This window comes from Labrus mixtus, chromosome 15 (genome assembly GCF_963584025.1).
Source record: "Labrus mixtus chromosome 15, fLabMix1.1, whole genome shotgun sequence".
Lineage (NCBI taxonomy): Eukaryota > Metazoa > Chordata > Actinopteri > Labriformes > Labridae > Labrus > Labrus mixtus.
In genome coordinates, this window is record NC_083626.1 from 19454816 (window position 1) to 19526904 (window position 72089).

General features: G+C 41.0%; 2 protein-coding genes across 3 annotated transcripts; one reads left to right on the forward strand and one right to left on the reverse strand.

Moving 5' to 3' along the window:
• Window positions 1-3559: 3559 nt before the first annotated feature.
• Window positions 3560-33690, reverse strand: b4galt5 (UDP-Gal:betaGlcNAc beta 1,4- galactosyltransferase, polypeptide 5). Of its 2 annotated transcripts, none has more exons than XM_061057198.1 (9): window positions 33178-33690; window positions 12958-13077; window positions 12595-12708; window positions 12313-12440; window positions 9658-9774; window positions 9363-9550; window positions 9147-9269; window positions 8560-8661; window positions 3560-8021 (listed from the first exon to the last, which is right to left on the reverse strand). In XM_061057198.1, the coding sequence occupies exons 1-9, from the start codon at window positions 33281-33283 to the stop codon at window positions 7874-7876; spliced, it is 1146 nt and encodes a 381-aa protein (XP_060913181.1). In that variant the 5' UTR covers window positions 33284-33690; the 3' UTR covers window positions 3560-7873. The 2 variants fall into 2 exon arrangements, with proteins under 2 accessions (XP_060913181.1, XP_060913180.1); XM_061057197.1 differs by lacking the exon at window positions 33178-33690 and adding an exon at window positions 13273-13882.
• Window positions 33691-34749: 1059 nt separating this feature from the next.
• slc9a8 (solute carrier family 9 member 8) lies at window positions 34750-52743 on the forward strand. Its single transcript, XM_061057196.1, has 16 exons — window positions 34750-35111; window positions 35640-35821; window positions 37028-37108; window positions 38833-38891; window positions 44305-44388; window positions 45011-45112; window positions 45386-45420; window positions 46695-46838; window positions 48766-48907; window positions 48997-49102; window positions 49200-49316; window positions 49415-49497; window positions 49578-49689; window positions 50195-50415; window positions 51112-51258; window positions 51923-52743. Exons 1-16 carry the CDS (start codon window positions 34870-34872, stop codon window positions 52034-52036), a joined length of 1971 nt encoding a protein of 656 aa, XP_060913179.1. The 5' UTR covers window positions 34750-34869; the 3' UTR covers window positions 52037-52743.
• Window positions 52744-72089: the final 19346 nt, after the last annotated feature.

The following is a 72089-nucleotide window of genomic DNA, read 5'->3' on the forward strand; positions in this document are numbered from 1 at the left end:
TTCTACTCTCTTGACTATTCAAAGCGCTTTTACGCCTCATGTCACACACTGATGGCAGAGGTTGCTATGTACAGTGACCATCATAAGAAAAAAAATCCCAGTCATAGACATTCATATGCCACTGACGAAGCAGCAGGATCAATTTGGGGTTGAGTATCTGAGCCACATTGGACATGTTGCTGCAGGAGATGGGGAATGAACCCTCGACCTTCCAGTTAAGAGACAACCAGCTCTACCAACTGAGCCACAGCCACCCCGGTTGGAAAGCATCACCTACAAAGGGTCCTTAAGTAAAAATGAGAAGTGTTAACTTCACTTCTTCAAGGATTTTTCGTCCTCCTCAATGCTGCATCACATTACTCGTCTTGATATCTTCTACCATAGATTGAGTAGAGCAAACACATTTTGAATTATGACTTGGTCAGGTTGCACAGTCTGCAGGTTTTTTTTTTCAGAATTTCAGCGCATACTTTAAGACAGCAACATCTCTCACTGATTAACTGACTGTCAGCGTGTAATGGGGACCAGAAGTGTATCATTAATATATGCTGCACAGCATATTGGCTGCAGGAATCTGAGGTGTGACTGCTGAGAGTAAGCAGTACTGTGAGGGAAATTCATTTTAGTTGAAAACCCCTGACTTAACCAAATTGATAAATGAAGAACATTTTGCTTATTTGATAGAAATGAGCTTAAACCAGCATGAGTACATGTCTCTAAGGCTCCAAAATGCACCCGCTCACAAGACTGTGGTCACATGAGGCAGTCAGATGATAAGGTTGAGGTCATTAGGTGAAAGTGAGGAGGATATAGCAATGTTTGTGGAGTCAGGGGTTAGGCGAGACACAATGATAATGAATGAAGCTGAGTGAAATGAGCTGTAAAAACGAGTTGACTTTGCACGAGTGAAGCGCCGTCAGCAGGTCTCCTGTACAGCATCAGCACATAGTTTTTAAACACAACATCTCTTGGTAACCAGAACAGGATGAAGCAATCATAACATAATGAAAACCAGAGGCTAGACATGAAATAAATATTCTGGAGCGGATGGAGTGGGTGGAGGTCACAGGCAAAGGCAAAGGCAAATATGGAATTGCAGAAATAAAACGGTACACTCAAGAGCATGGGAAAGGAGAACAATTGAATGGCTTTCACAAAAAATCTTTAGTAGAAAACAACAATGAGTGTCGGTGTAGGGGAGGTGGCCGAGCTGAGATGCTGAAAATAAATACTCAGGATAACAGACAGGGAAGTGACAGGGGCAGTGCAGGCAGGAGAACAAAGGTTGGGCATCGCGACAGAGAGCACAGTCATGTCAAGGAGGATGAAGAGTGCCAGAATCGGAAGCTGATGTGTTTACAACCTTCCCTGTTCCCTCGGCGACTTCATCCCTTACATCCTGACAGGAAAGCCGGCAGGAGTCACAACAGTATAAAATACGCGCGCCTGCTCGGATGCACAAGCATACACCAAAACACAAACAGCAGAAGTGTTACATTAAACCCCAGGGCCCGACAGCAGCTGGATGCTTTGCCGTCCCTCGGGAGGCAGCAAAGCACAAAGGACTGTCCTATAGCCGTGACCTGCAGAAGACGATGGGAAGATAAAATGGAAGCAAAAAGGAGAAGAAGCTGGTTGCCGTAATGCTGTGTAATGCTTAAACCTGAGACCATGACAAATGGTGATGTAACACTAAGCGACATTACAAATTCATGTGACATCCACACACGCATAGGAGCAGTGGTTCCTCTTCGCCTTCGCTTCCTCCTTCTGCACAAGCATGAGACAGCATGCACTCACACACACGTACACACACACACACACACACACACACACACACACAGAGTTTCCCATAAGGCACTGTTGTGCTCTATTAGTCAAACCTCTGATTTAAACAGATATGAGAGGATGGGCCCTTCCATGCATGATGTCAGCACATATATCATATAGAAGCTACACTGAAAGCTAAATATTGTTGCAAGCTAAAGGGCACATCTCTCTGTTTGGGTCTCTGAGCGGGTGTGCAGTAGTACACACACACACACACACACTTATACACACATATGCAAAAATGTGAGCAAGAGCACATGAAGAGTGTGATGCCATTCTGCACCACTGAAAGCCACAAATTTAGTTATTCAGCTACTTCTCGGTGGAGATTCCAGTTTGTAAGACACTGCAGGGAGAAGTGCATCACCAGAGACACACAAGCAGCATACAAAGGCACCAAAGCCTTTCGAGAGACACAACCCTCAAGAGGGAACGTGTGGATGAATTAATAAAGGATGTGTATGTGTGCCGGCGTGTGTTGTACACACAAGCCAAGACGGCTCTTGAGATCTTAAGAGCTGCCCTCTGTGTGTGTCTGACAGCTAAGTGACACTAGTGTTAGCATTCCAAAGCCTTGTGTTTCACAGACTCCATTAAGATGTGGCTACTCCATCCGGACTCTGTGCCTCTGCCAAGCCTCTCACACACAAGTACTGTTATACATCAGGGGACAAGCAGAGGCATTTTAAGAGAATATAGATGGAGGCATTTTTCTTTGCCATATTATTTCTTAGCCATATTTTATATTTTTGCAGGGAAAAACCAGTATGAAACGTGATGCACAAATTCAGGGGAATGCATTTAAATTCCTATGTAAATATACCCGTCGCTGCCACTTAGCATTTTCATTCCAGACGGCATAATTCGATTATCAGCTGTCACTTCGGTTAACTAGAGGAGATGCGCAGTTAATGTGCTAAATGCCACAGGGCTGGAGCTGCTTCGATTCAATGAATCTTAAGTGACCTCTCGTCAAAGCATCTCATTCTGATCTCTGTTTTTCTTCTACGGGTGACAGGCTGGGACAAGAGACATCTTTGTCTCAGACTCTGATGAAGAACACACACACACACACACACACACACACACACACACACACATATATAGCACAGTGACAAGTATAGAAAGTGGAACTATTAAAGAACTGAACTAAACTTGAGGATGTTCCCCGAAGAAGCGGGATTTACATGTGGATCAAATACAAGAGTCCTCTGTTTGGGTAAGAGTGCATAGAGATGGCATGATGCTGTTAATATCCTTTCGTAGTCATGCAGGAATTTGCATTACTGCACTGAAACTCTAACCATTTACAAAAAGACGAATTCCAAACCATGCTGCTTTATATTTAGACCATTGACAGAAATACTCTTGGACACATATACTGAACATCACCCAGTGTTACTCTCATTTCCTCTTCTGGGCCATGCCCCCCCCCCCCTTCAGTGGAGCCCTCTCATTGGCAGGTCATTCTCTGACTGTTGCCAAATCATGCTCTGCATATTGTACGAGTAATGAAGTATGAACTAAATGTCTTTTTACAGGAAGCATGTCTGTGTATGTCTGTTAACACTCTATGCAGAAGTCATAGTAGGCAGGCAGCACAACCACATTATTATTCTGAACATCTATAAAAAGAGCCAGTGTGACTGCGCAGGGAGAAAATGCTTTGGCTGAGGCCAAAAAACAGAAATCACACGCACGGACAAAAAACCCAAAGCAGACCAAGGACTTCGGTATCTTTACAAGTTTCATTTTATTGGTGTACTTAGACAATAACAATGATGGTATAAAAGAAAAATCTCCATCATACAAATTTCAATAATCAAAAGATAATATGCCGATACACAAACGGATTCACATAAGGCTGACATCAAGTTTCGACAAGTGGCTTCAAATGGCTTCAATTCAAGGAGAATTTCTCTCCTTACAATCAGAGAAGATATATTTTTAATTTAGCGATCGGTTTTCTTTTTGTTTATTTTTTATTAGTAGTTAGCTTTCATACAAAAAAATGAATCAGTGTAGATTTTAGAGTGGATTGTGTGGCTGGTTTGGGTGCCTGTGTTTCGTTGCGTCGTAAGCATATGGTGTTTTTGGCTGACACTCACTATCCTGCAGAGCTTCCCCTCTAACCTGCGCGTACCCCACACTGCTGACACTATCAAAGAGACATCCCAGTCTGAAACAAGGACACTGAACGGACATCTGAAGGGTGATATCTATGTCTGCTGTAATACGTCTCTTCAATGGCTACAATATATAAGGTGCAGGGAGGCTTCTGGAGAGCAGAGCTCCTCAGAGTTTGAGAGAGGAATTTAAAAATTCATGGAATAAGGATATCTTGAGTTTAAAAAAAGGCTGTGCAGGGAAGCAGTGATGTAAAACCATTGATGTTGCTGTGTAAGCTTCACTAGCACTTAAATGGCACCCGATAAAACCTCCAGCCAAATCCCTCCAAAAGCCTTGTTCTATATGCTAGCTTTTGTAGTGATTTAAGACCTTAGAGAACTTCTAAAACACTACACACAACAATATTTACAATGATCATTTTCTTGATATGCACTTTTTTTTTCAATTTAAATATTTTTCGCTTATAAAAAAAAATAAAAACTTGAGTGAAAAAAAAAAAAAAAACACTGAAATAAATTAAGAAGCTTTAAGGCTGCCAGTTCTGTCAGGTGGCCAACGATTGGTCCCTTCATTCAAACTGGCACAGAATGGATCAGAGTGGGTGAGATAATTGGAAGATGACGCCTCTTGGGTGAGCAGCAGATGTGGTCTTGGTCTGGGTTGAGACCATGTACAGTAAATATAACAGGAACAAGATTGTCAGCATGCGCTTAACAGAAAACAATCTATTTCTTGTTCCAATAAAAAAGCAAGAGAGCGCTGACTGATTCGCCCCCATTTTTCATCATTTAGTGGACAAAGCTGTCCTGTAATCACCGAAAACTAATTTTGTTTATAATGGTGTTGGCTGATGGAGCTACTTGTTCTATATTGTGGAGAACAGACTCTGAAACAGGACTCTAAGGATATCTACGTCATTCTTGCTGCGTTGAGAGGTTACTCAAATCCTGATTTGGCTTTTCCTTTATGTCCATCTAGCTTTTAATTTAAAGCAATGCAACAAAAACAAATGCTAAAGTACAAGTATCATGTATGTGTCAAGTCCTAGAAACGGACCTGTGAGTTGATCACAACCAGGTTGCTATAAATCTTCTCAGTGCTGTAAAAAAAAAACTGTAAAAAAAAAAAAAAAAAAAAAACTTCATGGAGGACAGTCAGACCTCTGAAGCCATTTCACTCAAACACACATGGAAAAGAAAACTTAACACGTACGCTGCTACTGTCCATGACTTCCACTGGGCACCTCCTGAGTGGCCTGGCTAAGAAGGTAAACACGTGCTCCTGTTGGTGACGTTGAACCCGGAAAATAAATACACAAATCAGCTTCACCATGCAGGATGGAAAGGAGCCGGGATAACCTTCCATGGAAGTTAAAAGAAATTGCTGATATGCAGGTTGGAATGACATGAAAGAGCCATTCAGTTTGAGGAATGGTTTGCCTGTCAATACTAGCCTTTATGGTGTAAGTGTCGAAACCTGTGAGCACATGAGAGAGAGAGAGAGAGAGAGAGCGAGAGAGAGAGAGAGAGAGAGAGAATCCCTTTTACGGGAGCCCTGGAAGGTCAGCACCATTGATTATCAATTAGTATAAAAGGAGGTGCTCAGTGAAAGACAGGGACTGCCAGCATTTTCTGATTAGGCGTCTTGCTCTTCCTGTGGTTGTCACACAAAATGGCCTCCTCTGACGTGTCTCGTTAACACGCACCAGGTTACGGGGGGGGGGGGGGCTGTTCCACTTCATCCGAACCAGATCGTCCGTGTCTAAATGAAACGGAACCGCACCCCGCTTACACAGACCTGAACCCCACAATCCCACATAAATACAAATAACTACAAGTTTCAGTGCGTCCAACACAGTCTGTCGTATGTCTCCTACGTAATCATCACATCAACCGCAAGAAAAATAAAAACTCAACAATTGCAGAAAATAATCCATAAAAGATCAAATAAATAAAACGAGGTCCAGCCTCTGTACTTCTTATTTCATAGTGGGAACACACAACCACTCATGTTATCCTCCCCAAACATACATGTTAAGAAATGCATACAAGGCGATCTGTGTGAAATGAAGTAGCTGCATGACCAAAGGACAGACAGTGAGGAGAATGTGTCTCTACATTTGTTTTTTTTTCTAAAAAGGAACTATGTTTACAGTATTGGGATATTTTTTTTACTCAAATTCAACACTGTCAAGCACAACAATCAGGAGAGGGACATCTTTGACTAATTTCACATGTATTGTCAGTCTGTGTCAATGCACGGTGTTTTGCTGCATGCCATCCAACAAAACATCTACTTAGGCCTTACCACCCCAAAGTCTGATTGACACAAGGGAACTTCCAGGCCATAAGCTAACAAAGCTAATCAGTGGTGTATGATGTGTTGGTTAGATATGCATTCAGATCAGCTTTTTCCCTATCGAAGTCTAGATATAGAAGAAGAGTCATTAAAAAAATAAAGGCAGCCACAGATTGGTTGTTTTAGATATACAGTTTTCCCAGCGCCCACAGTGGAGGACGGCTGGCTAGCTATATTGCAAACACTACACAATCTGAAAAATAACAAAGCAAAAGCTTCTGTAAACACCAGTGACAGTGACGGCAATCAAGTATTCTCTTCCTCCGCTTCCTCTCCCATAAAAATGAAGGTGAGTAAATATTGTGGGATCTAAAAATAAAAACAGCAATGCTTTTCTTTCCCTGGCTCTACTCACACACCGCACACAGAGTGAGGTCTCAAGTCAGTCTGTCACAGTTTCAGGGGTAAATGTCTCCAGGAGGACACCCTGGAGACCTTAGCGCTGACAACAGGATACATACAGGCCATTTGCATAGCTCTCCCTCACTTGTATACACAGATGCTCACACACACACACACACACACACACACACACAGGTTCCAAAACGGGTGGCATGTTTGCTTAGGCAAAGGTGTGTTGAGTGTGAAGTTTGCATACGCAGTCACTCCTTCTCAATAGTCCGATAAGGGCATGCTAGCACCCGTGCTATTGCATCTGTGGAGTGAGGAAGTCAGGTCTAAGTTCTGCTGTCGGATATTACAGCTTATTGCTTACAGGATGAGCATTGCTCTCCAACACACAGCCACTTGCAGGCAGTCAGAACGTCAAATGCGACTATGCAAACACGAACATCACAGTCTCTAAATGGTATGTTCACAGGACTAAAACAGAGTTGATGAGAGATGATTAAGGTATTAATATTCTCTAAAGGATTTCACATACAGTACACACAACTGAAAACACGCACTCCTTTTTCATAGACTTTTCTCTCGCTCTCTTCACCTGTAGATTTGGCATACCTACTGCAGAACCAGCTGCAAGAGTCCATTCTATTAAAGTTGCTGTGTGTGGTCATGTGCACGTGCGAAATGTTTTCACAGGCTTACTGCATTTTGCTAAAAGAAGTGCAAGAGCAAAGAAAAAAAACAAAAAATCAAAGCCTCGGGGACCATATCAGCACATGCAAGTCCAGCCTTATGTGTGCGTGCGTGCTAATGTGCGTGTATATCATGGCTTATTTTAATAAACAAGCACACTAGTGTTGGGCTGCGCCAATCGTTGACTGGATAAGAACATGAATGAATGAATGGATGCTGAAGGCCAAAATGGTGCAAAAGGCAGGTGGAGACTGCAGACCAGAGAAGCCCAGATGAGAGGAGTGATGGACTGTGGCACAAGCGAGTGCAGCATTTATCCTTAATTTGTTTTACGTTTTATCCGACAAACTTTTTGGAGTCTCCTTTTTTTTTTTTTTTTTTTGCATACAAACAAAAGAAAGAAAGCAAATCATCAATCAACTTAAAAGTCCTAAGCAGTGCTGCAACTGGTGAGATATGGCTGATGTCCCAGAGGACTTTGATTCCCAGGTGTATTTGCAGTCCAGCTGTGCCTACATCAGTAGTCAGCTACGGGTGCAAGCTTTCTGCTCAAGCTGACTGTGATGTTGGTGTAAAGAGGCCTCCTGGACACTAGGGGGGAGTAGTTTAGGTTGTTAAGACCATCCACTTTCTGTCTCTCCTTTGAGTGGCGTAGTAGACTATACCTGCAAGGAGAAAAAAAAACAAACATTAGCCAGAAGAAATAAGGAAGTAAGTTTAATATTCAGGTCAGACAAGTTACATGGCACAATGGCACCTGAGAATGAATAAACGAAGAGACAAGTAGTGGAACAGGTTTCAACTTCCTACATGATGATACTAGACGAGAAAGTTGGCTGACATTGAAGAACTGTATTTTTTTCCATACTTCTTTCTGCCTAGTATCCCCTACTGTCAAGAAATCAAAGAATAATTTATTCTTTGGGCTTTTCTCAGTAACCAGGAGGGGGAATGATTGGAATTCAGCCTTGAAGCATACAAGCCTATCACATGCAAAGTCTTTGAAAGAGTTGAAATTCTCTCAAAGTCACTGTTGTGGCTTTTCATGTGACTGGCTTACACCACATGAGCCTCAACCTCATTCCAATTATCAACCACCAACTTCTGAACATAGTGTGTGTGCGTGTGTGTGCGTGTGCGTGTGTGTGTGTGTGTGTGTGTGCGTGTGTGTGTGTGTGCATTTTAATGCATAGATACACTAACCTTCCGAGGAACTGGACTTCCCCGCGGTGGTGATGTGGGATTGACATATAGCGTCCCTGCTCTCCGTGCGGTCTGCTTACTGTGTAGTTGGCAAACTGCACCCTGCACAAACATTTAACACAAATGAATCTATAAAGTACAAAGACAAGGCAGAGCAAGTATTGTGTTCTCTTTTATTGTCATATTTCTCTTGATAGCCGTGTAATCATGTTTACTTTTGTGTGCCGCAAGATACAGACGTGCAAGAGGGGAAGGTGTGCACACAAAAGAGATCATTACAAACAGCAACAAAAACACACCACCAATCAGTCAGAAATGTCTGTGTTTATTGAGAAGCCTGAGTGTATACAGCTGCCTGAGAGCTATGTAGGCAGCAGGAGGAACAACAGCACTGTGTGACAAGGGCCAAAGAATGAAACAATAAAACAACCCCAAAAACATGAGAACTATTACAAAAGCCTGCTGTGCTCAAAGCTGGCCTAGCCCAACTCTTGAGCACACCTCATGTCAACAATACCGACTGCCTCGTGCTGTGTGTGTGCATGTGTGCTTGGTTTGTGTCTTTGTGTTTTGTGTGTTCCCCTCACCTGTTCCAGAGGTCATCGTCCTCTCCTCCCCAGCCCCAGAAAGCATTAGGAAATCCATTAATCTTTTTGAACTGCTTCACCATGAGGCCACTGACTCCGCCAAAGAACTCGTTATATGGAAGCCTTCAAGGGGGAGACAATTACATTTATTAAATTCATGAGCACCAAGGATTACGTTTACTGCATGACACCCATGGAGACGGAACCAGGACTCACATGTAGGAGTACTTGTCGAGTTTGACTGCAAAGTGTCGAGGCATGTCCGTGCAGCCGTAGTAGTTTCTGTCGTTCTCCATAAGATGGTCCACGTCGTGGAAGACCAGACAGTCCCAGTCCAGGTCCTTCATGGCCTCCTTGTAGCCCACGTTGAACAACATGGCTCTATTAAATGGCTCCGTACCGCCCTAAGAGATGTAAACAGATACTTTCTATTGAGAAAGCTCCCATGTCTGTAGGTTATATGTTTCAACCAAAAGAAACACACGCTGACAGTGAATATTTGTGTTCATACCTGCTCTATGACATAAAAGGCAAACTGGAGTCTCTGCTTCTGCAGCACTGGTACCAGATGTCTCAGCAGAATGGGTAAATGTTCATGTCGGTTCCTGAAGGGGACTAGGATTGCCACCTAAGGGACACAAAATAAAAATAGAGAACAGTATATACAAGGAACAGCTTGGGGGACACAGAAGGGCAAAGAGAAAAGCTTTATATGTGCAGAAACGTAAACTGTACTGTTTGTACAAAATGAATGTTTCTGGGAGATGTGAATTCTCAGGAGCAAGTAAATGGGAAAGTCTGGGTGAAGGCAGGGAAAAAATTCTCACCATTATTACCATAAAGATCCATGACAATCAAGTGTCAGGTCCTAGAAATCTAATTTTCACAATGAGATGTGGCATGCATCAATCATAGAGGCTCTGAACGTCTGTGAGTGGTGTTTATTTCCCCCCATAGACTGCTGGTTGCCATGACAGTCCCTGTTTTTCTTAAGTTTCTTTTGAAGCTGGGTGAAAAGCAAACTGTCACAGGAAGGAACAAAAAGCAAGAGGAATAGGAAACAATGAGCGGCTAAGAGAGTGAGAGAGAGACTATCAAAGAAGATAAGAGATTGACTGCTGGTAAATGAGAGAAATAAAACTATGATTGTCAGGGCATGCACAGTCCCTCAGGGCACGCATGTGGGAGAAAGACAGACAGGCAGACAGATGGCAGGGAAGATTGCTTGGTTAACCAAAAACAGAAAATAATAAAAACAAGGGACAAGAAAGTAGAGAGAGGGGTAGATCAAGACTGAATCTCTTCTGCCAAATGCACAGAAATGAGCATATAGTGATAAATGACTGAATGTTTGCATTGTGTGCTTTTAAATGTAGGACACAGCAGCAGCAAGCACATCATCCCGATTTGCATAGTGAGTGAGTGACTACATAAGCAGGAAGTGGTGGGAAAGCAGGAACATTGTAAGAACAGTGTGTGATGTATGACCGGCAATGCTGCAAACTTTTTTAACCTGATGCAGATATCTGTGGCATATTATTACTTTTAAAGGAAAGTCTCACCTCAAAACATTTAACCATATGACCATTTTCATTTTAGCATTATTTCATTTGTATTTGATTTGAAATATAAATATTCTCAAACAGTATTAAAATCGACTTTCTTTGAAACCCTGATGATTTTATGCCCTGCTTGTTTTACTTTGAAAGCTCTGAAAACAATTTGTAACTTGGCCTTTTGAAAGTGTTCATTAAATAAAGTTGGGTTTTACTAGATGCTTCCTTTGTGATGTTATTGAGGGTGAAATCATCTCAGCTGATTGAGTGTCATTTTCCGATGTTTGGAGACATCAGCTGTGGAGCTTAATTTAATAAATAATCATCTGAAATCACTGTCAGTTTTTTCTGCTTCAACAAATCCCATTATTATGCACAATACAATAATTGTGCTGCAGGGACCTGTCAAATAAAAAAGAATAAAATTTTAAACATAAAAAACTCTAAACTTTTTTTTTAAAGTTATGTTTATAGGCCTTTTTGCCTTTAATTGATATGACAGCCGAAGAGAGACAGGAAGTGCTGTGAGAGGAGAGAAGGGGATGACATGCAGCAAAGGGCTGAGGCTGGATTTGAACCCACAGCCGCTGCAATGAGGACTATAGCCTCTGTACATGGGACGCGCAACATAACCGCCAGCCTTTGGCGCTCCCCTACAAAATCTGATTTTAAGTATATTGACATTTCCACTGTGTTCCATTTATTTTAATTATATTTACCCAAAGTGTCGAATGAGGGAAGAGGATGTTTTAAAAGGACATTTGAAAGTAAGTTTCTGCTCGTAAAATAAAGTTGGTCAGACTGTATAAAACATGGACATAGTCTCAGTGACGTCACCCATGAGTTTGAGAAGCGCAGTTCTGAAGCCCAACGATGGCGGATGCCATATTGGAAATACTTTCTCAAACTAACTTTCAGTCAACCTAGCGACAGGCAAAGAGGAGGAGTTGAGGCAGAATTTTAGCTTTCTGGCAAACGGTTGGTCAGTCAGAGCAGCCACGCCCCTTATTATGCATAACTCTTAGTCTTCATAAAATCAAGATGGAAGAGTTCATTAAAAAAGTCGCCCGTAGTACAGTGTGTTGCTAAAAGAAATGTAAGCTATCAGGGCTCAAATCCTTTCTTGAACCAGGATGTAAACGTGTATTTCTGCTGTAAATAGTGTTTCATATGGGTGTTAAAGGGATTTCTGGAGCCATTTTGTAGTGGGCACTCAAGGAACTGCAGGTTTGCATTTCTGCAATGCTTCATTTTTCTACTCTGTATGTTCCTGCTTGGTTTATACAGCCGTTTACGTATTCTAATATAATCTCATTTAAGCTTGGGCCCTTATTCTCAAGATTGTTTTTTCTTTTCAATTCAATTCAATTCAATTTTCAATGTGTTGCTAGTCACATATCTCTTAATGTTTTCATCTTTTCATGTAACATAAAGAGTTAAATACTTTGCTTTAAGCTATTTCTCCTCTCTTCTCTAAAATCACTTTCATACAAAAACATCCAGAGACCTCTAAATGGAAGGATCAGTTTGTTTCTCCACTCACTCATCTTTTTTTTTCGACAGTGCTTCTCAGTGAACAGTCATCCCCACACTGTCACATCCACACCTACCTTCCAGCGAGGTAAACAGTCTTTTGGCTTCCAGTAGCCTCCTGAGGCCATGCTGGGCTCTCCCTCCAGCAAGGATCTCTCTACCTCCTCCAAAGACACCTCGCTCATATTCACCTCCAATCTGCCCTCTGCGTGTGTGGAAAAGACAGTGAGTGAGAGGAAAGACCGATTTAGTCAGAAAAAGAGGAACCAAATTTACAGAAGAAGATTTTTTTTTAATAACAAAATCACCGGCTAGGCTCGAATCACAAACAAACTTGAATACAAAATCAGTGTACTCACTCATGGAGAGCATCCTCTCAGGGCAAACCTGAGAAGGGAGGTAGGTGAAGTCCACAGGGAGGTATGTAGTGGGAGGAGCATCGCTCTCGCTCACGTTCAAGTCGTACGAATAATCTGAAGTCAAACACACAAAAAAGTATCAGCATGAGCCTAGCTTTGTGATCTATTGTTTCGATGCTTTTAATCTTCTCACCCCCCTTCCCTGCTGCCTAAGCTTAGCATTGAATGCATATCTGAGTCAGACTGGAACACTTTGAACTACATCAGCTCTTTCTTTCCACTTTCTTTATTTAACCCCGGCCAACACTGCATTCCTGTGCACACTGTTTGTTCGGAAAACACCTTTGTGTTTGTGTTTTTTACCTGTGTCATTGATGTTGTAAGCCCCTCTCACCACCTGCTCCAGAACCTGAGCCCCAATGTTCTTCACGTTCTCTCTGATCTGGATCCCTCTGGCTTGGACCATGAACACATACTCATTCACTGTGGACAAAAAAAAGGGGTAGGGGAGGGGGGCAAATAGTTAAGCTTTTTAATCTTTGGACGAACTGTGAAAGTCAGAAGTGTTTTCACACAGCAGATTGATAGGTACACAAGTAAGACTGAACAAAAAGCAGCTTAATACCCCCATGATAGAAACAAGTATGAATCAAAAAAGGGAGTTTGTCATCTACATACGCTGGAGAACGATAAACTTGGGGCATAGGCATGTTAATGCCTGCTCTAGTGTGAGCACACTCTTCCACCTGATCTGGCCCAAACTGATTATCTGCCTTGGTGACTTAATGAAGGGGATTTTCCAACCACACATCAAGGAGCTTTCATTCCATAGGAGCCAACTGCTAGAATGTTAATCCATTACAATAGGAGCAGAAGAAAGAAAAATGTACAACTCAAACTTATTCAAGAACCGAGATGATGAATTTGAAATGATTGGATGCTTCTTGCTTTCTGTGCATGATAATTGCAATGTTTCCCATAATTATGCAGCACCATTTTCAGCCACCACTAAGCTGTCAGTCATGATTTTTTTTTTTTTTTTTTTACAGCAGCAGACTAGGACAATAGACAGCACAGAAGCCACACTCAAAGAGGAAGCACTGAATGATTCTGCCTGCATTTCACAATGTGTCTGCAATAACCACAACACCATTCACATATGCACATCATCCTTTAAATCTCCTACAATTAACTATCAAGCCCAACCTTCAAACAATAAGCAGACCTGACTACATCCTCATATCGTGTGAAAAATCTCTTTATACAGGTGTTTAGTAGAATTTACATGACAGTAACTGCAGGGAACTTTATCAGAGAAGCTGTGTGGGTTGACCTCAATAATGGCAACTGAAGTCGACCTGCCAAAGAGGAGGCAGTATTGTTGTAGCAAAAGAAGGGATGTGGTCTAACAGTGAGTTTGCGCACTCACAGTGATGTCTGTGCACTTGACAGACAATGTTTCCGTGAAGTACATGTCTGTGTTTTCCGACAGTGATGTCTGTGTACTTGCAAGACAATGTTTCCGTGAAGTAAATGTCTGTGTTTTTCCAGTTAACTAGAGACTGTTTCCTTTTTTTTTTTTTAATGAAACAGAGACCTAACTCCAGGATAACTTTTTATTACTCAAGGTTCTTTATTTGGAACAGCATGCCTGGACACTGCTGCCAATTGGATGGCTCTCATGAGTGAACATGAATCCAGCTGCACCTTCCATTAATCCAATCATTTTATCTTAAAGCAATCCCAGTACGACCCACACCCGTCTGCCAAAGCTGAAAGATGTGTGTCTGTGTACATGCCGGTGCAGAGTGCGTAATACTGCTGAGCTTGAAATCTACAGGATGTGATTTGTCATTAGTAATTGTATTACAGTTTCCATCACATTCATCTTGTTTTATACAAACTGCCTGGCTTGCAGAGACTAGTGGCTAAGCGGTAACTGAAATCAATGTTCTCATTTCACCTCTGCAACACACAGATATTACAGTGCAGCCAAAGCAAATCTGCGACGGATAATAATAGTGATAATGAAAAGGAAGAACACAGACTGGTTCCTGTGCGCTGTCACTGCCACACAAGCGGAATTGGATCAACACAAACACACACGCAGAAACTGATGGCCTTCTGGGGCGCCGTATGATGGAAAAATGCTAAGAGGCTTCTGGGGTGTGATCCAGTCCTGCAGGCTCCAACATATTTCGACATGTTGGCGTCTGCTTCTCCGGCCTGCCAAATGTATAGATATATTATCTATGCATATCCCTTCAAGGAAGTGCAGCAGTGTCCATATGTACTGTACTGTAAATTTCTTCCCTGGAGCCTTTTTTAGTTCCCTTTTAAAAAGGTCAAAGCTGGGTTCTTTCAAGGGCCAGTAACTGTTTTCAAGCACAAAGAGAATGAGAACACTTCATGTACACAAAGCAGCGAGCATACAATTTCTCTCTCATCATACGTGCACTGTGGAGACTGGAGTAATGGTTAGTGCCAAGGTATTCAAGGCTACAAACTGTGACAAATGCAATTAGACATGAGAGATGTGGAGTTCAGAGGAAGCTGCAGCATAAGGCCATTAGCACTGGACGTATAAACATGGGATTCACGCACAAACACACACACGCAGGTTTCTAATGTTTCTAAGGTTTCATCATGAGACTTCTCATGCATACAAAACTTTATGATGACCCCCCCCCCCCCCCCCACACATATAGCCCCGCCCCCCACTGCTTCTTATCCTATCAGAAACCCCCACTGTAACCCATCAAGCATGACAGCAGACCTTGAACGACCTTGTCCTCTATAGTGCTCACAGAACAGGCCGTCCGCATGCCAAGTCCAGCCCACCTCTCTCTCTCTCTCTCTCTCTCTCTCTCTCCATCCCACATCCCTCCTTCCATTTATCTGTCCATCCCTCACTATCATCCCTCTTCATCTCTAGAGCTGTCTCTGTGTAATGTGGTTTGTAACAGTGTCTGTCGAGTCCGTTTGTTCCTTTCGTTTAAGTAAATAATCTGGAAGATGATGGATTGCAGGCTTGCAGGCTCCTCGTGCAATTCCAGGCATCATATCATATTGTAACTGTGGTAAAACAAAACAATGAAAAAGCCAACAAACATAAAAAAGGACACGCACACACAACTCCCCCCCCCCCCCAGCCCACCAACATGCTTTGCCTCTGAAAGGCAATTAACTCCACATTGATAGCTCTGCAGTGGGAGGTGATCGGTCCCATTCTGGAAGCTTCCTGATAAGAGCTAAAAGGCTGTTTTTTTTTTGTTTTTTTCCCTCCCTGCAGAGATTGTTTCTGAATGCACACTCACACAGTGACACATCGTACATACACTCATAGCTTTCAGCGTTTAAAGCTGTCACTCGCAGAAAGGGTCATTTTTCCTGCCACTGCGTATCAGTGACACCCACAGACCCGCACATGCATAAAGACATCCAGGAAGTAGGCCGCTATGGGCACATATAAATCATTTCTCACTGAGTGCTGAATTTGTATTCTGTCAAGTGTAAAAGCTGAATTAATGGCACTATCAGCAATGTAACACTCTAAATTGAATATACATGATTTAGCGACCCTCTCCGATACCTCATTGGAAAGTAAACAGCCAATTACTGAGAGCATTAACTCTCAATCCCTCACAATTAGCTGAAACAACCACTGTAATTTCATGGTATTGATCTATTGAGGATGTCTAGGGCTAACATGGGATCGTGATGAAGATTATAGATTTCTGGTGGAGGTTTTCAAACACACTTGTGTTCCTTTTGAGCCATTATTGGATCTCATTTGAAGGCACAAGCATGTTTTTACCTCCTCTGACCCTCTGTAAGCCATGCCGAGAAGCCCTGAGGCTGTGGCTGATCAATCCTTACGCACAGATACTCCGCAGCCTCTTGGCCAATAACACACACGCAGGTCGTGTGTTAACATACAGGTAAATACTTCAATTCTTTCCCTCTATTTCCTTATTTAAATCAATCGCAGTTGCAACTAATTTTCTGCACCAAAAAATCAATAATTTGTTTTTTTCCGGGAACATATAAAGCCAGTATGTTGGTCACTTGGAACCACTCAGAGATAACTTAATGCAGGGCTACATCCTGTTTGCCGGCATTACAAGACAATTATGCACACACACAAACACACGCACACGCAAACATACACACACACACACACACACACACACACACACACACACACACACACACACACACACACACACACACACACACACACACACACACACACACACACACACACACACACACACACACACACACACACACACACACACACACACACACACACACACACACAGAGAGGAATGTTCAAAACGCTTGCTTGTCCTCTTGCCTTGTTTATGCATGACTATTTTCCACAGTGTTGCTTTGTTAAAACAGTGACCTCGCAGAAAACGTTGTATTCCGCAGTAATACGTAGTTTAAAAAAAAAAAGAACTGGACAAAATATACTTGTGTGGTGTCTGTTCATCCACTTCATAGTTAGCACAGTAATAACCCTAAACCTGGAGCTCATGAGGAAGCATGCACAGCTCTGGTTTGTATAAATATTTGAATAGCAGATAAGATTCCATTTCAAGTTTGGTGACACTGATAGAAAGACTTTTTTCATATTTTTTGTTATCAGGAAGAGAAGGACCTACATCAAACTAAGTACTTTAAATAACTGTCATAGTAAAAAACACAAGGTCCACTTCTCCCTCTCTCTCTCTCTCTCTCTCTCTCTGTCTCTCTGAGGTGAATTTTCACTTCCTATCTTAGTCATCCAAGTTCAGTCTCACTCACTGTCACTTATCTCCGTCTTTATTTGGCTTTCCTTTTCACCCTTCCTCATATCTTGTGACCCCCCCCCCCCCCCCCCCCCCCCCCTCCCCCCATCCATTTTAGTTGTCATGGGTAACTTAAGGTTATGTAAGCAGCCATGTGTAATGCTTTCCCCAGGGGCCAGTCTGCACACACCTTCAGAGACACATCCACACAGAGGACTAATGTGACTGCATCCTCTTCAGGGAAAAAAAGAGACAGAGGAATACACAAATACCATATATGAGCTGATTGTTGTGCCATAACTTTGCTCTGTGATACAGTTCGGATCTCACAAAGCTTATACGTGGCCAATGTGGACTCACTTTGTTAATGGCTAGTTCAGTATCAGTTATTTTCATGCTGATGAAGAATTCCTCTGATTCATTTGATGACATATTGGAAAAGTTGAGAATAAAAAAATAAAAAGATTAAATATCCACTCTCAGAGTGGGCAAGGAAACTCCTCATCAATCTTTATTTTTTCCATAAATAAAAAATGCAGAAGAAAAAGCCAACCAAAATCCACAATTTTTTTTAAATACGGCATTCGAATCAGACTCTTCATTTACTTGTTAAATGATTCATAAATTTGTTTAAATAGTGAAACATTATAGGTCCTCTGTTCACCACAGGAAGCGGGAAGAAGATGTCAGATAGAGTGTGCCATTAGTTGAGTATGGGAGCCAACTTGACAGAAACACTCTGAAGAGTGTGGTCAAAATGTGGTTCTTCTACGGGAACGTGAAGCTGTTTCCTGGTTGTTAACTTGCAGAAATGTACATGATCAGAAGCAGTTGCAGCTGACAGTGAGGACAATAATTGACCGAATCTAGTTCTGGTCACATGGGATGCGGTCATAAGTGAATCATGAGGCTTCCTCCAAATTTCACAGATGCACTGCGCACACACACACACACACCGACGCACACGCACACGCACACGCACACGCACACGCACACACACACACACACACACACACACACACACACACACACACACACACACACACACACACACACACACACACACACACACAGCCCCTTCTACACCACACCCAGACTGTGTGTAGAACTACAATAACAGGAAAACCGTCAGTACTGCATTAACAAAAGTGCTTGTCATGTGCAAACCAGGAATACGAAGAACTTCCCAAGAGCTCCGTTCCTTGATTGGACTAGAGGACAAAAATATTAAACAGATTGGTTGGCGTACAGACAACAGATAAAGAACATAAGAATAATCCCCAGCAGGCAAATAAAGAAAAAGATTCCCAGAACAGATGTCTCTTTGACAGACTGAGGACTCTACATTTGCTGCAACAAAAGATGACGTCAGCGCTTATCACAGTCTCTGGCTTCCTGTCCATTTCCTGAGAGCATCCGAACCACTTGCATTCCCATTCCTCTCTTCTCCCACTTTCCCCACTTCCTCTTGGCTGGTCAGTTTCATTCATTCATTCATTTGTAATCCATCTCCCAAATCTTGCCCTTCTGTGGCTTCTCCCCGCTCTTGTACTGGTTTAAATTGCCTGCCTGTAAGTGAGAACAAATTATGATTTTCCAAAATCACCTCTAAGGAAAACATCTTGGAGTGCTCACAACTATATCCTTTGTGTTTATTTTAACAGACAGGAAAGTCCTCAATGTAATGTAAGGAAAAATAAACTTGCACATTTACTCTTAAATCCAGGACCAACAAAAATAGATACATCCTTAAGAAATGTTTGGGACTTCCCTTCTCCCCGTATGACGTGCTCTATAATACATGCTGTAAGCTCTTTCTCCTCACCAGGATTTCTAACTCCTCCACCCACAAGTCAAACTACACACACACACACACACACACACACACACACACACACACACACACACACACACACACACACACACACACACACACACACACACACACACACACACACACACACACACACACACACACACACACACACACACACACACACACACACACTTCCATTATGCTCATTGTTTTTTCATATCAACAATATTGGGTGTGATTTCCAATATGAAGAGATGACATAATCTAGGGTGGGGTCACATTCCTCAACCTTTCCACTATCAGAGGTCAGTTTGAACCAACAGATGTAACAATGATGGAAGCCTGTGATTGGGTGGGTGTGTGCCTGAAACTCCTCATAGATAACAGTTTGGGTTCATTGTTAAACTACAAAGTGACAGCAAGCCAACACTTTGAGTGTTGACTGTTTCCTTCGTCTTTCTTGCATTTAAAAAAAATGCTTTATAGATGCCATGATGGGTTATGGCGTGCCAACAGACTTAAACGTCATGTTTCCTGTGTCTGATGGAGGTCTTTGTCGGGGAAACCAAAACCACTATCCCACCTGAACCGAAACTGGCAACTTGGTGGATTCAATGTGGTTCAATGTGACCAAATTTCAGAACGGAACTCTTCTCATTTTGCTTTCAGTTCCAATGAAAAAGCTAGCAGAGTGCGAAGCAGGAAGCTAGAAATATATGGCTGATATTGACTGGCATTTACAGTGACCAATACCAATATGTGGAATGTGAGAAAATTGAAACACAAACACAAAATCAGTGCAAGCAAGAGTTAAACAAAAACATAGGGTGCTATTTTCATTATCATGGGAGCTCAATGTTTCAATAGGGGTTGAATACATTGTAATTAGGTCAGATTGACTGTAAAACAGTGCAGTTTAATAGAAGGCATATAATCACCCTCCCCTCCCCCAATGTCTGTAAAGCATTAACCAATAAGTCACTTCCCAGCAGTGTTACATTTGGATTTGCCTGCCAAGTTATTCTTATAGCTTCTGCAACTTGTGCTTCCAAAAAGAGAGAGGACCTGATTATATGCTGTTTTCTCAACTCATTTACTGTATACAGTATACTGTTGATATTGAACTCAACCTCCATAAAGAGTTATTCTCCTGCCCAGGTTGATCAATACAACTAATCGATTGATTAACCTCCAGTCGGGGGTAAAACAGAAGTGCTGTCTTATCTGACAAACACAGCTGTGCACTTGTGCTGCAGAAAGGAAGCTGAGCTGATAACATTTAAGAGCTATGTATTATGTGACGTATACGTGAAATGGAAAATGTATAGTAGAAGATAAGAACTTCTCCTAAAATAACATATCACACCCAGACACAGTGCACACATGCCAGGAACAACACGAGGTCTAGATTGAATTCAGTTTTCACTAGTCACTATGCCCATCCATCTGCTCCTCTGTCCCAAGTGTGTGCATGTGTGTGTGTGTCGGTGTACATATGTGTGCATGTGTGACCCTCCCCTGAGTCAGTGTGTCTGCCGAGCCAATCCATGGCAAAAAAAACAAAAAACACAGGGACCAGACGCGGGGACGAGAATTACATAAATGCCACAATGGTGCCAGGACCCCATGTTTTCCCTCTGCTGCAGGCAAATACTGGAAAACAGATCTGAAGGAGGGAAAGCGAGAGATGGAGAGTGGGAGACTGACAGATTGTGTGTATGTGACTCGAGTTATTGCAAGAAAATCCCTTTTTTTTTTTTGGTAAACACATTCTTTTTTTTTATATTTGTCTCCGTTCTACTGCTGGCTGTAATTTTCTGGGCGGATAAGAGAATATGTGAAGGTGGAAATAGTGGGTTATTCCTCTCAATGCTGAGTCCTTCCCAACCTCGCAGATACCAGTTTATCACAGTTCATAACTTTTGATCTGAAAAGTAAGGTGAATAGATGGAAATATAGAATAAGGAGGTAAACGCATGGTTGCAGTCGGGTATACAATGCGAATAATGATCAGTGATGAGCAAAGAGTGTTTCCTACAAGCACTATACTAACTGTGTACTTTAATGTGGTTATGAAAAGCACACCATTTTTTTTTTAAGTCTGAGGCGCAGTTTGTGTGATACCAGGGTGTTGTCTGCTACTGCATTTTAACGATGTGAGAGATTACACCAACTATAAATACATTTGATGAATTGTTGCAGAGATCCTACGAGATAAGATAAGGCCTACAGCAGTTATTCTTCATATTTCATCACATCTACCCTATCTCATAGAGGTCTGTTGTATGCTCAATTTACAGAGATTACAATCGGAATCTGAACCTCCAATCAGGTCTTTGCAGCTAGCTCAACCACATTGTTTGGCCGTCACTCCAGCAACTCTGTTTTGGCTCATTTCCAACCACATCATGCACTCCATAACAGTAAGAAAAGTGCCGTCAATCAATCAATCAAATTATATTTGTATAGCGTCAACTTATAACAAGTGTTATCTCGAGACACTTTACAAAGACCTTACTCTTTGTCTTTTAACATCTCAAAAGAGCAGGTAAAAAGACCATACTCATTGTTAAGTTACAAAAAGCAGGTAAAATACCTGCTAAAGGGGAACTGTACACTACCTGCTCTGCACAAACAGGCAGACAGACACCGATAACAACACCTCTTTTGCACCAAAGCTTTAGAGAGCTGACTTTTGGGGAGGAGCAATGACCAACAGTTCTGGATTCTTTCTGGCCTTTTATTTGTGATATCTCCATGTGATCATAACCCCCACTTTTCCGCTGATTCTCCCCCTTGTCCACTGCTGCTGCTCTCCATGCCTATGTGATTGCATTTTCGATGTGCGCGGAGAAAACGACTCAAACTGCAGGTTTCATCAGCCTTTAACTCAGCTCCTGCCAAATGCAACCACACTGCAGGTCGATAAATCACACCAGTGTCTTCCCTTCATGTGTCCTCTGCATCTTTTCTCACCACAATGTTTCTCTTGCCTAAGAATTGCAAACCAAGTCCTATTGAATCCTTACACAACTTTCGATTGCACATAATGTAATTTGTCAATTACTCAATGACTTGTGCATGCGTAAACTGCAAGAAACCGACTAACTCCCCAAAGCAAGGACATTTCAATCCAAGTCCTGTCTCAATGTCAGTAGTAACAGTAAGTGAGGCTGTCGCGTCATTGATAGGACCAGACTGGTGAGTAGTAATTCATTCCTGCAGTACCCCCGCCGCTCCCCTCTGCCAGCCCATTTTCTCCTGCTTTTATATTTGGCAGCTGTCCAGAACATTCTTGTGTTATTGCAGTGGGTCATTGTACTTGGTGTACAGAGGACACACACAGACAGGTACACGTATGCACACAAACACACATGAGCACGTAATGACCCTCCTACTCATACACATACACGCACACCATACCGCCTATTTTTTCACCCCCCCCCCCCCCTCTCTCTCCCTGCAGAAAGATGAGGTCTCTTCACAGCTGGAGGTTACTCCTGTTGACTGAACAAATGGGCCAGGGCAGGCAGCTAGTGCACCACGCTGTCACAGTAGCTTCATACAGTTGAGCAAAATGCAGAAAAACCGCACATGCCCTTCCCTTTGGATTTCCACATCTAATTCTCTGCCAGGAAACTAATGCTTCTGTAACGAACTTTAGAACAGAAGTTGCACATAAAACTGTCGTTTGAGTACACACCTACAGTCATTGCAAAACAAAGGGTAATTCGGCTGGTTACACCAGGGCTAAATTACAATCCTGTTCTGCTTTGCTTAACAAGAATTAGTCATGTGACTCACCTTGGGAGAAGTTGATGACAGTTATATTAATGCTTCCTGTTATACTGCATGTAACGTCTACAACGGAGGAGATTAAGAAAATGCAAACGTACGGTGGCTCAGTTTTATTAATATTTCATGACAAGGTCCGAACGTGTTCCTTAATGAACTGAAGGTAAAAAACTCAAAGTTGTGAGAACTTGATTAATGGACATTAGATCTATGCCCATGTCTTCCCACAGCTGCTATGGACAATTATGTATAATGAAGTAATACTGCACTTAAATGATAATCTACTGCAATTTTGAATATATACTATTGAATAGACTATAGTGCATTGTTTGCTGTTTATATCTGTATAGATTTGTATTCTTTTTATACTGCCTTTCACTGCTGGGCTGATCAACTGGTTTGATAATGATATATCTTTTGTAGCCAAAAAGAGGTGACTTCAGGCTTTGTTGCAAAGTGACATTTGAATATGAAGTTTAGTTTTTATGAAGTTTATTATTATTTTTGGATCATGCAGTTGGATGGATGATTTCACAATAGTCAAAGAAGAAAGATAGAAAACAAAAACAGTATCTAGTGCATATAAACAATCAGATACCTGACTATAATGTTGACTGGAAGGTACAACATCATACAGGAACACGTTATATTGGCCAGTTGAACAAGAGCAAGCTCACACTGCACCTCTACAATCTCCCCTCAAACTAGTGTCTGGGAGGTCATCAACCATTATCCTGGACTTAATGGTTTGTATGTCATCATTGCACAACTACATGTAGCAACACATCCACATCAGCACCACCCCTAATGTGTTTCTTTTGACACTGTAAAATACAGCAAAGAGATTATACTGCAACCTATCTTCTCAGGCTTACTAAAACCAATTGTTCCTGCATATGTTTATGTTTTCACATTACTGGAAAACCTTTTCAACAGCCAGACATCTAAAAGCCTGTAACTACTTTCCAGTTACAGTATAACATTCAATTACACAGTGGCAACTTAAATCTGGTGTAGATTTTGACATTGTCCTGCTACACTGGAAATCTATGACATTTAAGTCACTGTGGCAAGGTGTTTAATTAACAAGGATTAGCAGGACGATCTATTATATTCCCATTGGAAATATAATATTCGGCTGTGTTCATGAAGGTGATCCATGAATCATCACTGCCTTTAAAGATGGGCACACACAGGGCCTTCTGTTGTTCTTTAAAGCCAATTATTCCTAGATTTGAACATCTAGAAAGTGCTTTCAGTGGTATATTCAATGAAAAGAATTGTAGACATGCAAATGGTTTCGAAAACAAAACAGGTGTCTGTCCATGAGTTACATTCAGACAGAGTACTGGCTTTTCCTTTAACGCAGGTGCAGTCGTCCTTTATCCCTATAATCAGCAGTTTACGCCACCATCAACATTGTTATCAACATTTGTGTTGGGATTATACCTCACTGACATCATCCCTGCTGTACACCAGCTCAACACAAGCAACAGTCTGACTGCCCTCAAACACATGACCAATGTAACCATGGCAACAGTCTCAATAACAAAGGGAGGCCCAGACCAGGTCAACAAAGAAGAGGATTCTCCTCAGGATGGTTAGGTTACATAAATGATTAGTGCCTCAACACAAGACCTTTAGTCTGTCTCTGAAATGAGTCACAACTCCCCATCCATCCTCTGGTACACCTCCAGCCCCCCCCCCCCCCCCCCTCTCACGCCACTGCACTCTGCTTCACCATCTGTCTGTGGTCAAATATCCACACTATAGGGGTTGGGCATGGGTCGTCTTACAGGCAACAGTATAAGACATTAGACTACAGTTACTATTTGTAGGGATCCCATCTGGTTGCTATGTCCCACAAAATGCAGGGGAAATGGACATTAACTGTGTTTACATAACAGGAATCCAAACTTATTGAATTGAAAGCCTATATTGTCACTGACAGGACACATTGAGATTAAGAGCACCACTTCAGGTTGGTGCACAGAAGTTCAAAGCCACTTTCAAACATTCATGAAACACATTCATGTTTTTATTGAGGAAGGTTCAGGACAACATAAAATATGGAAAATATAGGATTGTAGGTTGAATGATGTCTGTTTGATACCACTCCAACATCGAGTCTGAAGATTTACCATAAAGTGCAGAGGGAAAAGCATGTAGTATACTCATCTGCAGTCCGAGGCTAAATGTAAAAGGAAGAAGTAAACACTCAAGCTTCACTCATATATTGGTTGATGCAATTGCGTAGTTTTTCCGATGGAGCTAGCTCCATCTCCATAGTTAATACCGTCTGCACATGTACCGGAGCAGATGGTAGTCTGCACTAGAATTTGTTATATAGCAATGATGAACTTTGTTTTTAGCTTTAGTTATTTGTTGAATAAATGTGCTTTGGGGGAAAGTCTTATGGGCAAGAAATTGACATAGATAAGGTCTATTTCCATTCCGGCTGGGAAATTCACTACATCGGGCATCAAATTGGTAATCAGCTAATTCTTCTCCTTTTGAAACAGTTCTCACTATCAGTCTGCATTGGACAGGCTCGAGTAAACACACAACAAACTAGATTTTTCTTGCTAAATACAGAAACAATTGGCAATCATTCTATGTCCATAAGAATGAATTTATTTTAGTAAGGGAGAGGATTAACAACACAGAACTTTCCAACCCATTTATTTTGAGTGATCAAATTGGTAGTGTTGCCAATATGAGGTAATGTAACTGGATTATTCTGTTTTCCAATATAACAGAACATCAAACAGAATAAAAAAAGAAAAACTGTGGTCGACCATGCAAAATGGAAGGACAGCTCCATCAAACACAGTGACGTGAAGTCCATCAATGACTCCATCCACCTAGAGGAGTGCCTATGTTTATAAAAGGAAAGGCCAAATCAATTAATCAATGGTATATCTTAAAAGGCAAAGATAGGTGTAGCTCACTAAAGAACCATACATCTAAAGGGAGACGTATCCTCAAACAAGCTCAGAGTTGATCAATGAACAGGTTCAATGAGTATCCGTGAAGGTTTGTTTTTGTTGTTCTTACTCTCTGATGTCCATCACTTTGGATAAAAGTGTCTGCCAAATGAACTGTAGAATAGTACATGGCTGACGGTCTTACAAAGCTACAAAGTTGTACAGCAAACAAACTCGGACTTATAAGACGTATGCTGGTTTATATTTTCCGATCAAAATTAAATGACATCATCAGCAACAGATTTGAGTCATCTTTGAATAACTGATCCTCAATAGATCAGTGGATAACTTATCTTCACATATAAGGTGAGAGGAATCGTTTACGATCTGCTAGAGGTTATGTTGGTCTTAATATAAACCAAATTATCTTCGAAACCTTTGATGATCTCAAATGTAAACTATAGGTACTTAAACGCTAAGGCTCACTGTCTTTTATCTTTCACAATCACAAAGGAAAGAATGTTTGAAAGTTTTTACAGACTCACAAGCTAAACAGTTATGTAATCCGTGTCCTTTTTAGGAAGTCTGCATAAGTAAACCATATTTGGAGCATACAGTAGAGTGGACACTGAGTTTCAGATTGGGGATAGCGGTTAGGGTGTCACACAGTCACTGAAAGACCTTAAGAGGATTGCTCATGCCTCTGACTGACTCACAAGGTGCAATGAACTCCCACTCTATTGATGTTTAACTAAATTCCTTTGTTAATGGAGTATTTAGAGTCACATGTCCTTGGACTGTGCTGGGATGTAACAGACCACCACAGCACGCAGATTTACACAAGTTTAAAGGTCCAGACAGGAAGAGAACTAACAGTTTTGAAGTTTTTACTAAAATAATGGTGCAAGTGTTGTTTTGACCTGTCAGTAGTAAAGGGTAAGAACAATCTGAACATATCTTAAGGCATTTATACTACTTGTAATGACTTTACCTTGAGTTTTGGACAAAGAGACTGTCCATGGCTCTGTCCCAAATGATTGTAATAAATGTATCCTCGGGGGTTTGTTGTCACTCCAGTCATCATGGGAACAAGGATGGCATGTTTCTGTGGTAGCCGTGACAATAAAAAAGGAGCCAGTCCCGGATTGGAACAAGCCCTTAGGGAACTATGGCAACTGCATTGGAAATGTCAAACGTTAAACCTTAAGTGCTTCAAAAAGAGGAATTCTAGTGATTGAACTGCTGTCTGTCCAGCGTTATGTCTTCCGACCATTTGGATTTTGGTTACGGTTATCTATAAATAATTACTAAACTGGTGATGTTTAAGTATTAAAAAGCCGTCAGAACTATATCTAGACATTGTGGAGGAGCTGCATAATTTATCGCTATGTAGCTTGCTTGGTTATTCACAATGGAGTCTGTGGGAGGCAGCTTGGCACCAAGTTAATATTTCACCCCAGCTATCCCTAGTCCCTGGAAATTGGCATTAAGAGGCTGGCCGGATCGAGGTAAATGGATGGATCAATTAGGCAGCAGGGAGGTGGGGTGGGGTGGGGGGGGTAGCTATACAGTGTGCCTTGAGAACTAGAGATGGATGGCTTTAAGAGTGCCAGAGAAGCTCAAGTGCATTTAAAGAGAGGCATCAGCACACAGGCAGCAAGTCCACTAAGCATAAACTGGTCAAAGCTATTGTGGTTGACCCCAACTTCTGAAAACACATCACACTTCAGACAAAAAGGAAAAAAGACAGATAAGCAAGTGGTTAAGGGTCTGGTTCTTGCTAATTCAGGCTCTATGGTTACCACCAATAATGCAATAAATGTAAGTGCCTATATACATTTAAAGAAAAACTATTTTACAAGACTTAGAAGAGGCAGTGAAACTTGTTGACTGAGACAATGGCTGTTCATTTATAAATGTTTGAACATTGAACTAGTCTTTCATAAAATAACTCCATTTCAGGAAGTGAAACTCAATCTATCTTCAACCTCACCACAGTCATTGAGTCACCCTGACCGGTAACAGCTTAACATCTAAACAATGCTGTCACAAACTCAAAAAGCCAGGCCAAAAGCGAATAATGTTTTGGTTTTCTTCTCATGCAGCACCCTGAAAAGCTCCATGGTAAATTCTTAATCTTTACAAGTACCAGTTTTTACCTAAAGGCAAGGTACAGATTCAAATGTTTCTGGCAAAAGGCGGACACTCAATGTTAATGTTAATGTTTGTGGGAAGTGGCTGCAGAAATAAATAGACCGGTCGTTCTATCACAGTGACTATACCAGTGAGACCGAGTCCCCCCTGCCTGTAAGAAAAGCTGAGTCCAGCCAGGACCCACTTGTGATAGATTACTGTCAAAAATGAAAATACATTTTTATTGTTTTCATGATAAAATCCCAACAGTATATGCCTACACACACTTGTTCTTACTAAAGGAGCTTTTTAAGCATTATCCAGTGGGTGAGTTATCATGATTTGAGTCCAAATCAAATATTGACAACATCAGAGCAAACACAGCCTTGTGCAGATTGTACAATTTTGTGGTATTTCCGGAAAGTTAACTGCAATACACTGCAATATTCAAGCGCCCGAGAAACCGAAAAAAACGAATCCTCCGATGTCAAAATGCCTGATGACGATAAAGAGGGTTGCAATAAAGGAGTGTACCAGAATATACAACAGCACACAACACCATGAACAAGACATTTAAATGTCAGCAAACTGGTTCCAAGTTGAGATCTTGTTTGCAAGTGAAGGATAAACATGGACTTCATTATCAAGATACACTCACTGTGATATTTATCATTTTTACAACCATCAATTAAGTACACTTGATTATAGTGTTTCCTTTTTCCATTTTTTTTCTCCATTTTTCAAGCATATTTTGTAGTTGTTATTGGGAAATGAAAGTCATTTATAAAAACAGATAAGGGACACCGCAAAAGCTGAGGTTAGGCGTGTCTCAGGCAGGTTGCAAATTAGCCTGCTTAGGTAAGTTCTATTATTCAAAATTGAGGTAAACATTTCATTTGTTTGTAGATTTTAAGTTTTTACATATACAAATTTACTGACATTAGGCTCATATACAATATCAGGTATAAAGACTGAACTTTAGGGAACATAAGGGCGGCTGTGGCTCAGTTGGTAGAGTCGTCGCCTCTCGACCGAAAGGTTGAGGGTTCGATCCCCAGCTGAGCAACATGTCCGACGTGTCCTTGGGCAAGACACTCAACCCTGCATTGCTCCCACTGCTACTGTGGCAGTGTATGAATGGTGCTGTGAGTCGCTTTGGATAAAAGCGTCTGCTAAGTGAATTGTACTGTGCAGCAATGATGTGTTTATGAGTAGTTATTCACAACATACTTGCTGATGAAGCAGACTAACTTGCATACATAACACCTGCAATTATATCCTAGGTGTAGGAGCACTAGGTGTGTTTTCAACTTAAGGCTTTGACTATCATTTGCTTCTCAGAGAGATACTTACTTTGCAGTCTGCACCCTGACCTTTGTTCTAAGGAGCCAATGGATGGATTGTAAAGATATCATGTCAATAAACTGAGGAGGAGCTATGCAGGTAATCACTTCAATTCAAAATATCTAATGCTTGATTTGTTCAATAACATGTGAGATACACCAAAGCGACTTTAGAACCCTGAAGGATTTCTACTCCTTGGCTAACTATGTCCCTGCTTTGCTTCACACTGTGAAGCAACCTGAGAGACTCTGTCATAACTGTCTGTCTGGTGTGGCCTACACCTACATGTTAATCTGGTACACTGTGAAGCAACCTGAGAGACTCTGTCATGACTGTCTGTCTGGTGTGGCCTACACCTACATGTTAATCTGGTACATCAAATACATAACTACATTACACAGATAAATAAACCCAAGCCTAACACAAACCCACACATGCACACTTAGCCACTCAGATGGGAGGTTGAGCCTGGCCTCCAAAGGCAAAGGGAAGCACCTGTCTCCTTTGCTCTCCCCGGATGTGGAGGTGTGTGTGTGTGTGTGTGTGTGTGTGTGTGTGTGTGTGTGTGTGTGTGTGTGTGTGTGTGTGTGCATCTGCGTTCAAACCTATAAATAGAGCCTGTGTCTTCCTTAGTACTTGCTCCAGTGGGATCTTCTCATGTTTTAATTAAATAAACTGCTGCAATCAGGCCCAGCTGTGCCCTGCATTCCCAGCCTGCATCAGTCAGCGGTAATGCTTGGGGGCAACAAAGAGGCATGGGTGTCAGGGCATACGAGTACATGCATGGAGACAGAGAAGGAGAGGGAGAAACAGAAGCAGACACGAAGAGAAAGACAGAGACAGAGAAATGGACTAAGCTGTGAAATTGGGCCATTCTGCACAAAGGCCACCTGGGTATCAATGGAAGCCCTGCTCAGGTGTTCTGGATGGGTTCCCCAATGTGCAAACCAGCAGAAGGAAAGGAGCTCAGCTCATCTCTTTCATCCTTTCCCCTCCATTCCCACCTGCTCCTCCCCCTCCTATCCTTCTCTATCTTTCCTGATAGTTCTTTTTACACTACATTATTCTGCTTACTCTTCAGTGTCCGCTCATGTATGATCGCTCTCAGCACATCTGTTCACTTTCAAAATGCCACTGCCATCATGCAATGATACACATTTAACATATAGAGGTCAGAGCTCGCCATCTGATGCGGTGTGTCGTAGAGTCCAAAAAACTCACATTCTTGGCTGAAAGACAAGAATTGCAATAGGGAAAACTAGATTTGATCATTAATGCACACGAATGCTGAAATAATTTTAGAACAATGTAGACTTGTAGAGTATAGAAATTGATGTAAAGGATTCACTGACATATCTGAAGCTCGCTCTGACATTTCTTCTGCTTTCATCTGCTTCTAAAGGGATAGGGTATAAGAATCCCTTACAGTAGAAATAGTGATGTATTTTTAAGCAATGCTGCAGTTTGTCAGATGAAAAATAACAGTTGCTGACAGACACAGTTTTAAATAACACATTAAAACATCCATGAGCATTGTATGTCTGATGATTAATTTGCCTGCAAAAATCAAAGTAAATGTGAACAATAGTAATTGACTTTATTTGATGAATACGTCTGGTATGAGGTCTGAGAGGAAGTTCTAACCTATAAGCAAGAGTTTGTTTTGCAGGGGTGGTTAATTCATATGCTAATGCTGTGTTGTGGTTTGATTTTGTTAACCGTTTTTCTCTAACGAGGTCTCTAAGCTGCTGCGCACTGATGCATATCTGACCACAGGAATAAAAAAAAAACTTGGCTTGTATCCATGCATCAGTGTCCCAGTAATTAAATCATACAACCTTATTAAAAAATGTGCACTTATTCCTTTAAGCAAAATTCTTAAATCCCCACCTGATTGTCTTTTCACCATCAGGCACCCCCAATGTAAAGGACTAAACTGTAGCTTTTAGTAACAGCAGCAGAAGCAGCCTGGCTTCTGGTCAGTTCTATAATTAATGGACTGGTCCTGCTGGTCCTCTTTCTGTTGCTGAACTAACTCTCTGTAAAACTACATGGCCATTACAGACCTACTAGAGTCAACACCCAGGAGGATGTATATTGCCGAGTGCTGCTCTCAATCAGAAACCAGGCAGGTGCCATCAATACCAAGTGGGGGAAAAAGTGAAAGACGGATTATTTTTATCCTTCTTGAACAACGATTTATACGTTTATTTGTTTCCCATTTAGAGGAATTATTGCTCTCCGTTATTGCAGCTTACACAGGCTATTTCTGTCAGTAATGTGTCCTCCATATGAGAATTGATTCCATTATTGATTAACTTGTCCACTCCAGGTAAAAAGCGTGAAAGGATCAATACCCATTTTGATGACTTCGGGAAGGACCAGCTAGGTCTTTGATGTTTAAGAAGGCCTACACAAGTATGACATAAACACTGCTTTACAGCTACAACATGGGTAGCTCTGAAGTTCACAGAGAAAAAAAATGTATCAATTGGTTGTAAAAAATAATGGAAATCAAATTCATTTTGATTTTCTGTAAACTACAACATTACACTATCTTTGTGTTTGGGCTGTGATAGTCGATTCCCATCTCTTGGTGTACACCTTTTTAATTTGAGCCAGATCAAGGAAGCCAAACATTGCCAAGGATGGTTGTTCAGTGAGCACAACAGGATATCCAATCAACAGTGGCTTAAGCTTTAACTAGATGCACCTAGGGTTGCCTTAACTATTTCCTTTTGAACTTCCTCCTCCCATTTCCAGTAATAGAGTTTGAAAATTCAAATGCTTTCCATTCGCACGTTCATCAAAATCTTAAATTGTATAACACGTCTGCTTGGCACAGAGTCAAGAACAGAGTCAGGTGAAAGTCACAATTTCACAATAAGAGATATGATTCCAGATAAGCTCTGTCCGATCAGCTACAGTAAAGTGAATTATGTTTGGACATCACATGGGTGATAATGACTGAAATAGCAGCCATGATTGGCCCTACCTATCTAGGCTGATAGGACAAGTGGATCATGGCTTAAGCTAGAGGCCCTCCAAGACAGGACGAGTGAGACCAAAGACACCCAAGAACACTGAAAATGACACGCGAGTCCACTCACATATTCCATGAGAGAGACAAAGAGTAGCAGAAAAAGAAAAGGGAGGGGATGATCTGAAATATTAATTAATTAATGAAAATAAGGATTCATGGGAGATTAAATAACTGCATGTAACCTAATGATGTTAGGGACAGTTTGTATGGCAGTTATCTTAATATGTCCAGGTTGACTTCACAAATAGCCTATAAATAAGGCTATATGATTTCATGGAGCTAAGCATGACATTTAGTCCCTCCAGAATTAAATAAAAGACAGAATGATCATTGGTAAATAGCCTATAGGCCAACTTTGACTTTTACAGATGCCAAAATGATCCTAAAATAAAGGCCATATTTTGCATGTGAAACCAGTTGTTACTAGTAATCATAGCTGCTAGGCCTACCTACATCAGTCTGATTACAGTGTCCATAATGCTCATCAGCAGCACTATTATTATCAGGCCCAGGTACATGGATATTAAAAGATTTAGCTCCAGAATCCAGCCGTGTCTCATCATCGATTGGGAGAGATCAAGGCTCGGCGCATGGCCCCTCTGCTTACACTCCCTATGGCAAGCCGAGCTGTCACACATGACCTAACAGCCCATGATACAAACAACCTCACTCCATCCTAACGTCTGGGTAGTTTAAATTTAAAAAAAAATTCCGTTTAATTTTACTTACCAATCCCAGGGGCGGAGTAGATGAAGTACAATGCGGAGGTGGACAATGAAAAAAGGAATAAAAGCCCAAGGAATGACCTTCTCCGGAACCGCAAATGTGTCGGCATTATACAGGCAGCAAAAGCACACACAGGCACGTTCAGTGTATTTACGACGATCGACCACTTCCAATGTTTCCAGATGCCAGAGCCAATGGTCTACGGACCGGGACTGGGATAAATGAGCCGAGTAGGGTGGCCGGTCTGCGGCAACGGTGAGGGACCAGAGGCGACTAGGAAGTCAATTTCCACGACAAGTCTAGCGCGGGAGAGGAACCTCCAGTACTCAATCAAGACATTCAAATCCCATTCCGAAGAGGACGGTTTCGGTCTCTGAAGAGGGAGAGTCCGCTGTCGAAACGGCTGACAATGATAGCGCAGTTTTCACCCGGCCTGTTATTTTGAGTGAGAGACCATCATTTGGCTCTCTCACACACACACACACACACACACACTACACGTCGCTGACGGTGTTCGGCCGCTCCTGCGCCTTGCCTTGCCTGCCTACAAGCCCTATGAATGGGGCAGCCCCTCCGCAAAATGAGCAATAGGCTACCTAGAGTGGGCGTTAACAGCAGGCTATCCAGCAAACAAGTACACGCTAACAGAACGTTCAGCAACGTAACCAGGCGACCAAGAAATTCATAACCACTTTGACAACCGTCGATATGTCGAGCAGCATAATGACTTGTGAAATTATTAAAACAGGCTTAGATTAACTATTCACATAAGGTAGACTAATTTATTAATGTGTTCAAAGCATCAATGTAACTATTGCCGCGTAATTATTCCGCATTTTCACTCTAAAACAAGTTAATGGACGTATTTGGTGTAAAATCTATGGCCAAATAGGAGTCTGAAGGCTGCAATAAGCCATGTTGAGTGTGTTCATGGGTGGTTCTTGGATCCTCAGTTGTGTAGGCTGGGTTTTCCCAAGATTTTGCTCATCCAATAAACATTAGGATAGACTGAAAGTCTGCCTAAAAATGATGACAAGGCTGTGTCACGGACTTTTTATTTTAATAAAAAAAAAAAATAACCGAATAGGCTACTTATAGCCTACTGATAGGCTAATAGTCCAGGTAGGCCCTACATGTTTTTAAAATATGTAACCTAATGTAAAAGCCTTACATTGCTTTTTCCATTTATTTAATTATAAACATTATAGGCTATTTCATGTAGCAGATGTAGGCTATATATGTAGGCCTATCTCAATTTCCATCCATCCATTGTGATTGATTTTTCGGTGACAGGTGTAGTTTTCGTTTCCCCACATCTTGGCAGTAGGTGCAAAACTACAATATCCACAAAACATCAGGCGGACACTACGCTACAATGGCTCATTGGAAATTGAGTACTAAATAATTACTGGACACCTTCGACGCTCTATATATAGCCTAGTCGTTTAAATATAAAGTTATCCGTGAAATACCTTATATAGTCTGTCTTTTTTTTTTATATCTGTCAATAGTTGCATGGAATTGTGTCCGTATCTCTGTGCTGTCTTGTCATACGTAAAGACTACAATTCCCTTCCATGCATGTTCCAGGAAGTGGAGTCGTGATGTCAACAGATACACGGTGCTGTCGACATGGAACTTCCACACATTTGTATCATTAAATGCTGTTTTCGGCTTTAAATTCACCAGTTTGAGAATGAGAGGCGTTTGTCACAACATTTTGTTGCTATCCTTTTTGCTGTTATTCGTTAATCCGTGCGTGCCTCAGCGAGGTAAGAGGGACGACTCGTTGGACCGACGTGGGAGAGATGACGACGACGGACAGGATGTAAACCAAAACGACAATCCTTTAGTTAAACACCAGCAAGCATCGATAAAACATGATAATAAGGATGGACTCGAGTCACACGACCCCCAACAGGATGGACCGTCTGTCAGGTTCTTGCCTTTAAGTGCTTAGTTTCAGTCTCTCGTAGTAACTGAGCCCAGTGTTGCTAGCCAGCTATCAGTAGCCTCGTTATTGAGGTTTTCAGTGTAACGCCGACTTCTGACAATAACTGTAGTCATGAATTTTTTAAAGGGTAAAATTAGGAGGTGAAATCAGCAGGAAAGCCTTTTTTTGCAAGGATTTTCATGTAATTTTGAACATTATTTTCTGATCAATTATAAACTCTATGAATCAGAAGTAGGCCTAATGTAGCCTACTTTGAAAATAAAGTATTCTCAGGCCCCTTATTTCCTGTAAACACAAACAATATTATTCAACAATTGTTCACTTACAAGTAGAGGAAAACCAATTTTCAAATAATATTTATACGGCAGAGTGTAAATTAAGGGATTGAGGTATATATTCTCCCCTGTAATATAGATTTAACTTCTAGCTCTTTATCCATCTTCTTTTCTTATTTGTAAGACAATTTTATTTTTCACGGCAACATGTGTTTTCTCCTAACTATCTCCCTGCAGCAAGTCCAATGACACGGATAACAACAGCAATGAGACCCTCCGGTCTACAACACCTGCCACCAAGCCGAATACTCCAGTACCCCCTACTCCCAAGCCTATACTGCCTGTTCAGACAGGCGTTAAGGCCCAAGAAGAGGAGCAGTCCAGTGGGTTGACCATATTCTTTAGCCTGCTGGTTATCGGTGAGTAGTCTCTCATTGTTGCGGTATTGCAGAAACTTTATCAGACTCAGTCAGTCTGATTTTCTTTCTGCCACCATTAACTATACTTGCACGTTGTTTTCCTAGATAAATGTAGTCTATAGTTCCTCTGAGCTTACCAGATAAGAAGCAAAATGATGAGCTGCAATGTAGAAAGTGGTTAAGGAAAGGGATGTGGTGTAACGTCTTTAGACACAAAATGCCTATAATGCACTTTGGGTCACTTCAGGTTTAGTCAGAAGCTTACCACTGTAAGTGGTTATGACTAATGGAATTGCATAAAGCATGCATACGGCTGACAATTAGACTTGTTCACTAAGTAGACACAGAAAAAAAAACATCAACCAAAAAATAAAGGCAATGGTTGAAAGAATAAAGCATAACATGTGAGGTCAAAGTAACCATCATATTAGTAATTTGACTTAGATTTGATCGGTCATTAAATGAGAGAAAACCTCTAAGTTGTACTAGAAAGTGACCATTTGTCCTAAATAGCACTTCCTGGAAACCATATGAACATTATGGCCCATTTCCCTAAAGCTTTAATTAAGCCAGTCCAATTAAGAAACAGTGCAACTTGAACAAACAGACCTCTGCTGGCATACGCTGTGTGTTATGATTATCTCGTTTTCTGCACTGTAATTCTACTGTTTGTATAAACTGCTGTTTACTTTACTGCATTGAGGCCTTGGGGTTCCTCATCGTAATTAGCTAATGTGCATATGCACTGAATTAACACAATGACATAGTGAATGTGTTATGGTACTGTAACAAGCTCATTTCATGTTTTATTTGGGGGCAATTATCTTTTATTTTACAGTCTCAAGTACTCTTATTTTAAATGTCAAGGAACTGCTGTGCAGTCATCTTTATGTCAAGCCAGTGAGATTGAACTCATTTGCATAAAATATTGTATTACTTATGAAGACTAAAACGATGTGAATGTAGATGTCTATTTAGAGTGTCAAAAGAAATCAAATTATAGCTAGAGTATACACTTTTTATAGACCTCTCTGGCAGGTCCACGCGTAGGTTTTGTGGAGGAAAGCAGCCAAAGAAAAGATGTTAACACTATATGATGTGGGGGGTTATTTTTGGGCCTGTCTGAGTTGGCGTGACATGATGGTTGGGACATGGATGGATTTGTCCTGAATATTCATTCACTAGCCTTTGCTCTCTCAACCCCAGGTATCTGCATCATATTGGTGCACCTGCTTATCAAGTTCAAGCTACATTTTCTTCCAGAGAGTGTGGCTGTCGTGTCCCTCGGTGAGTACTTCTTATGTAACTCGTAGCTCTGCACTGGCTGGGTCAACTAAAATACCTGTACAATGTTTCCAATTTTAAATCTGTCTAGAAAGATTTTTTTCTCTGTTTTTTAGAGCGTGTATAAATAATGGATTTGATGCCTTTTTTATTTTTTTTTGAACTTACATCTTTTAGTCTGACCTAGCTTTCTTGTACTTTCTCTGTGATTGTATATTCCTTACATTATAGCCTGTGATTCTGTGTACAGCTAGGGCTGTCACAAAAATGAATTAACACAACATTAAAAAGCCAACCGTGGAGCATTGTGGCAACTGTCAGAAACCGCTTGTCAAGTCACCTCATGTTCAGATGCAAACTGAGGCTACTGCACTTGCACTTAATCCAAATGTAACTCCGCCCCTTTGTGGTCCCTGTGAAATGAGGAAAGATATCCACTTTGAGGTCTCACTCTCACCTAGCAAATAGTATCTGGCACGCAAGATTATTTTGACATGGCAACGGCATGGCAATCGGTGACATACACAAACATTCTCGCCACAGAACAATGAGCAGCGCTGCAGACTGTAGACAGGGCCTGGTGCTGAACAGCAACAGTTATCACCACGACAGTGCGTTTTTGAAAAGCATGTACAGTAGGATTTGACTACAGAATACGCAGGCTAAGTACTAACTTAATGTGAAAACTGGAATATCCCTCTCTCTCTCTCTCTGATTTCATCTCTTGGTGTTGCTGCGTCTTGATAACAAGCCTCCCCACAAGGCTTACCAGGTGTGATAACAGAGTCACACCCGCACACTGTTCCGTTGCGGGAATGTTTGTGTCTGTCACTGATTATCATGGCACAACTAAATTTGCTAAATTAAAAAAAAGGGACGGTGCCTTAATACCTCATTCCGCTCAACTGAGCCACCGTTGATCACCGCTGTGGGAATTCCTTCACCGCGACCGCCCTATAGCAGTTAATAAAGGAAGAGGTTTTGTTTTTAAAATATTTCTTGTTTTTCTCTTGAGAGTTCTTCTGCCTCTTCATAAGATTACTTCTAGTTTAGTGCCTTTAAAGACTCTCAGTTACCATCTTTACATGTTTGTGCAGTGTCCCTGAGTCAAAACTCAGGGACACACACCCGTTCTTGACCCAGAAAATCTTTTCCTCTTGCATGCCTCGCATGTTTCAAGTGAGATGGAGCTCATCTTAGAGTTGTCGGGAGCTGGGGACTCTGCTGAAGAGAGATAACACACTGCTTACAAATCAGGAAGGATGGCTTTTCCTTCCTCATCACTTCCTCTAACTCCCTACTACTCTTTTTGTGTCTCGCTCCGCACTATCCCTTTCCATCAGCCCATGTATCTGGGTCTGACACAATGCTTTGATGCTCACACTTGATTTATTTTCACATTTAATCTCTCTCTTTCTCTGCCCTTTACACGTCTTTGTGTTGCCCTCGCCCTTTTAATTAATGTTCTGCGGGGCTGTGTAACAAGAGAGCTGCAGGCCTTAAGGGGACTTTCTCAAAGACGAGACTAAAACAATAGCCCGTGTACACTCTTCATGTCTAATTTATCCCTGGTGGACATTAGCTAGGCTTCTGTTTGTTTGAACCACTAAAATAGCTCTTTGCCTCAGGTTTGCACTCCTCATCTGTATTGTGGTGACTTTACAGTTTTCACATGAAGTAGTAAAACATTAAAACTCTTGTTTATCGTGTCTCCTTGCTCTTTCCAGGGATTCTAATGGGAGGCTTCATTAAGCTCATTGAGTTCCAGGAACTTGCCAACTGGAAGGTATGTAAGGTTTTAGGTCTTGTTCACATTCTGCTTCTCAGATACTTGTGTGCTCACTACACTGGCCAGTAAAAACGCACCTGAAACATTGAATTTCTGACCATTTTTACACAACCTTTTTTTGTGTAAGATATTAATTTTCTTTAATTAACAGTAACGCCTTAAGTTAAAAGACAGGGTTGCTTCAATCTGTACACAAAAGAGCTACACACATTACATTCTTGATATCGATTTAGAGAGCGTGATTATTTACATTTTGGTTTATTTAAAGCATTCTTAATCCAACTAAAGGGTATAAAACCACTTTTCCTTGTTCTTGTATAATGCTCCAGAAACACATTCCCACCCACCAAACCCACTAAACATCCTCCCCCCTGTGCTTTAGTTTTTCATATCTCTATGCCCGTCTTTTTACTCAGTCATTCATTTCCTGGTGACCATTTTTGTCTCAAATCTAAAAAATTTTTTATCTCCACTCTGTTACCTATCTTTGGTGACACAAACCATTATTTGCCTGTTATCTGTTCCCTCTCTGTCCCCACGAGCCCTCCTTCTTTCTCCTGGTTCTCAAAGCCTTTCATTAACATTCCTTGTTCTCTGCCAGTGCGCAAGAGAACCAGTGAACAAGAGCAGGAGACAGAGAGAGATGCAGAGTGAGGGGGGCAGGGAGGAAAAAGAGGACAGGTTGTATCAATGTTTCCTGCACACTGGGGCCCTTTGTTTTTTGGCCCGGGGCCCCCAGGGTGTTGCTGAATCATCAGCACTCGTAACCAGAGCCCTTGGAGCCCCATTCCCCGCTTAACTCCCATCCTGTGAATCTCTGGACTGCTATCTTTGTTTTTGTATTTTGTTCCTAGCATGCAAAGCTGCTCCGCTGCCCGTATATAGGAGGCAGTGGCTTTGTGGCCTATGATCACTAAACAGCATTACTAGAGTCTATGTAGTTACACTATCACAGCTTTTTTTCGCAAGAAACTCAATGCAAGCGTGGAAAAGCCACAATGTTAATAGGCCATTGAAGACTTCCAAAGATCCAGGCCGGAATGGAAATCCTTTGTCTTTGACCTATTTGTTTTTGAGCAGGCCCCTATAAACAGGCACGCAACATGTAACCTGTTCAGTGAGTAACCCGGCCGTTAGCAAAAATGTGCTTCTATCAGTGTAACCTTTTCAACAGCAGTTTATATGACAGTGTAATAGTTTCCAATCAAGGTGCCGCCTCTTTTTTTAATTTCAATCTGTAGCTCAGTGTTGCAGGTTTAAACTGGCTGCACCTTCATGCTCGTAAACCTCAACCTCAAACAAGCATATTTCTAAAGCTGGGCCTCTTTGCTAATATAGCCAGCCTCCAGATAAAACCCCACAATCCTCAGAGAGGGTGCAAAAAAAATACCCTCAGGCAGCAGCACCCTGTCATCACTGGCTTTACCTTCACCTTTAATCAGCCTTCTACTGCCTTTGCCTTGCACTAGCAACCTCTCTATCTCCAGTCAGCTTCCTGGAATCAAGCCTATGAAGGGAAGCTTTTCTTTAGTGCGCTTTCTTGGTACTGTTCAGATCCTCTCATCTGCCCATCTCTCCCCCGTGCTCTGACACAGATTGAAAAAGAAATAGTATGCTGGTAAAAAAGAACCACACTAGCAGCGATTTGTCTCGCAGGCGAAGCACAAAGACACATACATAGGTGAATATATTAGCTGCTCCAGTCTAGTACAGGAACTTAGTTTTCTCTCTGATTTAGTATTCAAGCTCACAACTGGTCCTCGTGCTTTCTACTCATTGGCCGCAGTTGTGTGTTTTAAGCCCCAAAGGGCAGCAAAAATACTTTTAATAGAGCTCTCTCATGCCGTTGAGAGAGAGAGAGAGAGAGAGCGACACAGGGAGAGCCGTTTTAATTGTGGTTTGAGGGGCCTTTTTCCCACGTGGTGATGTCACCATGTGTCAAACCTCAGCCTCTAGGGGAGCCTGTACTCTCAACCAGGGTCTCTCCATCAATCCTGCTCATTTATTTTTCTGTTATCTCTCAACACTCTTTTAACTGTGCTCCCTTCATCTATGGCATTCATCTTTTCTCATTTAGTTCAAGGTCTGTCTCGACACTGGCACCAGAGTGTGCCCATCCTTTGGTCTCTGGTTGAATCCATCTCATCATTCAGTCCCGTACAACATGTTTTCTCTGGTGTCTGTCAATATTAGTGTTTCTGAAATCTCATTAACCTTTCCCAGGACACCTCTTGTCTCGTGTTTTCAGGGCACCTACGGCATTCCGACCTAAAGTCAATTAATCGACTACAGTTATTAAATTACCAACAATTTGGTTAGTTGATGAATCATTTGTGTCATTTATCGTGGAAAGAATGCCACAAATGTACTGGTTTCATGATCTCAGATGTGAGAAACGACGCCTTTTGAATAATCGTAATAAAAATCACTTTTTGATAAGGACTGTTTCCACATTCAGACAAATTTATTTAACTTTTCTTGTATTTTAGTAACTAAATGTTTAATCAGTTATTCAAAGTGAAATATATAATTGAAAATGAACTAGTGAAATCCTTTACTGCGGTTCTACTAGTTTTGTTTTTTTTTATATTTAAATTATAAATGTTCAATAAAAATGTGCATTTGAAACTCATTCATACCTTGTACACATGACACAGTCAGTGTTCCATGCATGAATACGGAGGTTAAGACACCATGCATAATGCACAAAAACATGTGCATCTGCACATTCTGCAGTTATATTCAGAATCAGAATTCATTCCATGTACATCTACATTCATCCTCACATTAAATCTCTTTTCAACAAATCGTGCAGAGGACTACCTTGCTGATGTGTCATTTAAATCTGGGTGGATATTTGCATGTAAAGTTGGTGAGTGCGCGTTCAGTCTCCAAGACATTCTCATATGTGGCAGTTAAACATGTGCATACATGAATGCATGCAGAAGTACAGCTGTAGATGTCAGACTGTAGTGCATGTACTGCATACCTTCCTCTGACTCAGGTGTTAATATTAATTCCTGACCTTTCACCCTGCCTGGAAGGGAAGAGCTCTGTGGAGATAAATGTCAAGGAAGAAGTGGAAACCTTCATGCATTCCTTGTTGGCCTACTTTTCCTTATATTTGTATGCATAATTAGACAAAGTGAGCATGAGCAAAGCCTTTTTATTCTTACATATGTCCTGCATGGGCTACCCTTTATGTCTGACCTACTTTTCATAGCTTCTATCTAGAATAAAGTCCGGTTAGGGACAGATTTATCATCGGAGCCACAGATCCTATCTTAACAGGCCGTGTTTAGTCTTAATTGGGATTTTATCTCACCTCATTTGCCAATGGCCTCATGCTCCTTTTGGTCTTAGACCTGCATGATCGGTGAGATGGAGAGGAAGAGATTATATTCCAGGATATTACATTTTAGTAAAACTGAACTTCGTGTCTTGTACAGTCATCAGGATTTGAATGATATCCTGGTTTTATTGCCAAACAGGTTTACACAAACAATGGTGTTTTGTCGCATTATAGTAGACAGAATGAAATATATTAAAGTAATGAACGGTTCTTCTGCGGTGGAGCCAGTGATGTGAATCACTTCATGTTCATGAGAGGATCTGTAATCTCTGACAAAATACTGAATGAAAAAAACAAATGAGAAAACCACTTTGTGCACCAATCGACACATGCTGAGTGCCAACCTGACATTTTCATTCAGTCATTTGTGATTCATTGACAGCACTGTCTTTCTTTTGTACCTCCAGGTTCAGGTTCAGGTACCTGTAGGTAGATTTGTTTGCAGTTGGCGTGATCGACATCCATCATGACACACGGATTACAAAACAGATGAAACTATTAAACCGACTATAGTAAACAGAATGAAATGTAATGAATCTTTTGGTCACTCTCACCAGTTATACCCTGCATTCAAATGTTCACACTGTTAGTCAAATAAGAGGTGACGATTGATTAACATTCATCTGTTGTTCAACACCATCGTATCTTGCTCCTCTGTCAGGAGTTACAAATGTTGAATATAGTATCCTTTATTTCTGTCATTTTTCATGACAATGAGCATCTAAAGGAAGCCCAGCAAAAGACAGAGGGAATTGACTTGATGTCCATCTGCTTGTAGGGTTGTTGGGGTTGAGAGTTGGACTGTACCAGCTGTCAAAAGTGGTCTCCATAGGACAATGACACATATTGTTGGCTGGATGGAATAAATATAGGGCCACCCTTTTTCATCTTTTAAACCAAAGTGTTGACCACAGCCGAGAAATAGGTCTTCCTTTTGATAATTCATAAATGCATCCTGTGTATCGGCTTCTATATTACCAACATAGATTATGCACAGAATACCCCCCCCACACACACACACACACACACACACACACACTCGTTTACGCTGGCTTATACAAGAACACATGGTGCATCATGCACAGACACATTGGCAGCCAGAGCGTAATGCACGGGCACATGATGCCTACGCCTGATCTGGGAGGCTGGCCCATTTAGCCGAGAAGCAACAATGATTTCATTATATCGCTGAAATAATCAGAGAGCTCAGGTCACTGCAATCGTGTGTGTGTGCGCGCGTGTGCGTGGTGCATGCATGTGAGCGCCTTTCTGTGTGCGCGCGACTGTTAGATGAAAAAAAAAAAAAATCAAGGTATTCACGTGTCCCTTTTCCAGAATGTGTGAAAGAAAGAGCTTGTCAGTAGTGGTGAGCAGGAATTGGCTTCCAGGCGGGCATTCCTCCTGACGAGCACCTGATATGCGTGGGTGTGTGTGTATGTTGTGAGTGTGGCATCCAAAAGTCAACGTCCACACTTGTTTAGTCAGATGACGGCTTGTTGCTAACAGCTCAGACGTGGTCTCCCTTGTCACCTTTTTCCCTCCTCCATGACTAAGTATTAAGTCAGCTGATTATGGCTGAAGTGACTGTCAGATGAATTGTGCAGAGTATCTGTTGAGGATTGTGTAATAACCAGAAGCACATGTTTTATTAGTCAGTGACACACACATCTAATCACACAGCCATGTAGAACCGCAGTGACTCGAATTGAGGTAGTGTGTTAAATTTAAGACCATTACAGGGTCATTAAAGTTCACGAAACATAAGAATATTTCAACACTGCGATAACGAAACCCTTTGGAAAGAAGTACTCTGTTCAGTTAATAATGTTTACAGTGTACTCTGGGATTCTTGTAATCTTAAAGGTTTTTGTGTGCTGACACAACTCCCTGCTCCCAGTTGGGCTTGGCCTTTTCCGTCACTGCTATAATGTAACACAATTAGCCAGCGGCAACTCAAAGCCAAGGTTAAAATTCCTTCTCTGTAACCGGATCACAGCATATTTTATTTTAATTTTTTTGCAGATGAAATGAAACTGTTTCTCTGTCTTTATCTTTAAGGAGGAGGAAATGTTCCGACCCAACATGTTCTTCCTTTTGCTGCTGCCGCCCATCATCTTTGAATCTGGATACTCTTTACATAAGGTACAACACAAATGTGTGCATGAGGTTACATTCCCACCACTCAAGTTGAATGACTGAACACAGCACAGAATGAACAGTGCAAAGTTGCATAAGCGATTGTTCAAGAATGATAAATATACATATTCTAAACTAAGCAGCAATTTCAATATTAACATTTCTGTTGTGTTTTTTTGTTGTTGTTGTGAGCAACACAATGCAAGTCTCTTAAAGCTAATATAAATGCAAACAGACACCGAAGCAGGCTCCGTGTTTGCTTATGCCTCGGGCCATCTGTGACATGAAAGCACAATATTATCAGCAGCACTACACTCTGTTTGCTCTATTATTGCCTTATTGTTATGTTTTCGCCCAGCTGCATCATTTATAAGCACTATTGTTATATATTTACTCAACTAGTGTTTCAATTAAAGCGGCAAATACAAAGCAGTAGCTCACAACACATTATTCTATTTTTAATTAACATTATGGCCTTCTATTTTCTCTGACGTCTTGTTCATGTACATTCTGCTCCATCACTCACAGTGATGCTGACTAATATCTCTGTACCTCTGCCCTCTTTACTGCATGTTGTGTATCACTATGTAACTCTACATGTCATGCTACTGTGTCCGTCTCTGCTCAGGGAAACTTCTTCCAGAACATTGGCTCCATTACTCTCTTTGCTGTGATTGGCACAGTCTTCTCTGCCTTCATAGTCGGAGGAGGGATCTATTTCCTTGGGCAGGTGAGGATTGTACTGTAGTAATATCTGTCATCAACTCTGGCATTGCACGGGCCTATTCAGAGAAGGGCTGAACTATTACCTGTGTCTTAATGAAAGGTTCCTCTTTGCCTTGACTCAAAGAGCTTCTTGATACAGAGAATATAGGAGTATTTGCAATAGTCATCATTATTTCTTGTTCAGACTCTCTCCAGTGGCATTGGCGCTCTTTGTTTGCGTATGTGTCTTTACACAAACATTTTGCTTTGTCCTGTTCCCCACCCCCCAACCCGCCAGGCGGACGTGATCTATAAGATGTCCATGACTGATAGGTGAGTTTAAGAACTTCACTTCAACAAGCATTCAAGGAAACAGGATACAAGGATTATGATATAAGCATCCCACACTGACATGTTAAGTCAACCTTAAAGAATAAATTCATTGGAAACTTTAGGTTAGCTGTTTGCAAGCCCAGGAAGGAAATATCCACCTGCCAGAGACGACTGACAGTTATGCAGAAGGCCACTCCACACCCCTGCGTGTTTTTAAAGTCATTGTGTACAAGTAGTCCTATTCAAACTCAGACTCTGTTTACATTCTTGTCGGAGCCAAGTTTTTAGCATTGACCTGGATTAGATTTGACTCTTAATACAACCTGGCATAAACCTGCATGAGAAACCTATTGGTATTAGTTGACTTCTCAACTTCTCATGTTCTGTACTCAATCAGAAGGTTTCAGAAACCTGGATGTGGTGTGTGTATACACAACATAGAATGCTGACTTCTATCAGAGTACTGTAAGTAATATATTCAGGTCTCTCAGTGTATAGATTTGTTACACATTTCTTTGAACAGGTTGTGATATTTAAATGTGCATAAACAACCTGGACACTTCAATACCCGCTCATAACCAGGACACGAGTAGTGTGCATGTGTATGAAATCACAGTTGGCGGAGTGTTTTTTTTTTCCGGTCCCATCGGTCTTTGAACCAGCAAAACAGATTTCAGTGATTTTCCGGGGAATTCTCAAAAGGGGCCAGGAACTCATTACATTTTGTTTGGGAAAGTCCCAAAATGTTTCTTTTTTGTTTTCTTTCCTAGATATTTTATACTCTAACTGTCAACCCGATCCTTCCCTTAATGTTTGACACTTATTGAATTCCTTTTGTATAACCAACAGCATTTGAATAACCCTTAAAGAGTTGTTCATGTTATTTTATTTCTTTTCACTTTTAATAAGACACGACAGACATAATACGATGTGATTCTGCTGTCCAATAATTATTTGGCCATATTGTTGTAGGTGTGGCCTCTTTGACACAAACTGTATTTAGGGACTTCGGATGACTCACACCACCTTGAACAACTATCAGTACACAAATGTAATTTATAGGATTGTTTTGCATTAGTGAATGCATGTGCTTTCTTGATGTGACGCACTTCCTTTCTACCTCCCTCTGACCTCCTCTGAAATTACATCTTCTGTTGTTTATTATTGTTTCCTCCTTTGTTTGACTTTCCTTGGAGTCTGTAATGCCTGTGGAGTATCTCATAATCACTGTGTTACTGTTTGTCTTCTGCTCATTTTCACTCCCTTTGCTGTAGCTTTGCCTTCGGCTCTCTGATCTCGGCCGTGGACCCTGTAGCTACCATCGCCATCTTTAACGCCCTCAACGTGGACCCAGTCCTCAACATGCTGGTGTTTGGTGAGAGCATCCTCAACGATGCTGTCTCCATTGTTCTCACCAAGTAAGAGTCTTTTATCAACTCACTTCTGGCTTCTTTTCTGTGCAGGAAAAAGTCTATAATGTAGAGATCCCATCAATCCGTCCCGTGCTTAAGCACCTAAAGTCCAGTTCGTTTGACTAGTGTGGGTGCTCCGATCTGTGCTCAAACACTGTACACTTCCTCGGCCCTGGCACGCTTGGAAGAGGTACAAGAGGTAACCGTGCTCAGGCCTGGTTAGTCCTGGAGCGGCGTGAGTGCAGGCCAGCGGGGGAGGGGGGAAAAATTGTGCTTAAACACGGTACAGGACAACTTAGCCTAGTGTGAGTGCGCCCTAAGTCGCCTAAGTCACAGGTATACAGTACAGTATGTAACCTCTAACTGTGATATTTATATAAAGACGTTATTTTGTGAATAAAGTTATCAGTCTTGCAGATTTCCTTTAATAGATTGATCAACACGTAAGTTAAAGGGCTTCAGTATTTACAAACTATTTGTATGTCTTTCAATAATCAACTACTGCTTGACCTAACATATTCCACCCCAGCTCTGTTTGTAACACCGATAGAAAGCCAGGGACCCAGGGGGTAAACCAGTGACCTATTTTGTTGCTTGGATTTGCACTTAATAACAAAGCCATGTTAAAAAAAAAAAATAGAGGATGCTGGTAGAGTTTTGCTTGCTTATCTGATAAATGTGCAGTCTTAAGTCTTAGCGACTTAAAATCTTGATCTGATCAATGTGGATAGCATTTAGGACATTCCTGGATGAGGAACGTTGATGGAATGTTTTTGTGCTAACACAGATTTCCAGTTAAGAGCAAAAATGTTGCATCACATTTCAGTTTAACTTTCACCAACCTCACAATAGTCACAAGGAACAGTCTCATCAGAGTGTCTCTCATGATTGTTTAGACAGACTGCACAATGTGGAGCGACTGTCAGCCACACAAACCGGCACACCAACAAAATCTTGACGGACAAGTTAGACGGAAACAGACAATTGGCAGGATTCGCTTGTTTGTACGCCGTCACCCTATCTGCCGTCTCTGTACTCACTTCATCCGTGCCTTATCTCTCCGACTCACGACCAGCTAAATGTGCAAAGTGATCTCGAGTGTCTGCATGGCCCCCGAAGAGTAAATGAGTGCATGAATTATAGATAGGCTCGACAGCCCTGACAGTTAGCTTGTTGTTGTTAACAGAATGATGCAGTGGGGTTTTTTTTTACAGCTCGGCTGATAGTGTCTTTGATTTGTTCAAACGTTTTGATATCAGATTGAGAATGACATTGTGTAGAGTTCAGATTTAAAACTGCATCCAGATTTGCTTTTCTGTGTCTTCGGGAAGAAATACTAAATATGCCAAGTGGATTAAAAAAAAAAAAAAAAAAAAAACTTGGTGCAGGTGATAGCAGGAAACATCATCTACACAGCTAATGAGACGATTTAGTTCACACAAGAAGGCTGAACTACTTCCTCTTTGTTTTAATTACATACTCAAACAACCTGAAACTAACCCTCATCCTGACCTCAGGCAAACCTGATAGAGCCATGTGGGCGAAACCCTGTCTAGATAATCAATCATGTCAACCAACTGTCAAAAAAAAAAACCTTTATTACTTATAGACAGTCTGAGTTGTGGTTTATAGTATTGGTGTCTGATGGGTTTATTATTATTTAGGCTGTTCAAGATCTAAGATAAAGTACAAATTGACTGTAGCCAATCATATCCTTTGAATGGCAGAACAGTACGATGAGTGATAATATACCAACCTCTCTTAAACAAACAGGATTACAAACATTGCACACACTCTTTTCTTACAGTCATGCTCATAAGGTTGTAATATTCAGAGGTGGAGTGTTTCTGCCCTCTATGGTCAGATCAAGGTATTACAACAAAAGAATGTGCAACATTAAAAAGTTGCTTTTTTTTTTTTGTGTGTCTTTCAGCACAGCCGAGGGGTTCTTTTCCCACTCAGACAACTCCACGGTAACAGGCTGGGAGACTTTTATACAGGCGTTGGGTTATTTCCTTCGAATGTTTTTCGGTTCTGCCGCCCTGGGAACCCTCACCGGACTCATCTCGGCTCTTGTATCCTGACTCATGATGTGTGTGTGTGAGAGAGAAACTCATTCTATTCTGTTTTCATTTGCATTAAAATTCCCTAACTCCCTGATTAGTTTCTAAAACACTTTGATCTGAGGAAGACTCCTTCACTGGAGTTCGGTATGATGATCATCTTTGCATACCTTCCTTATGGCCTGGCAGAAGGAATCAAACTGTCAGGTAAGTGCAAAATCCACATACTCCTGCACATACCAAGTCATGTGGTGATTTCTGACTGTCTTTTTTTCCTAATGCCACTGTCTGATTTCACTTCCAGGAATAATGTCCATCCTGTTTGCTGGGATTGTGATGTCCCACTACACCCATCATAACTTGTCTCCTGTTACTCAGATCCTCATGCAGCAGACTCTGCGCTCAGTGGCCTTTATGTGTGGTTTGTGAATTCCCCGTTCCCCCCCTCCCTCACATTTCTCGTCTCTCTTTTCAACTTACGAAAAGCTCTAAATGCTATTTATGGATTCTTCTCTCCAGAGACATGCGTGTTCGCCTTCCTTGGTCTCTCCATCTTCAGCTTCCCTCATAAGTTTGAAATATCCTTCGTCATCTGGTGCATAGTGAGTGCTCTTGTTAGAAAAACAAGTAATCCAAATGTGTCTCATGATTGTAAGAGTGACGGCTGCTGTTCTCTCCTTAGGTTTTGGTTCTTCTCGGCCGAGCGGTGAACATCTTCCCTCTGTCGTTCCTGCTGAACTTTTTCAGAGACCACAAGATCACACCCAAAATGATGTTCATCATGTGGTTTAGTGGTGAGACCATACAGAGGAACTTCTCTCTCTGTTACAGTGTTGAAAGAATGCCAGGCTGTTGGCTCTTGCCATAAAATATGATGCATGTCTCAAGAAGAAATTAGATATTGCCAAGCAGAGTTTAAACAAAGAGTCAGTCAACCAATAAATCAAAAGTAACCTCAGAAATAATTTAATCATGTAACTTATCTGTTGTGGTGGTTGTTGTTGTTTCTTTGAATCAAATTGACATTTTCCCTTACTTTGTTTCTAAGAAAGTAAAAATTATTTTTATTTCATTTTTTATTTGATGCCCTTCATTTTTTAGAGGAAAATGATTGAAGGAATTGAAACATACAGGATCAAGTGCTTATGTGTAAATTTAAAGTTAAAATATATACATCATCATAAATAAAATGCATATGAAATACTTTTTGCAAAACTCTGAGACTGTCGCCTCCAAGTATGTGTCCTCATGTAGCCATCTCAGTATCTTGATCACTTAATCTGTTTCTGTGTCTGAAAGGTTTACGGGGTGCTATCCCCTACGCCTTAAGCCTTCATCTCGGCCTGGAGCCCATCGAGAAGCGGCAGCTAATCGGCACCACCACCATCATCATCGTCCTCTTCACCATCCTCCTCCTCGGGGGCGGGACCATGCCCCTTATCCGCCTCATGGACATCGAGGAAAGCCAGTCGCGACGGAAGAACAAGAAAGACATCAATCTCAGCAAGACGGAGAAAATGGTAATGGTGGAGGCAATTAGATATCACTTCAATGTACAGACACACACACACACACACACTAACACACACACCCAGCATTGAGACTTGATGTGCCATCCTCTCATCTGCCATCACACCCTTACTGTTCTGCTCTGAGGAAAAAAGCTCAGATGGTTGATTGTGGCTTGTTTGAAGGACATTGAATCAGTGGGGAGCAAACATCCTTTGTCACATTGATTCATACTCAGAAACAGCAAAACTCTGACAAGCACAAATAAGCCCAAACAGCTGGCTGTAACACCGTCTTCAAAACAGAATACAGACTCTTCTTTTCTGGGTCTTTATAGATTGTGCCAGCTAAATTGTCTAAAGTTCATTCCTCCATAGAGGTCACTGTGTGGCAGTGTGTTTCAATCACTCCTTTGTACACTATTTGTGTGTTTGATGTCTTCCAAAGCTCAGTTTCACATCTCAGCATTTCAGCCTCCCTATTTTTCCCTTTTAAGCGCTCTCTCTCTCTGCCAGCTTTGATGTAATCTCTCTGCTTCATCTCTAGTCCTTTTTTTCATGTGATCTTGACTTCACCGCTCTTACCTCACCATCCTCTCCTCCATCGCTACCGGCTCGGCTTCATTTGTTCGCCCCCCTTTTTTTTCTTTCATTTGGTGCAATTTATCAAACTCCCCCCTCTCTCTTTCGTCTGATTTTCCTCCCCAGGGCAACACCATTGAGTCCGAGCACCTATCAGAACTGACAGAGGAGGAGTACGAGGCTCATATCTACCAGAGGCAAGATCTGAAGGGCTTTATGTGGCTCGATGCTAAATACCTTAACCCCTTTTTCACTCGCAGGCTAACCCAAGAGGTAAGAGAGTGAGAGAAAAAAAAACACCATAAGTCAATTGTGGGGCTCACAGTCCTTTATATATATGTTTCATTGTTTTGAAGTCTTGCTGCTTTTTTCTCTTAGGCCTTGTGTTTGATGTTCTATAAACAGATTGCAACAACCTCACAGTGAATACCGATCTGATGAGGCTTCAGGCTGAACACAGAGAGGCTTTAAAATCAAAGCTTTTTTCTCTTGTCCCAAGCAGAGACATCAGAAAACGTGTGCACTGTAGCGCTCCTCTGTGATGAGGCTGTGGAGCAGAGCCATTCAAATGATGACCTGTGGGACAAATAAGGTCCTTTATGGATTCAATCTGGCCTTTAAATCAATTTCTTAAATGTCATATGAAATAATCTTTTGAGAAATATTGATCAGAATGGTGCACAATGCATAAACTCAAATTGTGTTGTTTGGCAAGGCGTGACCTTTCAAACCCTGCCAAGAAAACGCCTGTATGTAAACCTCTCACTGAATAAACAAAAACAGTGCAGCGCTTCAACAAATAGGTTTTAGTGCTCATATGTTCTAAGATCACTTATTTTTACCTGCCTGTTCATGTGTGTATTCTGGTATTCTTGTTTGTTTGTTTGTTTGTTTGTTTGTTTGTGTGTGCTGACATGCTAACTGTTGTCTCTTACAGGACCTGTTACATGGCCGGATCCAGATGAAGACCCTCACAAACAAGTGGTACGAAGAAGTTCGCCAGGGACCCTCGGGCTCTGAAGATGACGAGGACGAAGCAGAACTCTTGTGAAGTGAACAAACACTCTCAAAAGAACGGACATGTTGTGTCCTTGGCTGTGGGAGTGTTTGTTTTAGCTCCAGGTTGTGTTTTTTCAGTATCGGTCACATGCACTTTTTTTTTTTTTTTTTTCCATTTACTTACCTCTGTCTTCATGTGACAGAAGAGTGTATGTCAGTACAAAGCATCAACCTCCGGTGTTGAAGAATGAAGCCAATGCGGATGTGAAAAATGCTGCAGTTCTTTGAGGGTCTGCTCAATGCTGGCTCCAGAAGCCCTGGATGTCACATACACAAACCATTCGAAAAAGCCAATTTTTACAGCAGAAATTAACATGTTTACAGCCTGATTCAAAAAATGAAATTGGTCTGATTAGTAATTGTCCTCACAGGCACACTCTGTACTGTGATTTTTTTATATAATCTGTTTTAATTTTCTGAACGATACGTGTTATCCATAGTTAGGCGCGATGTAACGGTTTGTCAGGAGGCTTTAAACCCGCCTCAGCTCCGGCTCTAAAACTGTTGATAGGTTGACTGAAAGTTAGGCTGAGACAGGATATCCAGATGAGCCTCCAGATCCCCCCTGCCGCAGCAGATGGGTGACGTCACTCAGGCTTCGTACATTAATATTTACAGTCTATGGTCAGTACACAAAGTGACTGGAAGGTTTCAGATCAACGTGAAGTTGCAGTAAAACTGGATGAGAATTGGCAACAATGGCTGAAGTAGAGAAAAAAAGATGTTCCTCAAACCAAGGCCATGATGTTTATTATGTGTTCTATATTTGTCTTTTATTTAGAATTAAATCTTAGGAGAAAATGGAGGGTATCAGAAAGGGATCATTTCCTTGCAAAGCAATACTAAAGCACCTTTTCATGTTTTCTCTTCCCCTTTGTATTTGTCGTTGCTATGTGGCGCTGCGTTCTTTAAGGTCTGACTGAAGTTTTTCTTTGAGTCAGGGGATGATGGGATCTAGAACGTCACTCACGGCTACATTTTTCAAGTGGAATTTGTAATAAGTCACAGGTGGCTGCTTTGAACAGCTTTCCTAAGAACACGATTGAATTCTCTCGGGGTCTCTCTCCGTGTTTGTCTGCATTAATGATTCCGAGTTAACTCACATATTCATACTGTGTAATGAAAATAAAATACCAACAGTGATGCATGAGCTGCACTTAACTGCACCCCCCCTCTCCCCCCAGCAGCAGAGATAAACACATGAGAGTTTAAACTAGTGAAATGTGGTGGGTGAAACTAATAGAATGCTGAAAACCCATCTTAAAGGAAAATACTTACACAGCAGGTAATTGGAAATAGTTTTTATTTCAAAGTACGGTTTCAGTATGGATTCCCTAAATGACCTCTGTGTTCACTTTCCCTCTCTGCTGTGAGTCTTGCCACTACATTGTGTAAAAGCAGAACTTGACATGTTGATTTTGTGATTTTCACTGAAGATTTCCTATGAATATGAGCACCAATGAATGTGAGGGTAACTGGAAGAATGTCTTGTCAATGTTTATGGGTTTGTTTTCTATTTATTTATCAGATGTTTATGTGCTGTTTGTGGGATAAAGGCTTTTTCTATACAAGCTCAGAGCACTGCTGAGCTTTAGAAGATATCTATAATAAAAACGAATACAAACATCTTATATGTTGCGTTCAATAATGGGGAAAGGGCTGTGTAAGAGATTGTTTTGCTCATTCTCACAAATGTCTTAAGAAATAAAATACTCCTTTTTGACTGGAAAAATTAAATAGAAACAGAAAATCAAATCAAACTGTATGAAGTGTCTTCTCATTAATATACATACTTTGATCCAATGTGCTCCAAAGTCTGACACACTAGAGTTTGAGAACTTTGCTCTTGAAACATCTCAAGTATAGTGAGAAAAAAAGTGCATATTTGTGGTATGGGTAAAACAATACAGTTCATTTTATAAAGCCTCTGAGGCTCGAGACATTTTATTCCTCTGTTGTCCGTCTGCACGTACGCCTGTCTTCCTCATTCTTTTGCAAGCAATTTATCTGGGAACTTGTTTAAACTTGGCAAAAACCTCAACTTCATGATCTGGTTATAATGAAGAGGTTAAATGTCAAGGTCATGTGACCTCTCACAAAACCTTGTAGACATAACTCAAGAATACTAAAGCTTATTATGACAGCATTTTACACATCTTACAAACCCTATAATATATTCAAATGATGAAGGGGTGACATTTTTTTGCCCAAATGCTTGAAGGTCACTTCATAATAATAATTGATTAGAAAACAACATTTTGGGACACTTCCCTTTCATCTGAAATGAATGTCTCAATCTGATTATCTTAACTGTGATAACTCAGCAATGTCTGGGAACGACATCCATACACCTGGTGGTTAATTTGTCTTTTTTTATGTGTCTAATAGTAAATTAGTAGACGATTCTCCCTCACTTTACCCCTTGAGTTACTTTTCATCATGAGAATGGTCTACGGCGATCACATGCTCTGCAGAGAAACACTGAGATGTTCCCGAGTTATAACTCGTTCCTGTAAATGTGGCGCGACTGCTTTTATTCGTCTATGATTTTTAACGTAAGTGTCTCGTAAGTGTTTTTTACTTTGGCAACTTTGTTCACGCCTTTCACCTCAATCTTCTTTATATTCATGTCTCAATCTGATGACCGAGGATATTTCTAACACGGCATCGCAATAGTCAAATTGAGTCAAAGCATAATGTTGTGAAGCCACTGGAGTTCCCTCTTCTCATTCTGTATGCTCGTACATGAGCTAATTATCCCCCTTTTTTAAAGTGTGACGTTACAATGGGTGAAACAAGCAGTCAGACCTCTCCTCGGAGTAATTAGAATCCATTAAAAGGTTAACTTGTCACCATGTCCATAATGGGGATGACATCCTCCACACCTACAGGCAGGGCTCACGTGTCCGACCCTGAGGAACACCAGCCTGACGTCGCAGTGAAAGGTCCCGTGGGAGCTCATTAAGCATATTGATGAGGAGGGGACATTGTAGTAACTAGAGGAATGTAATAAATTAACTTGTAAAGTCTGAGCATTAGTATCTTCTGACACTTTCAGCAGTAATGAAAGAAAGTGTCACAATACCACCTCTCATCAGTTAACACATCATGTGAATATGTGTTTTTTTATACTTTAATAAAAAAATACATGTTAAATCTGCCTGGATATAGAGTCAGTGCTTTAAGTTTTGTTTTTTTACGGCACTTGGTTCTAAATATGCACATTCAGCTATTCAACCCAATGAGATTTTAGGATGTCTGATTCATAATTTCTGTAATACAAATGTTTAACCAGCAGGGGGAAGTCTCAATCCACAGCATTGAATCATGAAAAAGTAATAAAACAGTGTTGCTGTATCATTTATTTTATATTAACCTGCTGTATAAATTATCTGACAAATTACTGACATAAAAAAAGTAATATTCTACACATGATCATACAACCCGGTATCATGCCAAAGTGTGTAATAGACACGTTGGTCCACTAGAGGATGCGTGTCAGTGTCACGCATTGTCTGTCTTCAGCGTCAAATATACACATCTGTGATCTGTGCCGTACCAGCAGGGGGCGATAATTTACTCAATGCCAACATCCATCACGGACAAAAGAGAAGCATGTCAGTGTATTCCAAACCTGTCAGGTAAGAGTAATTACCCGGGATTAATATTTATTATTAACTTATTATTAATCTAAGTTTTAAATATTTGAGGTTGCCTATGACTGTCTTTCATGCTAAATACATGTCGTTTGGTGGTAGAGAGCCAAGGTTATTAACATGAGAGGAAATTGAAGTAGTAACGTAATGAAAATGCATTTAGCAATAGCATTTAGCTGCCCAGCTAGTTTAAAGACTATCTCTACATTAACGTTTTCTCAAATTAAACCTGATAAACTTGGGCTAATATTATATCTAGCTAAGGTTGAAGCAGTATATTCCCCAGTACTAGATATATCCGTATTTGGACCTGTTTCTGTGTAAACAGTGATCATGTTAACTGGCGGTGTTACGGTTGGCTTACAGCCTAATGCGGCCGTGCTCTTCGCGGTAACCGCAGCTGATAAACACGAAAGGTGTCCACGCAAATGCCTCAAAATGCATTCTTTAGATACGTCTGTAAGTGAATGATTTAACAAAAGAGGCTCTATCCGTTTCAGCGTCCGTTGTGAGCAGGACACCAACAGACGCGTTCGGCTGAAAGTCGCCAGTTAACGCGGTCACTCTTTATTATTTCAATATTTCAAAGTGTCTTCCTTTCACTTTGTATTGTTACAAACATGTGAACACGCTTGGTCCTCATCCTCGTACTTCAAGGTATTTATTGTTTCTCTTTTTAAACAAAGACAACAATGTCATCATTTTCACAGGGTATTAGCAGCTTTTGTAAATCTTCTTGACATAGAATCTCAAACTATATATCCACTAAATTCTTCACTGATTCACGATGTTGTTTGGAAGATTATACTGTAGAATATTAGGGACAAACAGATCTTTGAAATGTAGCCAGTGGGAATGTGCTGGCTGCAACAACTGAGAAAATGTAATTACTTTCCTGGTGTGCTCAGGTGATGAATTAATATCTCACGCTGACAAATACTGATTATATCCACATACTTTTATATGCATGTAAACATGAATGTGAGATGAATTTTATAGTTAACAGTGGATTTACAGCCGGCGGCATTCATTTATTAACCTGCATTGAATTTGCGATGAGAAGCTCCTGTGAAATCAGAAGCCATTGATCAGTTCAGATGACACCCTGCAGACTCTTAGTTCTCTTATGCACACTGCTTTTCATCCCTGAAAGGTGACGACTCGTTTTGCTTTTCCTTTTAGTTATAAAAGTTAGCATGAAGACTTTTCCAGTCTTTATCTGTTTGAGAATATTCTAAAAACATTTCCTGTTTAATATCAAACTTTTTTTTTCTTGGAAATGGAAAACACTATCTCAGCACTGAACATTCGGAATAGAATGACCATTAACTGTATCATGTTAGTATCTAAAGACATTGAGTTACATCTGGGCAGCTCTTAAGAACCTGCAGGTAGTTAAAAAGAAGGTGTTAAGAGTCTGGGGTGATAAAATATATCACTTCTCCTGGTTTAATACCAATGAGTTGCCATGGGAACTGTCTCCAGGTCAGTGATATACATTTTTTATTTTATTGGGATACTGTAAACAGCTACTTGCTCTAGAGGCACACGAGGACTTCAGAACAATATCTGGTCTTGTTTAGTATTTTTATGGCTGTAACCTAAAAGCTGTCAGAAATATGCAGAAAGTTGGCTCAGGTAAATTCTTAATGAATCTTAGAGAGGAGCAATTAGCCTGCAAACTTGTCTTCCTTTTAATAAATATAACCTTGTTGCAAATTTTAGCAGCTGAAAAGTTTTGTTTTTGGCGGTTTTAAATTTAACATTTCCTTTCTAGTTAATTAGATGTTATTGTGTTGATCATTAATCCCTGAAACCCCCCTGACCTGATTATTGGTCCGTCAAATTGAACACATGATGCCAAACACACAGTATCGATGCAAATTCTAGCCAAGACACAGACAGTGTCCAAAGAAAGGATACCAATGACATCAAGTGGAATTCATGCCTGGGAATTCACGTCAAATAAAAAAAGTCAATTTGGTCCAACAGTTAAGGCTAGAGGCAACCCATGCAGGGTTTCCCCTACAGCTACCCTGGCTCATACACCGCCCCAGGGAGCAAGCAGGGGGTGCTGATGTTGCCCCTGTGATAGCCAAAGCTCCCCCATAGCACCCTCAAGAAATGTCTGTGGTTTCATTATTTATTTTTTCTAATTTCTTTACATATGAGTCATATATATTTCAGTTTATTGAGGACACAAAAGAACAAACCAAGTCATTTTCAGAATAAGAAAATGAGCCTTCAGCGAACTTGGGTACATTTACATCCCTCTGAATATTGGTTAATGTACACTGTCCCTTTTCAAATAAATAAATGAATTAAACTTAAAAGTCGAATCAGGTGATTTAATACAGCCCATGGCGCTGCAAGCATTGAACTTTGACCTTAATACACTTCCTCTTAGCCAGGACAAAGTAGAGTAATCGACAGTATCACACAAATTTGTTTCTTGGAATTTCGCGCTTCAAGTTCTCGGTATGTAAGCTATAGAGGCGGAGTGTTGGTCTTAGAGGAGAGGAATGCTGTGTGGATGTCCTGAGGGGATCCATGGGGAGCTTGGTGCACAGTGGGTGAGCTGGGCTAACCAAAGCCCTGAAAGCAGAACCCCTATTGGAAAGAGACCACCAGGAGACTTGGAGTGAGAGATATGGCTTTAATCACAGACACAGCTTTACAGTAGCCTGAGGGTGCTGATTTTGTAACACATCAGTAATTTTTCTACACACACACACACACACACACACACACACACACACACACACACACACACACAAAAAAAAAAACATCAAATGCACTCGTAAAACACTGAACTGTACAACGGCAAAGGTGACATTTTATCCACAAATACTGCTTGGGGACACATACTGCCCGACTGTGTTATTTAGAGAGTTCAAATACTGTAGCAATTCTTTTGAGATATACATGAAACCAACATCAGAAGAATTGGTCTGAGTCTGACTTTTTCCTCAAATCTCCAACTCAGTCTGACGTGTAGGTTTGAGATGAAGTGGACTCCCACAGAGGCCATTAAAGACACTTTTCAGGGCTGAAACATTTTTCCATGAAACTATCTTCCAAAACCATTTTTTACTTTTACCCCCTCTTGCAGATATTCAAAACTGCTGAGGAGAACTTTGAGCTTGAATTGATTTTAATACCTCCTGTGGAGGAAGCCATACTTCTTATCTCTTTGAAGAATTTGTCCTGTGCATGTGTTAATGGTATTTTAAGATGGCAAGATAAGATCAACAGTCAAATGTTTCACTTTTTGAACATTTTTGCAGTGAAAATTGTAAACAAAGACTTTGACAATCAATAAAATGACCGCAGTAAATGTATTAATAATGATTATACAAAAATAATCAGTCTTGTTTCTGATGGCCATGTTGAGGTATCAGTATAAGTATAAGTTTGTTGTACATTAGCTTAAATATTTCCAAAAGTTATCAAAGCCAAAGAAATCCTAAATTTTGTTGTAACACGCCGTTTTCTTGGCGGCCGCTAGGGTTGGGAATCACCAGAAGCCCCATGATACGATATTATCACAATACTTTGGTCACGATGGATATTACTGCGATTTTGAACATTTTGCGATATGCTGAGAGTTGCGCTAAAATACATAGCCATATATATTTCGATTTAACATTTTTAACTGCATTTTACTGTATGTCTGCAAACTTAAACTAAATCAAGAACTGTTTTGTCATAAAGAAAAAACTCTCAGTCTATTCATCTCCCTTCAGTGTTTTTATTTCAACACAACGGGATTCAAGCCCAGAGACTGACAAACACTGTGATTAAAGGCTGCATGCACCTCACAATCTGAACTGTTCGTTTTTCAGTCTAATTGATCTTCACTGAACACAAACATTTATGGACAACTGTTAAACTGCAGTTATTTTTAACAATGCAACTTGTTCAAAATGAATTGTGCAACCCCTTCAGCAATTACAATTTAAAAAAAACATATTAAAATAGAATGAATCTGTATAATATCGCCACTAAAAATATCACGATACTGTATTGACAATGTATTGAAAAAAATGACATTATTGTACAGTAAGATATCCTAGGTGTTAAGTCAAACAAACTGTGAGAAGACTGCTGAGTGAGACTGTAATGGCCTTTGGCCAGCAGGTGACGTGTGACCTTTAAATGTGCGGTTGTCACTTGGACACATTTTCAATACAACTTAAAGGCTGTATTGTGTTTGCGCGTGAGTGTGTTTGTGTGCCCCCTTGATCAATTGATACACACTGGACATAGAGTGGCTGTGAATGGGTTGAATTGAACACTCAGCAAAAAATGGCATAAGGTCAATGGTGGCAATGAGAGTAATCAATAAAACCCAGTACAGACTGATGATTAACGTTTCCAAGGTAATTAGATGATTGGATTAAGAGGCTCATGGCAGTTTACTGCATTAACATGTCATTGGACAACCCACTGTATGGGACATAAATAGCTACACCTTGTATTGTTGCTGCTGGAAACAACTTCTTCTTTGCCCTCCATACCTGAATCCTTTAACCAATACCAAACCTTTGATTTCTCAAAATCAGACACTCTTTCTGAGGTCAGTTTACTGGAGAAAGTTCATTCTAACATGATAATGCAATAGATTATTTTTTACACATTCCCCTGTAGCTAAGCTTAACAGCAATTGTATACATATTAATTAGTATTGGCAAAAATAACATATTGGCCCCGATAGCAATGTTCTTAGTTTGACTGGAATAAGGTCAATATTCATATTTTTGGGACAAATTCAAAGTGCAACCTGATTGTGGCTTTAGATGAAAATTTGGATGATCACCATATTTACTATTCAGAGGGACAGAGATGCATTATACATTTTGATTGTAATAAAACAGGCGAAAATAAGGTCCAATGTTAATTATCATTATGGCACTGTGAATGTCTGAACCAAATACTTTGCCTATCCACTCATTATATGTGGGGTACTGTATGTCACTATCACTATGTCATGAAGTTCAAAGGCCCACCACAGTCTCTATAGGGTTCATCCATCTGCCACCTTTTGTATCTGCATCTAATTTTGTGGCCAGAAGCACGAGTATAAATATTGTGATGGTTCTAAAGAAAAGGTGAAAGGATTGTCTAAGTCGCAGTATATGGATTGACTTTCAGGGGAGCATGAATGTTTGTACAACAATGTGTGGCAATCCATCAAAGAAGATTTTGAGTTATTTCACAGACTTTGATCTCCTAGTGGAGCTAAAGGCAAGGGGCTCAGGAAGTCATTAGGATTTCCATGGTGCCTCTATTAGAGGATACCAGAAATCCAGGTATACCAGAGGAAATCTGCCTCTGGGCACCATGGATATGAATACCATGGGGTACTAATATCCATGGATATGGATCACCTGCAAGGGGATCAAAACCTAAGTAGATGTGAAATATTTCAGTTTGGATCAAAGGGGAGGACTGAGTGATTGACAGTCTGACAGCTCAGCCATCCTTTAAAAAAATATGCTCAGATGTTCTAATATGAGATCCCGTGAGATATAAACTGGTAATGATACAATAAAAATTTAACAGCAATCATTTAAACAACATTAGATCTCACAAAGAAGTTAACTAAATGCCTTTTGTCTCGAGCAGGGTTTGCATTGTATCACGTGCAGTTGTCCGGAAGATAAAGATATCAACGGCCAAAATGTCCATCTGGAAAAAGGATAAGTTAAGGACAGCTTTTCATTTAAAAAAAAAATTGCATAACCCTGAACACTACTTTCTTTGTGAGGTGATTTTTGCAAGAAGAGTTGTGGATCAGCCAGTTGTGTTTTTGCATATTGAAAGCTTTTCTCAAAAGAGTTCATGGTTTGTCTTCCGTAATGTTGCTCATAGTTATTATTTATTTTTTGACCTAATTGTATTGGTTGTCAAATGTTCCTTTTTTAAGTGGAAATGTTGAACCTTTTCCAGTTTTGACTTATTTGTCTTGTATATTTTGTGTAATAGTTTTGAGGTAACCAATATCCTGAAACAGTCAGAAATCCCTCTAAACTTACTGAGCAGTGATTGGACTGATTGATAGATTCTAATTGAAACAGCACATTTATCAGGACATGTATCAGCTGTTACATAACTGTGAGTAGTTCTATTGAACCAGTTGGATTTTAACTCTCACATTGATTTATGCCATGCAGCTAATTAGGGTATGGCACGACTTGCTGTACACAAGTGGTCACCATGGCAACGTTACATTAAGAAACCATTGAGTCACATTTTCTTCTCTTGTGCATGTCATATACATCCAAGTCAGGCATCATTTAAAAAATAAGAACACAAAATAATATAAAATGTCTCATGTGAGACACAGGGAAAAGATTGTCAAAGCAAAGTCTTCCTAACTAGGACATATTCTACATTCAAGGCATTGAAAAAAACATACAAACTAAAGATCATGGTGGTTTTAAAGAAGGCTAAAGGATGCACAAATACACAGCCGGAAAAAAAAAGAAACAGAGAAATATCATTGGTTTTGTAAAGTTATAAAGCCATTTTACATTTGATGCCACTAACTCATTGCAAAACAGTTGGGACATCTCCACAAGCTGAGGAAACCAGGGAGGAGGCGTGGTGGAGTATGAGGCTAAAACACACAATCATATTCCTCCTAAAAGAAGAGCAGACTCAATTTAATTTGTGAACAACCCCTTAAATAAATGGCAGAATAGGCCACAACTAAGAAATACATAATCTTAGGTGGGTAGTGACGGCTATTTCTTAGATGATTGTTCCCCCTCTGCCTATATGTTGAATGGCTGCGTTTACGTTGGTTAAGGGCTTATATTTAATGTTGATCTATCAGAGAATAATATACAATAACATTCTTAATACAACACCTAAAACTAATGATCATAAAGCCAGTCAGGAAAACCATTTGTGAGGTGAAGCAGTGAAAAGACAGTATCAGGCTGACTGGATCAGAAAGTTGCTGTCAAATACATTATATAGAGAATCTATGATGCTAATTTGCAGAAGAGTGAGAAATGCAACTGAAGGTCAAACTGAATGGTTATACCAAAAGTTTAAATCTACTGTGAGAAACTTTAATTCAATGTTATTCACTGTTCACTTCTAAATAGTGTTCTCTAACTGAAAGAAAAAATCCAGCTGACTTTTAAAGACCAATGATATCACTCACTCAGATTCTTTTCTGTGGAAACTTTAATCAAGCACACTTCTGGTCTGTGTGCTGTAAAATCTTCGTCTGACATTGATAGTGTTGCAGTGATGACAACCATTAAAATACAAAATACAGAACTAGTCAACATTCTCCAGATGGTCTTGTTTACATTTGTAGGTCACATTGATTCCAGTCTATTTCATAATCAGATAAAGGATTCAGCTTTAGGTTTCTTTATTTGGACCCATAGGTAAATTTGTTTGCAGGGAGAGTCACACATACTTAACAAAGCAAAGACAATATGTAAAATATAGAAAGTGCGAAAGCATGGTTCATGGGCAAAAGTGTGGAAGTGCATAAAGTGTGCAGATTCCAGTCGTACAAAACTTGATAAACAAGTTGATCTTTATAAGTCACAGAGCCTTAAACATTAAACTAGATAAATAAATTAACTGCTTGAAAGCAAATTTAAAAATCCCCCCCAATGTGAAGACTTGGGCGTGGGGGGGATTTCATTGCCAATTTGAAAATTGAATTTCTGGCCGTGAGACAACCAAAGCAAAGGACTTAAGTAGCACAACACAACAGCACAAAAAAGGTCTGTCTTTGACAATCACACTTTAAAATGAAGTGTGATGCTCGGAAATAGTCCATGTGGAAAGCAAAAGAGGCGTCACTCAATGACTTACGTGGTCACGTCCGGTTGTGTGAACGCTGGCGCGTCTAGCTGCCGCTGCTCTCCGGTTCCTCTAACTGTTTTTAATGTTTTTACTGATCTACGGACTTTTTGCATTTGTTGTATTCTTACCTGGACATACTTAAAAAAAGATCAGATTACGCGGTGAGTTCATTTGGACTGGTAGCCTATTAGCTTACCTGTTGCGTGTAGGGCTCCCACTCCTCACCTGGGCTGCTTCTGCTGCCGGAGCTCTTATCTAGTCCATCATCGGCAACAATGTGGATTAATAAAATGTTTGTATGGTCCATTCTCATCTGGACTGCCCTGTCCTTGGTCTTCAACCCAACGGCAACGGTACTCCATTACACAGCCACTGAGCTCCTGCAACTACGCTTCCACCTGTCCGATCCTCCACCGGCTTTGCATCTCTACCTGGACATTGCTCGTTATGCCCGTCGGAAATATATCCACCGTGGTTCCCGACGGGGCTTTCAAATTGACGACTCCACACCAATACAAACCATCTGGTCCTCATCTCGTCAACCCCGAAGAAACTCCAGTCGGAAAGTTGACCGCACTGTCCTAGCCGGCCTAGCCAGGTCGGCTAACGTCAGCGTCAAACACGACCACAACGATGTCAACTTCGGATTATTCAACACTTGCTCTCTTACCAGCAAAGGTCCTCTCATCCAGGAGATGACCTGGTTGACCGTAAGATTGATTTTTTGTGTTTAACCCGAAACATGGCAACAACCTAATGACTTTTCACAGCTGAATGAATGTACCCCTCCTGGGTTTGTTTACATCTGTCAACCCCGTGCCTCTGGCAGAGGGGGAGGTCTCGCGATAGTTTACCACGAGAATTGGAAAGTGTCGCCTGTTTCTGTCCCTGTTCAGTTGTCTTTTGAATCTATTGCCTTACAACTGAATGGGCCTAAACCTACCATAGTGGCCACTGTCTATCGTCCACCAAAGCCCAATACTGATTTTTTTAATTTGCTTCCTTTTTAACTCATCTGTGCTCACTCTCCCCTAACATAATATTGCTGGGAGATTGTAATATACATGTGGATAAAACTAACAATGCCTTGACTAAGGACTTTACATCCTGCCTTGACAGCTTTGGATTGCAGCAACATATTGATTTTCCTACACACTCCAAAGGACATCTTGGACTTAATTTGCTGCTCTGGTGTCACTCCTCTTGACTGCACTGCAGATGTCCTTCCCATTTCTGATCACATGTTAATATCTTTCAATGTCAAACTTACACTATCCAAAAAATATCTGCCACGTGTCATTTCATATCGCAACATCAAGGACATTAACTTAACTGCTCTCTCCAGTGGCATTGACAGCCTCCCCAGCATAAACTGTTTATCCACCCCCGATGAACTGGTTTCTCATTACAATGATGGTCTTCATAGCCTCTTAAATACCCTGGCTCCTTTAAAAACCAGGACTGTTTCATTCACCCACTCTGCTCCATGGTTTACACCTGAACTTTGCCAACTCAAAAAAAAGGCTGTCGCCTGGAATGTCTCTACAAGAAAACTGGACTTCTTATTCACAGAGAAATGTACAATAACCACATTCTCCACTACAAGGACAGTCTCTCTACAGCAAAATCAACTCACTACGCAGGTATCATCAGCTCAGGTGAAGGGAATACAAGAACACTGTTCTCCATCGTCAACAACATACTACATCCACTGGACTCTCCTGCTTCTCATCTGTATTCCACCACCTATTGTAACTCTTTAATGTAATTTTTCACTGCCAAAGTAGACAAGATTCACAGAGCAACTGACTCCTAACATTTCATCTCTCCCAGTCTTCTTACCCCCTCTCTCTCGCTCACTTTCACGTTTCAAACTTCCTGCTGTTGCTGAAATATCTGACCTCATTCGGAAATCAAAACCATCTACCTGTCCATTAGACCCTCTTCCTACTGTCCTGGTAAAAGCTTGCCTACCCCCCTGTCTTCCCTAATAATGGCCATCATACATTCCTCCCTCACCTCTGGTCTTGCTCCCATTTCTTTCAAGTCAGCTTCAATAACCCCTATACTTAAGAAACCTGGTGCAGACCCAAATGACTTCAATAACTTTCGCCCTATTTCTAATCTACCCTTCCTATCCAAAATTCTTGAAAAAACAGTTGCATCTCAGGTTCACACTCATTTGTCTGACAATAACCTCTACGAACAGTTCCAGTCTGGTTTCTGCCCCCTCCATAGCACAGAGACAGCACTGGTAAAAATCACCAATGACCTCCTCATGGCAGCTGAGTCCGGACTTCTAACCATCCTCATCCTCCTTGATCTAAGTGCAGCCTTCGACACCATCTCCCATCACACACTCCTTGACAGACTTGCCTCCATTGGAATCACTGACACACCCTTGCACTGGTTTTCATCCTATCTCTCTGGTCGCACTCAGTTCACTCAACTCGGAACCTTCAAATCCCAGCCATTTCCAGTCACTACCGGTGTTCCTCAGGGTTCTGTCCTGGGCCCCCTTCTGTTCATCATCTATCTCCTTCCTCTTGGCCATATCTTCCGTAAGTATAACATCCAGTTCCACTGCTATGCGGATGACACCCAGCTCTACCTATCCACCAAACCCACCTCCTCCCTCCCGCCCACTTCCCTGACTGATTGCATGCAAGAAATCAAATCCTGGTTCACCTGCAACTTCCTCAAATTAAACAGTAACAAAACCGAACTCCTCCTCATCGGCACCAAATCAACAATCTCTAAACTCAACAGTTTTTCTCTGGCTATTGACCACTCCTCAGTTTCTCCCTCCCCTCATGTTAAGAGTCTGGGTGTCATCCTAGATAGCACACTATCATTCCAAGCTCACATCAATAATGTCACCCGGTCTGCTTATTTCCATCTTCGTAATATTTATCGCCTCCGCCCGTCCCTCACTCCCAGCAGTACTGCCATCCTCGTCAACACCCTGGTTACATCCCGCATTGACTACTGCAACTCCCTTCTCTTTGGTCTCCCTCTCAAGTCCATCCACAAACTTCAACTGGTCCAAAACTCTGCCGCTTGCATCATCACCAGAACGCCCTCTGTTAATCACATCACTCCTGTCCTACAGCAGCTTCATTGGCTCCCGGTTAAACATCGCATCACCTTCAAAATTCTGCTCCTCACCTTCAAGGCCATCCACAACCTCGCTCCGCTTTACCTCTCTGAACTCCTGCACATCAACACACCTACTTGCACTCTCAGGTCTTCTTCTTTCATTCAACTCACTGCACCAACCGCCCGCCTGTCCACCATGGGGTCCAGGGCCTTCAGCCGCTCTGCCCCCCACCTCTGGAACTCCCTCCCACCACAAATCCGTAAAATATCGACTCTCTCTCCATTTTCAAATCTCATCTCAAAACACATCTTTTTAAACTGGCTTATTCAGTCTGATCATTCTCCACCCGTTCTCATAACTCCTTTTACATCGTGTACATTTGTGTTTTTTGTGTTTTTAATGTTAATTTGTTGTTTTTATCTCTGCTCTATAAGGTGACCTTGAGAGTTTTGAAAGGCGTCTTTAAATAAAATGTACTATTATTATTAAAACACATCTACCTCATGCTGGGCGATGGATGACAGAAGCACGGGGCGCAGCCTTCATTTCACCTCTGCTTCTGCTCACTTCATTTAGTCTCTCTTCTTCTCTCGCTGCAGTGCTGCCTCGCCTTGAATAAGAGTCGTTAAAACTCTGAATTACAGGACTCAATAGGAAATAATGGGACATAATCAGCAATCATTAACCACAAACACTCACCTTTACGTGGACCTTGGAACACATTTCAGAATTAGTAAGACCCGATTATGACTTTTATTCACTCCACTGTTTGGCTTAATGACTCTCTTTCTCTCACTCTCTCTCTCTCAGAAGTTGTTTAAACATAATTAAAAGAATAATCAACTAAAACTAGATTCTAGAGAAACAACTAGCCTAGTTATGCTGCTATGTCTGACAGGATAATAATACATCTTTAAGGAAGAATGTGCGACATTTGACACATACAGCAGAACTCCTATTTTCCAAGAAAGAAGATAGCTCTGTCTTAAATGATCAAAGGAAAACAAGACGGTATAGTACTTGGTAGTAGTAACGTGGATGTTTTTAATGTATTTAAACAAAGCTGACACAGAATAAACAAGTGTTTGTTCCCACAACATGTGATGTTGTAATTGTATATTCACAAGTAAAGGTCAGTAACACTTGTGCATGCAAATACAGGAAGAATCTGATCTCTAATCAATCAGTTTGCATAATTAATGTGCACAGGTGACTAGATGGGAAGTGAGGCAGGATTTCAGGGTGATTGGTTATCTGCATCTCAGCAAATGTATACATTAACTAAGCTGAGGAAAGCAAACAACATCCAGACATTGAAGAAGAATCCTAAAGAGTTCCCCACTCATCCATAAATGTAGAGAGCTGTCGTGTCAGAACTGGTCATGGCAGCATGGAAACTGTATTTGTGGAAATGCTGTTTCATCCTTCTGGTATGTTTGTTAAAATTACAGCATATACTTGTGAAAGTACGATGTAAGAAAGTGGACACACATAAACATTACATTTCAGACATCTCAAGTCTCCCAGAACTTCTCCCACAATGCTTAGCAACAGAGCCTTGTCTGTCATTACTTACATGTACAAAATGTATACACAGGCTTACACTGTTAATCACAACGTAGACCTTCTTGGCAGTTGTTTACTTCATGTTTCTATTCTATTCTGTGGGTAAGAAACAAAGCCATTGAACCTATTTATTTTAGTGATTCACTGGGTGATTGAGTCTGTACCAATGTATTAATACTTTTGATTCTCTATCTTTTACGCATCATACAACAACTCTTTGAGAAGTAAAAGTTGTGGCTGTTTCAGAAATAATTCTTGGTCCCTAATGGGCCCTTTCACAATCTTTGTATATATTGTTATTCCATCATTGGGACCTTCTACGTTCATACAGCAGGACATGAAATTGAGTAGGCAGCATGTTGTATACATGATTGGCATGCAGAGTCGCTCCTCAGGTCTGCAGCCACTGCTTGTGTCTATAATATGCAAAGCTTACACGACTGCTCATAAATATAGCAGCACAATCCCGTCAGCCCGGCACGTATGGATGAGCAAACACATGTAATCATTGATATAAACATATTTACATTACGTGTTAAACTTCCATTGCCCATAGGTTAGTGTTTCACAATGCAGGGGATTGCATGGTGACCTTAACCTTGGAAAGAATGACGCAGGCTGTGTGTGTGTAAATGTGTCACATTACTGGAATGTAAATAAGTTAAGAGATACTTGCATCCCAGCTGAATATAAAGAATGTCCTCTGACAAACATCCAGAAAGGTAAGGCAACCTTGGAACCTGCATCATCAACAAATTGCTCTTACCTAATACAACAGAAAGGATGGTGTGCAAAACAGCAGAGATATCTGAGCCGACGGGAGGCAGAACTGGTGAAGAGAGGAAACTGAAGAGTGACCGAGGAATACGAGAAAATGAAAGGCCTCATTCAACAACCACTCTTTGTTCTTATATCCTATTCATGATCATGGAATCCATTACTTGTAACAAAACAATGAGATGTCTAAATCTAAGATGTCGTGGGACATCTGAAGTGTGTTTTTCCTTTACCAGTTATTGAAGACAACTTTTCAAAAATATTTTTGAAAGAAACTAAGAACGTTCTCTTCACTGAAGCCTTTAGCTCGCTTTGACTCAGATAAGAGACACATTATTCTCTAAGCTTTCCCCTCTCCTGCAAAATACATTTGACTTGATCTTACACAGTTTATGAACTTCATGTATTCATTTTATTATTATTTGTTCAGTTTTATTCACCTTACGAAGAATATCTTATGTATTTTTATTTATATTGTTTTTATTTATGCTTTCCATGCTCCAAATTCATTACGTGTACCTATAAAAATTTGGGTTTGACCCTCATTGTTTGCACAAACTTCAAAACGTTAGTAAGAATCAAAGGATATCCATACCTGTTTTGAGACCACAGCAACAAAAAATAAAGTTGTACACACCCAATATTAGGTAGTTTCTTATTGTTTATTAAAGACAGAAACAGAGCCTGACACCAAAGGACATCAGTATTTACTGATTTGTGGACTTGATTGGCGCACAGCCGCTCGAGTGACAACTATGATGTTGTGTCGTTTATTTAAAAGCTTTGGTATTAAAAAGTCATGAGACAGTTTGATCAATTGAATACATTAATTTATTGATTTGACCTGATAAAGTGACAATTAAAAGTGTCCAATTGACCTAGAAGCTGCATGTTTTTGGGGTGTGGGAGGAAACCGGATTCCCACGGTGGAAACCCACACAGTCACGGGGAGGACATGCAAACTCCACACAAAGAGGGTGATGTGTCTGCTGTGAGGCTGCGGTGAAAACCACTGAGGGAAGTTTTTTTAGGCTGCGGAAAACTTCACAGAGCTTTGCTTCTTATCTTGTTCATCCGATGACGCCAACTCGGTTGCAGAAGAATTTCTTCTTGAACCAGGATTTAGCCCGCTGGAAGCAGTTCTTTTTCTTCTTCTTCTTCTCTTCCTTGCTGTCGTCGTCTGGGGTTGACGGTGCCTCAATGTCCTCACTGTGCAGACTAAACACACAAACAAACACAGAAAGAGTTTTATTCCTGTTACTGTCATCACAACTTAAGTCAACTTAAGTGTTTTCACTTCAATGATAATATAGAGGAGTTTAAAGTGCTATAATTTTCAGTTTAAAGGTTCCTCTCTCACCTGACTGATTTCTCCTCTTCCTCTAGCTTCAACGTGTTCTGGGATGCTGCAGGCCGGACCAGGATCACACCTGATGGAAACACGGTTCTAGGTGGACTGTGATGGTCTGGGTGGGTGCTGGTAGTCACCTGGATCCCACTGAACGGAGGGACTATTGGAGCAGGATTGATGGTCTTGCTCTCCCTTATCTCACTCTTCTCCGTCCCGTTGTGTTCAAACACTGATGTTAAGGTCTTAAGCTAATTCAGTCACTTCTTTAGGTGTTTAGACTAAAGCACGGCTAATTTTGGCACAATACACTTGATCACAGGATGTTTTGTGTTTATACTCACAGACTGTATCAAAACATAAACACAGTCTCAGTGACCATTGGTTACTGAAGAGGCGTTGTGATTTGAAATGATGGCGGTCACCATATTGGAAACACTTTGGGTTTTTGGACCAAACAGTTCTGGGGACTTTTTTTTTTTTTAAGATTTATTTTTGGGCTTTTTGTGCCTTTAATGGAGAGACAGGACAGTGGATAGAGTCGGAAATCAGGGAGAGATAGTGGGGAATGACATGCGGGAAAGAGGCCACAGGTGGGATGTGAACCCGGGCCACCCGCTTGAGACGACAGCCTCCATACATGTGGCGCGCGCACTAACCACTGCGCCACTGCGCCACCAGCGCCCTGTTCTGGGGACTTTTTGAAGAAGAACTGTCCACTAGGCAGTTCCCTGAGAACTACACACCATGGGGACTATTTTTCTGTCTGCATTAACACCCCCATGGTGCTGCAAAAGCCTACTCTGAAAAAGGAGCTAAAAAGGTTCCTCTAAATGGGGTTCTGGGAGCTAAAATACTTCATAGTTCCTGCTGCGCATAATCAATAAAAAAAAGGGGAGGGCTCCAATTGTTCAGAGATCTATGAAAAAGTTCCTGCTGTCCAAAAACGGCTACTATCTGTTATAGTGTTTTGCACTTAACAGAGGTTGCTGCTTGGTTTGAACAAAGAAAGACTTTCCGCAGATAAAAATTAGAATATTTCCTCAGGACTGTTGGAAACAAATGAAAAGAAAAGCTAATAAAACTGCTCTTAAGTCACTGCTTGAACAAAGGACTGCTCAAAGCATAACCTAAAGAACACACACACTTACTTGGAGCAATGGTGAAACTGGGTGATGAAGAGGTGTTGGAGGACCTCAATGGGTGTGATCCTCTTAGTCTGATCCATCTGCAGCATGGCGTTCATCAGCTCGATGCACTGCTCGTGCTCTGCAGCCTTAGCTTTGTTCTTCATTCCTACCTAGTTACGAAAAACAAGGATCAAGTCCAGCATCAGTCAAGTCCTCATCCTGATCATCCATAAACACAGAAAACTGACCGTGACTGTGAAAGATGCTTCACACTTTACCTGTTTTAGATCATCTAGAGATGAGAACCAGTACCTCACGTGTGGAAGGTCCCTTTCCCAGTACTCCTCAGACGTCTGAAAGAAGGTTCAGTGTGTTCATATGGATATTCCTCTTCCTAAATCTAGCTAATGAATAGCAGTCCATAAACATGTTTTTATGCACACCTTGAAGTATCACATGAGAAAAGTTGAATGGAAACCGCAAAAACATTTCTTCTTGTGCTTGAGGTCAATTCTATCTTCGTTGATGAAAAAGTTTATATGCTAACGAAGCAAACATTTAACAGCGGTTTCTACAGAACAATTCTTATTCTCGCTCCAAACCTGAATGCTAACGTTAGCTGTTGTAGG

Bases quoted from the DNA above. Each gene is read 5' to 3' on its own strand.
- slc9a8 (XM_061057196.1), top strand. From the start codon at position 34,870: ATGAGAGGCGTTTGTCACAACATTTTGTTGCTATCCTTTTTGCTGTTA. The intron at 35,112-35,639 runs GTTCTTGCCTTT...ATCTCCCTGCAG, and splicing joins CAGGATGGACCGTCTGTCAG to CAAGTCCAATGACACGGATA. The intron at 45,113-45,385 runs GTGAGGATTGTA...CCAACCCGCCAG, and splicing joins GGATCTATTTCCTTGGGCAG to GCGGACGTGATCTATAAGAT.
- b4galt5 (XM_061057197.1), bottom strand. From the start codon at position 13,405: ATGTGTGGTTGGAAAATCCCCTTCATTAAGTCACCAAGGCAGATAATC. The intron at 12,709-12,957 runs GTAAAAAACACA...GTTTGACTTCAG, and splicing joins TTACAACATCAATGACACAG to ATTATTCGTACGACTTGAAC. The intron at 12,441-12,594 runs GTGAGTACACTG...CCACACACGCAG, and splicing joins TGAGAGGATGCTCTCCATGA to AGGGCAGATTGGAGGTGAAT.